Source organism: Sitophilus oryzae, unplaced genomic scaffold, assembly GCF_002938485.1.
Source record: "Sitophilus oryzae breed Bouriz unplaced genomic scaffold, Soryzae_2.0 scaffold_119_pilon_pilon, whole genome shotgun sequence".
Taxonomy (NCBI): Eukaryota; Metazoa; Arthropoda; class Insecta; order Coleoptera; family Curculionidae; genus Sitophilus; species Sitophilus oryzae.
Window position 1 is genome coordinate 1,401,141 of NW_022145837.1, and position 72,089 is coordinate 1,473,229.

Sequence of the window (72,089 nt, forward strand, 5' to 3'; positions counted from 1 at the left end):
CATTTCAGAAATTTATCTATTTAGTGCTTTATTATTATTATTAAAAACGCATACCTACATCGAAAATATTAGCCATGAATTACACTACCGAAGAAAAAGTATTGATGATTAAATGGTATTATCAAAGAAATAGTTATCAAAAGGTGTCGGACATGTTTACTGCTCTGTATCCGAATAGACCGATACCTGGAAAATCTACAATCGCAAGGTATATCCAGAGATTTGAGACCAATGGTACCCTAATAAATAACTGCAGATGTGAAGCAAGGCAGGAACAAAGAGAAGAAGCAAGAAATGATACCGACTTGGAAGTTTTATTGTGCGTGGAAGAGAACGATGGCAAGATCAGCACAAGGAAACTTGAGGATGAAATATGAACAGATCACACTACAGCGTTTCCAATTTTGAAACGACATAAACACTATTCCTTCAAATATGAAAAGCACCAAGAGCTACGAGATGGGGACGAAATACGGCGGCAGGCGTTTTGTTTTGATATGATGGAAAGAACAAACACGGACAGGGAATTTTTAAAAAACATATGTTTCACTGACGAATGCACGTTTACTTGCTTTACATAATGCTGCTAGGGAAAACCAGGAAGTTTGGTACCCTGACTGTTCGGGAATATTTAGACAATAGTTTTAACGGAAACGTTATTGGCCTAAATCATACAGTAAATTGGCCAGCAAGGTCTCCTGATATTTCGCCAAATGATTTCTTTCTCTGGGACCATTTAAAAAACAGGATATACAAGGACAAAAAATACCCAAATCTAGACGAGTTAAAACTATTCTGCCGAATGCAATAGAATTTCAGTTTACCAACTAGCGAATGTAAGAAGAGAATTTTATGATCGCCTGGGTTATTGTCTAGCAGTCGATGGAGGAATATTTGAACATCTTCTTAAATCCTAAAGTTCTAACAATTCAATCGTACCTAAATTAATAAGTTATTGAATATTGTAATAATACTATGATTAACCTTGTAATTGATTACTTTATTTTACTTTAATTTGTATTTATAAATACATCTTTAAGATTTCCGATGTAGGAATGAGTTTTCAATAATAATAAAGCACTAAATAGGTAAATTTTTGTAAGGACAACTTCATTTGGCAGTTATCTTTTACCTTGACTGGTGCTCATAAGTAAATACAGGGCCATAAGAAAGGAGAAATATTTAAAAAGAAATCGGCGATAACTCGTAAACGAGCTAATCAAAAATATCTAAAGTTATTCTTTTGAATGTGGGTTTAAGTGCTCTTCAATAAACCTAAATAGAATTATTCTCTAAAATAATTAGGGAAGTCAATAATTGACCCCATTAAAATTTACATGGGATTTCCTATGTCCCGTCCGACGAAAACACCCGGTAGATCACATCTAGAATAAAAAAATGTATATGTTACACAATAAAACAAAGTGTTAATTAATAATTTGTTTCTTTCATTTATCCACTAAATAAAGTAATAAAAACTGTTTATTCGTTACAGTGGCCTTTCATGGTCCATCCACCTTAATATTATTTGTCTGAAGGCAGTCCCATCAAAGTAAGCCATACCCACAACTTGGTCTTATATACTCTCAGGCGTTATTTCCTGATTAAACGACGTTTCTATCTCTGTCCGCCCCCCTTCCTCTGTTGGTCGATCGATCGGTCGATAAAATAGGGCCCGCTAATTGTTTTCGTCGTTACGATTCGAACGCGAACACACAATAGCGAGATTTAACACCGCGAACGACATCGGCAACAGGAACAAAACGACCAAGAGGACGACGGAGCATAAGCCTAACAACAAGAACAAGAGGAACAAACCGAAAATTAATTAATACAATAGCTTCTCTTCTTCTTCTTCTGCCACGTTGCCAGGTCGTCCTGTTTATTTTTTCAGAAATTTATTAGGCTTTCTCTTAGATCACTTTACATAATCCTAACATATTTTGATAGTTTTTGAGATATTAATAGATAAATTTTAATAGACTAGACTCTAGCAAATATGATTTCAATGCTTTGCAAAATGAAGAAAATCATGTTATGGATTTCATTTCAAATGGAAGGTGATTGTGCATTTTTTTCGAGTTGTATAATATTGAACTTTTAACTAACTCTGAACGTGGGGTAGGTATAAAGATCTTGCTCCGCGTTCCTGAGTGGATAAGTGTGAGATGGCCTTTCTTGAGAAGCTGATACATGCTTACGTATTAGGCAAACGGATTCAAATATAAATAAGGAAGGAAGAGTTAATATTTTTAATTTTTTAAAAAAGTCCTGGCAATGAGTTCTGCTGTTTAGTCCCAGTGAATATCGAACAACTCTCTTCTGAAGCTTGAAAATGCGGTCAAATTGAGTCGCACAACACGTACCCCACAATGGAAGGGCATACCTGAGGTGCGACTCAAAAAGTGCATAATAAACAGTTCTAGCCACTGACAAGTTAAGCTCCTTAGAAACAGATCTTAATGCAAAACAGGCAGAGCTCAGTTTTTTTCGACAAAGCTTCGATATGCATGTCCCATTTCAGAGAATTGTCTACAACATGCCCTAAGAATTTTACAGATTTTACAACGTCAATGGTGGAGTTACAAGTTAAGTACAAAAGGCTGCAGCGAGTTTTTATACGACAAAGCTTTAGTTTTAGAAATGTTGAAACTCAGGAGGTTCGAATCGCACCAAGATTTAATGGTGATTAAGTCATTCAATATAATCCTATGAAGTGCCGTGACGTCCTTGTTGCTGCAAGTGAAGCTAGTGTATTCCGCAAAAAGACATATTTTACCACTGATGTTTATGTTAGCATGAATTGTGGTGAATTAGTGATTTATTTTGCTGTTGTTGAAGACGACCAAAGGTTACCCTAACTGTAATCTTGGTTTTGTTCCCAAAACTTGCTCACAAGCTTCATAAGACGCTTAATCAAATCACTGGAGTCAAACTTAGTATATTTCCCTAAATTTTAGGAAAAACAGACAAACCCGGCAACAGCGCCCTCCTCCGAACGTTCCGTCTCTCTCGCTCTCCAACTAACTCGCGCGTTCCTCGTCTCCGTTCCGACGCTTATACCTCGAAGAATAAGTCCACGTTTAAATTCTCATAAATAACCCGTTAACAATCTGCTAGTGACAGCTTGTTAAGTCCTAACCACAGGTTAGGTTATAATTAATGGCTGACGTCACAACGTAATTGTCGGGCCGTAGCTATTATACCCACCTCTTCTTCTTCTTCTCTTCTGCTCTACGAGCCAGCGAGCGGTGGTGCGATGGTGTGCGTGCGTACAGTCAACGAGCGACCATTTGTTAACGATATTGGGGTATTTCAGGTGTTTAATGTTGGCAACGCCGCTTACACGGTCCGGGACACGGGTTCGGCCGTGTAACGGCATAGAAGCTCGGGGATTTTAATGGGAATTCCTGTTTTACTCGTCTCTCCCAGATTCCGGACAGTTTGGTTTTAGTTGCCTACGTTTTGGGAAAATTTCCGTAAAAAAAATACGGATTTTTTTCCGTAAAAAAATTACGGATATTTTCCCGTAATTTTTTTAAACTGACTTTTAAGCTTTTATATCTTAATTGTTAACTCACATTGTCTTTAATTTTCTATATTCACAGTTAGAAGAATTTTCCGTAAAAAATTACGAATATTCTTTTTAAATATTTTTTTTTCTGCAGAAATTACGTAATAAATATTTTTTTCTTTTATATCTACATTAACTATACTGGTTTTTTCTAATTTCATGCCACAATATATTTGGTATTCTTCATTAGTTATTCCAAAAATGTCCGTAAAAAATACAGATATTTTTTTAATATATCTTTTCCGTAATAACTTTGAAATATATTTTTTATTCATACCTTTATTAACGTCTTCCAGAATTTCACGCCACATTGTTTTTAGTTTTCTTCATTTGAATTTATCAAAAAATTCCGTAAAAAATTAAGGATTTTTTTGACGTAAGTATTTTGAAATAATTTCTTCTTTTATAATTATTTATCTTCTTATACCTTCATAAACTCTATTCGTCTTCCTTGATTTGACGCCACGAAAGTGTCTTTGGTTGTCTATGTCTGGGGTTAGAAAAAATTTCCGTAAAAAATAACGGATATTTAATATATTTTTTCCGTAAAATTTTATAAATGTGTCTTTTTACTATTATATATTCATTAATTCTATTCGTCTTCTCCAATTGCACGTCACAGTGGCTTTAGGTATCGGTGTTGAGTTTACAAAATAGTTCCGTAAAGATTACGGATATTTTTTAATATTTTTTTCGTAAAAGTTTGATATGTCTTTTTACTTTTATAATTTCGTTAATTTCATCGTCTTTCCCACTTTGTTTTTAGTTTTCTACATAATATGAGGTTTCAAAAAAAATTACGGATATTGTTTAAATATTTCTTCCGTATTTTTTTTAAATATGTGTTTTGTTGCTATATCTTCATTAGTTCTACTCGTCTTCCCTGATTTCTCGCTGCTTTGTCTTTAATTTCTACGTATAAGGTTCCAAAAAAATTTCCGTAAAAAATACGGATATTGTTTTAATATTTTTTCCGTAATTATTCTAAATGTGTTTTTGCTCCTATATCTTCATTAATTCAACTCGTCTTCCCTGATGTCTCGCTATTTTGTCTTTGAGTTTCTACGTATGAAGTTACAAAAAAAATCCGTAAAAAATTACGGATATTGTTTTAATATTTTTTTCCGTAATTCTTTTAAATGTGTTTTTTGCTTTCATATCTTCATTAATTCTACTCATCTTCCCTGACTTCTCCCCATTTTGCCTTTAGTTTTCTACTTACGAACTTACAAAAAAAATCCGTAAAAATTACGGATATACTTTAAATATTTTTTTCCGTAATTCTTCTAAATGTGTTTTTTGCTTTCATATCTTCGTTGGTTCTACTCGTCTTCCCTGGTTTGTCACCATTTTGTCTTTAGTTTTCTACCTATGAGGTTACAAAAAAGATTTCGTAAAAAATTACGGATATTGATTAAATATTTTTTCCGTAATTTTTCTAAATGTGTTTTTGCTCTTATATATTCATTAATTCTAGTCGTATTCCTCAAAATTCCATCACATTGTCTTTATTTTTGTACATATTTGGGGTTATAAAATAGTTCCGTAAAAAATACGGATACTTTTTCCGTAATAAGTTTAAAATATGTTTTCTTACTCTGTTATCTATATTCCTTGATTTCTTGCCACTTTCTTTTTAGTTTTTTAAGTTTGGTTAAAAAAAATCCGTTAATTACTACTTACATATTTTATTACGATGTTACTTTATCCGTTTAGTACTTCATACCTACAGAACGCACTCTCCTCCGAATATACATTCTATAATAACTTGAATTATCTATATTTCACTATACAGATAGTACCACGAATAAATATCTTTCTACAGATAGAGAGAGTACTACCCCGAGGTACCATCGCTCTCTCTCTATTTTCGAAATATACATTATGCCTTTACGGATCGGTAATTAACCAAATAAATTACGGAACCACCGTTATTAATGGCATCGCAGCGAGGCAGCGAGCCAAAGGGGGCAACAACGGCAACGGTTGCCCGCGACAACGTGGTTATTATGTAATTATCAGTTAGTTTTAATCTGGAGAGTTAAGCAAACCTTTCAAGAAGGCCAACAAATTACCGAGCGAGGGACACACCTCTCCGAGATGGGGGCAGTACCGCAGACCGTTTATCTCGGACTTGGTCCCCCTCCTTGCCTCCGCGACAGCCTCCTCTTACTGTGCGTCTTTCTGTGTGTTGCTGTGGCTGGGCCTGTTTTATAAATTACCCCGCTAATTTCCCTATAGCTAATTTAGGTGGTTTTGTTACGTGAAAACGAACAAATTTATGTTTGTATTAGAGACAAATATATGTATCGATATTTTCAAAATGTCTATACATATTTTATGTGGTCCAAACTGTATTCCGGAAACTTCGGCAGCATATTCTGCAGATAAAAATAAGTAGAAAAGTTCGTATAAATGTATGTCCTAAAATGCTTAGATTCGGAGATACAGGGTGTAGAAGTTTCATTTTTATTTCGATTTTTTCCTAATAATTTCTGAAGTAACGTCAATATTCGGATGAAAATTTGAATTTGATGTCAATATGACTCCTATTTGTAGGTATGTTTGAACTGTTTTGAAAAGTAACTTTTCGTCCGTACCTGTATAAAAATACTGAGTGAAACTTTTTGAATGATGATCTTTTTTTAATTAAATCGTGATTTTTTTTCGTAATAATTTTTGGGATATATTTTTCCGTAAATATTTTTAGAAATATATTAGATATTATAATATTTAATCAGATATTAATCACTCTTCTTCGTAATAAGTAACCTGTAATTTTTCCGTAATCATTTTTAGAATGTATTTTTTCGTATTTATTTATTCACATATTAAACAAAGTTTTTTTTACTTCTTCCTATTATCTATAATTTTTTCGTAATAATATACAGATACTTTTTATCCGTAAATATTTTCAGAGAATAATACTCAAATATTAAAATTTTTATTCACATATTTATCAATCTTTTTTTAATTAAATCGTGATTTTTTCCGTAATAATTTTTGGGATGAAATTTTCCGTAAATATTTTTAGAAATATATTAGATATTATAATATTTAATCAGATATTAATCACTCTTCTTCGTAATAAGTAACCTGTAATTTTTCCGTAATAATTTTTAGAATGTATTTTTCCGTATTTATTTATTCACATATTAAACAAAGTTTTTTTTTTACTTTTTCCTATTATCTATAATTTTTCCGTAATAATATACAGATGCTTTTTATCCGTAAATATTTTCAGAGAATAATACTCAAATATTAAAATTTTTATTCACATATTTATCAATCTTTTTTTAATTAAATCGTGATTTTTTCCGTAATAATTTTTGGGATATATTTTTCCGTAAATATTTATAGAAATATATTATATATTACAATATTTAATCAGATATTTATCACTCTTCTTCGTAATAAGTAACCATCAGTAATCTTTCCGTATTTATTTATTCACATATTAAACAAAGTTTTTTTTTACTTTTTCCTATTATCTATAATTTTTCCGTAATAATATACAGATACTTTTTATCCGTAAATATTTTCAGAGAATAATACTCAAATATTAAAATTTTTATTCGCATATTTATCAATCTTTTTCTAATTAAATCGTGATTTTTTCCGTAATAATTTTTGGGATATATTTTTCCGTAAATATTTATAGAAATATATTATATATTACAATATTTAATCAGATATTTATCACTCTTCTTCGTAATAAGTAACCATCAGTAATCTTTCCGTAATAATTTTTAGAATGTATTTTTTCGTATTTATTTATTCACATATTAAACAAAGTTTTTTTTTACTTCTTCCTATTATCTATAATTTTTTCGTAATAATATACAGATACTTTTTATCCGTAAATATTTTCAGAGAATAATACTCAAATATTAAAATTTTTATTCACAAATTTATCAATCTTTTTTAATTAAATCGTGATTTTTTCCGTAATAATTTTTGGGATGAAATTTTCCGTAAATATTTTTAGAAATATATTAGATATTACAATATTTAATCAGATATTTATCACTCTTCTTCGTAATAAGTAACCTGTAATCTTTCCGTAATTATTTTTAGAATGTATTTTTCCGTATTTATTTATTCACATATTAAACAAAGTTTTTTTTTACTTTTTCCTATTATCTATAATTTTTCCGTAATAATATACAGATACTTTTTATCCGTAAATACTTTCAGAGAATAATACTCAAATATTTTTTTTATTTACATATTTATCAATCTTTTTTTAATTAAATCGTGATTTTTTTCCGTAATAATTTTTGGGATATATTTTTCCGTAAATATTTTTAGAAATATATTAGATATTACAATATTTAATCAGATATTTATCACTCTTCTTCGTAATAAGTAACCTGTAATCTTTCCGTAATTATTTTTAGAATGTATTTTTCCGTATTTATTTATTCACATATTAAACAAAGTTTTTTTTTACTTTTTCCTATTATCTATAATTTTTCCGTAATAATATACAGATACTTTTTATCCGTAAATATTTTCAGAGAATAATACTCAAATATTAAAATTTTTATTCACGTATTTATCAATCTTTTTTTAATTAAATCGTGATTTTTTTCCGTAATAATTTTTGGGATATATTTTTCCGTAAATATTTTTAGAAATATATTAGATATCACAATATTTAATCAGATATTTATCACTCTTCTTCGTAATAAGTAACCTGTAATCTTTCCGTAATAATTTTTAGAATGTATTTTTTCGTATTTATTTATTCACATATTAAACAAAGTTTTTTTTTTTACTTTTTCCTATTATCTATAATTTTTCTGTAATAATATACAGATACATTTTATCCGTAAATATTTTCAGAGAATAATACTCAAATATTTTTTTTTTATTTACATATTTATCAATCTTTTTTTAATTAAATTGTGATTTTTTTCCGTAATAATTTTTGGGATATATTTTTCCGTAAATATTTTTAGAAATATATTAGATATTACAATATTTAATCAGATATTTATCACTCTTCTTCGTAATAAGTAAATCGTGATTTTTCCGTAATAATTTTTAGAATGTATTTTCCGTAAAAATCGTAACTCAAGAAATAAAACACACTTGTAATAAAAATTAATCTGTAATTTTTGTACTGTTACAAACATTCTTCGCTAAAGGATTACACTAGACGATTTTTGTTGAATTATTTCCTACAGTTTTGCCACCATAAAACTGGTATTTAAGAAAAATTATAGAAAAAAACAACTTCATACATTTATATTATACATCCTTTACTATACAAGGGTTTTTTTTTGAAAAATCAAGCGCACCCCTCAGAAAAGACGTTATAATTGCACAAATATCTTTGAAAAATTGATATTTTATTTTTTATATATAAATATTAAATACCTTTCTGAGAGATGTGGCGAATTTTACAAAACAGAATTGAAAATCTTGAAGAATAGTACATATACAAACATTTTAGGAATCTTATTTGAGATATGGCCTATAAAAAAACAAACTCAAATCATATTTTTTTCGATCATAATATGGTAAAATTAAAAATCACAGATTTACACATATATTTTGTTGTTTAATCTCTTCTCAGTACCCCAAAAAAAGTTTTTTGAATTTATTTCTTTGTAACAAAGAAAAAGTTTGAAAGCAATATACAGAATACAGAAGAAACCTTATAACTACAATCTATATACAAGTTTTTTTCAACTATTTACAATAATAAATATCTATAGAATCGAATAAATAATAATTTTAAAAACTTCATTCGTTAGTTAGGGTTTTCTTTTCCTTTACAGTAGTAGAGCAAGAATTTAGGGACTTTTTTTACAAAAGACAGGCAGTTGGCACTACTTTTTGGCCACTATTTCGAATCCAAACAGATATTTTCAAATTTGTTTTATATTTTCGATGAAAAAACGATACCGTAGTAACCACGGAAATAATATTATGTCGTTTTTACAAGTGGAAAAACGGCTACACCCAAGATTTTACCTGATGCGTTTTGACTGAACGGTTAAGAATAACAGGCAAAACTTTACGTGTGGACGAGACTTTAAGTCGGTAATTTTAAAACATCTGTTCGAACTCGTACTTTCTTATTGGCACAACGAATTATGTAGTTTCATTTTCGTTATATACAGGGTGTCTCGATATTATTGTTTGATAATCAGTTTACAGGGACGAAAAGAAACTCACACTGGGATCGTATAGGAACATCCTTAAAAGTTGGCATGAACGTCATCAAAATAGTTGATGAATCCATATCACAATGTTGCCACGGTTACTTTTTTTACTTTGGACAAGAAAAAATAAAATTGGTAATTTTAATGAGTTTTGTTGATGTAAATAATAACTGTTTATATATTTATAATGAATTCATTTTTGTTTCCTAAAATATTTTGATTAAAAAAAAGATGTAAAAGTTGGCAACGTTGTGCCAGTCAAGCTTAATAAGTTGACTAAAAGTTTATTTGGTTTCGACGTTTTTGATGACATACACGCAAACTTAATTAATTTCTCTATATAACACTACAAAACGTCCTTCTATCTTGACACACCCTGTACATTTCTCATTTTTCTCACTGGCAATAATGTGTGTTTTTTTTTAATAAGTTTTTTCCTGGTACTACACGGTAGTGCTTTACGTGTCACTTTCCACGTCACTCACACAGTCTTCGTCCATGTCCATGTCTATGTACTCACTGTACTCCTCACTAGTCTCTTGTTTCCACTTGTTCAAGTGATGCGCGTTGCTTTGTTGTGAATCGGAACTTCCGGTCGACTTGGTACCGCCATTTTGGCTCGTTTTCGCTTCCTCTTCCTGTTGCATTCGTTTGTGTTTCGTCCGGCGGTTCTGGAACCACACTTTGACCTGGAACAGAAGAAATTCGAGTTATTTACAGTGTTGGAATGAGTTAAATCATGAAAAAATCAATAAAAATAGAAAATATAAGGAGAATTTTCATAGCAGCTGTTAAAATTGCCTTATATCTATCAAAAATAGTAGATAAAATAGTACTTTAACCACAAGGGTAGATTAAATGATACTTGCGAGGATAAGTTAAAAACTTTATTTCTTCTCGCACGTTTTTTAATTGATTCCATTTTCGAAAATTTTTGTATTCCTTTTCATAAGTTATTCGGGATTTAAATGAGAGTAGTTTGGATATGGCGTTTGTCGCCTCAGCCTGAATATCTGTTGGTAATTTACTTATTTCGTTTTGAGCCATTTCTGGCTCCAATTCAATCAGCAATCGACACGAAAGAGAATTAAAAAATATTGACTCAAAACTGACAACTAAAGAGACAGTCTTATTACAACGAACTAGTGGACAGAAAAAACATTCCAATAGACAGTTCACTCAATTGATCATAATATAAAAAAGTAGTAAATAATACTTCACCCACTACATCGTATCTATTTAGTCCAATACCGAAATAGAGATTTTGAAAAATGACTTCCTCGAAACTTGGCAGTCTCTTATATGTCTCGTATGTTGTGCATATCTCGCATCATAATAGCAACAAAAAAAGGGGAACAGCAAATAGAGTTATAAAAACAGGATAGCCAACTTCACGGACTATTACACCGCTGATAAACGATGCCTAAGTCTATTCAAAGCTAGCCCCATTATTAACTCATGCAGTGGAGTCTCCATTGTTGTTCCTTTAAGGATTTTTCCATTTTGCTGTTCCTGGAAATATCCCGAAGTCGTTTCCGCCATTTTTATGCATCATTTCAGCTCGATATGTTAGGGAATTTTCGTATATATTTCATAGCAATTAAACTTTAAGCTGGAAGATGCGGTCAGGCAATGTCTTGTTATTGTTGTGTTATTGTTTTAGGCGCTAACGAGTGCGACACGAGCGATGGATAGGTTGTCTCCGTCGTAACGGTTTCTTAAATAAAAGTTTTTTTAGAAAAAAAAACTGTTTTTTTCTATCTGAAAAAATAATAGAAAGTCATAGGGGTGACTTTTGAGACGTACCCGGTATATTAAAAAATATTGTTTCATAATGTAATATCATTTTAAAATTCTTGTATGTTATTTTAGATTCTGAAGATAGTTTTAGGATAAACTGGAATATATTTTAAATAAAAACATGATTAATTTTTTAACCGATGCCTAATATAATTTATCTTGTATAATCACAGGGTTATAATTATGATTTTGTTACAAAAACTTTTATATAAATGATTATGTAAGAGAAAAAATTCAGATTTTACATTTTACTAAAATATTATCTAAATAAGCGCCTATCTACAACAACGCCACTGACTCCCAATTGGTAAATTGAGAGTTGCCTACCGGTCGAAAGTCGTTTCGAGACTCAAATGGATCATTTAAGTCAAATTTCTTGCAAATTTGGCACTGGCGAACCATATTTTACAGTTCCTGAATACAAAAAGTAAATAAAATAAACATTTAAGGACTACAAACTAAGAAAATGCAATAATTCAGCTAGAGAGAAATAACGGCAACAATGCTTTACTACACACGTGCGACGCGTACTACAAAATAATAGAAGAATGAATAGGCGACCTCGCCTCTAATCGGTGTTGCCATATTGTAAAGGATTTATATAATATAAAGGAAGTAGTATAAGGACTATTTAATACATCTATGGAATATTAAAACCTACTTTATTAAAATGCAGTATTAATATCTCAATATATGTGTATAATAAGTAAAAAATATTGATAATATTAAAGACGTGACAACATAGGCTGGACGAGGAAGGTTTGGACGGCTGCGGTCGAGTGTACCCAGAAGTAAACACGTGTACAAAAATGATTGTTTGACCGCGTGTAGATGTAAATAGTGTAGTCTATATTTTATTTTAAGTCTATGGTGCTGACTAACTGGAATTCAAATTTCGCGCTGGAGATTCAGGTGGTAGCTTTGCTGTAAAAAATGTCAAGTTATCAAATTTATTTATTTATTTCCTGACATTGTCATTCGTTTTGACACTTTAGTTTTGTATATTATGAGTTGTGTTGCTGCACAAATTGTGTTGCTTTAAGCTTGAAAATGTTTACTAGCAGACCTTGCAGTCGAACATTGTTCTTTTTAGAACCTCTTTTAGTGTGAGATAGTACACAAGATAGCTTAATAGCCATAAAAACTCATCGCAACTTTATTAGAATATTTTGAACGGGAAAGCGGTAGTAATGGCCCTTTATGTCCCTTAAGTGCTAAAATATATAAAATTGGGCAACGCTGTGCCGGTCAAACTTAATCACGTGACTAAAAGTTTATTTGGTATGAACTGTATGTGGACTAGCCTCCAGACTATATCAGTTAAATGAATACCAAAAAACCTATCCAGAAATCACTACGGCACAAAGCAAAAAAAATATCGCATATCCAACGGGAAAAATCAACAGAGAAGATTAAAAATGGCACTGTTAATCCCCGAAACGTTGAGAATACAGTGGCGTAGAGCGTGGTATTGTACATATACGCGCTAAACACACACCTATATCGCGGGAAAAAGTTTCCCCGGTTCAACTGTATTGACATTTTATTAAAATATAAGTGGAAAACAGTACGGACTGCACGTTTTCAATTACAGAGGGCAAACAGTATCAGGATCAGAGTGTGACGTATGCACGAGTGAGCTGAACAACGAATTTTGTCCTTCATTTATATCATTAAGTTCATAACTAGGTAGTAAATACATTATGTATTATGAAGAACATTAGGAGACATAAATATACAGGGTGTTTCAAAAATACATATGATATCTCTCGTCGGGAGATTCCTGTCGTATTTTGCTTTTCGTAAAATGGTCCCTCTAGTATTCCCAAGTAGCATTTTCACGACTTGCGACCACATGTTTACTAAACACAACGTTGGATTAGTTACAAAAAATAGTTAGTTCCCTACCTTGAGTATTAAAATAAATTTAAACGTTTTTATAACGTTGTGCCGACGTTGGACTAGTACTACAGCAAAGTAGAAGTTTCTGCGACGTCGAATGAACGTTGTCTTGTAACCTTTTTTGCTTAAGTGATCTTTAGGTGATTCGGACAACGTAGTTACAACGTTGAACAATATAGAGTTTTCCGACGTCAGTTTCAGGACCTATTCCAACGTTATGCAAACGTCGTCTGTTTTACTAATTCCAACGTTGTTTAGATTTCCTTATTCTTACGTTGGTAGGACGTCGAGTCACTACCTTTTTGCAACTGTATTGAACCATAACCTTAAATCTTAAATTTTCACTTCATTGTTCTGTTCAGTCAGACAGTTCAGTGCTGTTTTTGTTTTTATAAAAAAAAAACTTAATTAAAATGGGACATAAGAAAGGTACATATAAAACTAAATTTAAATATACATCGACATATATTACCGATGTTTATCCACTCCCTCGTTTATTTAGATTATAGAGGGCGGCACAAGCTAGACTCTAAGATGACTAAATTAGGCAATCTTGCGAATAATATACTACCTGTTAAGGCCGAACTGCGACTTTATTAGTCCAGTATGCGACTACTCGAACTACTCCATCTTAATCTCCAAAACAACAAAGTGAAAGCCGCCATGTTGTTAAATAAGAAAATGTTTCGTTCCTAAAATAGCAATTACAGTTGAGGGTTGGAACCTTTGGTGTTACACAGCAAAATAAAAACACTAAATCACCACAATACACCAAAACACTTTTACTTTTACACTGGACGCGCGTTTCGCTAACCATGTTAGCATCATCAGCAGATGATTATAAACTAGTATAGTACGGATTATAAACTATACTAGTTTATAATCATCTGCTGATGATGCTAACATGGTTAGCGAAACGCGCGTCCAGTGTAAAAGTAAAAGTGTTTTGGTGTATTGTGGTGATTTAGTGTTTTTAAAATAGCAATTCCTGCTTCTTGAATACATTAACTTGAAATATTTGACCCTAAAAAACACGCGGAAACAATTTTTTCGACTGCGAATAAATTATTCTCATTTTACTAAAAAAAAACTTCAAAATTTTTTTAAAACTTCTTTAATTTTAAGGCCCATTAGTATTTTTCAAAGTAGAAACAATACATTTATCAATAAAGTTGTTTGCGTTTAACTTTTTGCCTTGGGTAACGAGTTACAGAGTCGGTTAAAGTGTTTCAATAATTATGATCTTCAAACATCCTCCACACTTAAATACTTTTGTTTTATTTTCCTTCACTGCCATCTGACATATGTCTCTAACTAAATCATAAAAATAATATTTTTACTATAATTATCCCAATTTAGGATAAAACGCGACTTAGACGCCATATTAGTTTTGTATTTCTGTGAATTAGGATTTTAAACAACGTTGCAGTTTGTACTAAATTAGGCTTCTAGCCAACGTCGGTATCCAACGTCGTTTCGACCCAAAAATTATTCTCCAAACTAGTGCAGACTAGGGTTGGCACGAGGTTGTGCCGACGTTGCGCCCCGACGTTTGGTCGCGTGACACAACGTTGTCCCGACGTCCAAATGCTGCTTGGGTTATTTACTACGTTTTTTGTTTTTTGTAAAAAAAACGCCACATGGCATAGTTTTTGTGAAAAAAACATTTTGAAGAATTTATTTTTCCAAAGCAGACCTACAAAATATACAGGGAGTTCCAATATTTCGTGGACATAGGACAACTACGTATTTTTTGGATCAAAATAAGTTAATTGTACATAATTTACCTTTATACAAAAGTGCTTCGCTTGTCCGTTAGAGGGCGTCAATCAAAAATAAACCCGAATATCAATTAATTTGAAAATTATTATTTTTTTAAAGCTTTTTATGAAACTTATGGTTTTTTTTAAGAGCCAATAAGCTATCTTTTAGTAAAAAAGCAACTTTCTAGAGCAAGTCGTTACTTCAGTAGAGACGACCCGGATAAACATTAGCATTTTATATACCGGGTGCGTCTCAAAAGTGGCTCACCCCCTATAACTTTTTTATATTTTCAGATAAAACAAAGATATTTGGTATGTTAGTATATGACGTAAATTAGGATTGATTGACGTATTCAACTTCCGGCTTCACCGGAAATGACTACAACTTTTGATTTTTAAATAGCACCCTTGGTATTTTTTTACTTTATTCGATAGAAAATGACACTCTCTGCTTCCCAAGTGGAAACCAACTTAGAGCGAAACTCAAGAACGTGGAAGACTCTATCCGTAACCTGGAATTGGAATGCCCCAAAGGTCTAAGACACTCGGAGAAATTTCTCAGGATTCACGACCGAGAAAAATCAAAGATTTTCCTTGATTTACTTGGGATTGTCTCGAGGTTTTTAACGTGACACTGTCTCCTCGACATTTTTTTCAGTGTATCTGTCATTTAATCTAGTACTAGAATCTAGTACACAAAACTAGAGCAACGTACAGCAAAGCAAAATCTGTGCAAAGTACAGAGACTGGCATGTATCTGCATCACAGGTGCCATGAGAACATGTCCAATAGCAGCAGCAATGGAGATCATCCTAGACCTAACACCACTGCACATTGTCGTCGGGAGTTATGCAAATTGGACAATGATTAGAAAGGTCATTGACGGAAACAGTACTGGGAGAATTTTAAGGTCAGGGGCTTGGAATACCCTCAAAACGAAAATTCCACTTCTCTAACTCCCAATGGATGACATACCAAGAATTTACAACTTTGAAAAACACCTCACTGTAGTATTGAGTAATAAAAATGATTGGAAGGAAGAAACGTTCGCTCAGCATGTGGTATACTGATGCTTCTAAAACCAAAGCAGAGACAGGGATAGGAGTATTTAGGCCGAAAACTAAATACTCCGAACCAATGGGCACCTACCCCAGTATCCTTCAGGCAGAAATTTACGCTAGCGAAAGATGCGTACAATTTATCTTAGATAGGAACTATTGAAAACAGGAAGTAGCCATTTTAGCTGATAGTCAAGCAGCACTAAACGCGATCAACTCAGTAACTATCAATTCGAAGTTGGTCAAAGAATGCCTAGAGAAGCTCAACAAATTAGGCAAAGAAAATAAAGTTCTCCTACTCTGGGACAACCATTTGATGTCGGAAATGGAGAACTAACCTCTGTAAAACAGTCTCAGATGCTGGCTTTTGTCAAACTCCTGAGGCTCTATGATATGAGTTATAACTTCCAAAAATACACGCAATATTCTTTTTGCCAGAAAAATTTTACAGAATATATCAAGAAAACTATAAAATTTAATTTTTTTTGGAATGTGTATAATAAATCGTTTAGCTGTAGTCCTACGTGACAGTCGGCATACTTCAAAATGAAATTAATCGACCGTGACAATAATTGAATATTCGATTGATTTTTATTGGGGTTCTTAACCGAATTTCAATCGTCCAATTATGAATAAGCATCTAATTAAAATAATTAGCGATTGCCGAAGTGAATGGCCTCCTTTATCGTTAGGAAAATTATTTAAATTATTCCTTAAACTCTTTTATTATTATTAGTTCTGCTAAATGGCGAGGGTTATTAGTATTCTTTGGTTGAAACGTTGCGATGTGTTTACACGCGCATCGTGCTAGGTGTATTTGATAGAAATCGTCGACTTGCAGTACTACCAGGGTGGTCCTCGTAATAATACTGCGAAGAATCAAACCAATCACTTCCTGGATCCTATATTATGGTTGTCTTCTATCCAAAATTGATTTGTTTTGAACCACAACATACAGTGTGTCCCAATATTCCGTATTTTTGGTGGTATCAAAATAATCTCTCCCAAGTAACATTTTAAGTTCCTTTAGGTTATATATTCTCAAGGTTAGTTATATAAAGGTTTAATAAATGTCTCATTGGTATCTTACAGTGTTTTGATTTATATAAGTGTAGCGTTGATTACTTATCACTAATAGTAACCTTGAAATGTTGTTTATCACTTTCCTTATAAAACTAGAGGTTCTTGTTACTAAAGGTTTCATAATAAGGTTTTATAAAGGTGTTCACATCTGTTTTATATAACTTCTGGTATTAACTGTTCTACCAAAATACCAAAGACCCTAGGACTCTTTTGCAAACTCCTACCACTTTAAATATAGATAAAATTGAACCAAAACAGTATTATTTCAATTTTATGAGGTTATGTTTTGTTTTCTGTACATTTGCTGTCAAATTGCTGTAATGTCAAACTTCGTTCGCATGGAGTCGCTACAGTCGACACCACGGGTTACATAAAGGTTTTCTGGGTGACTAAAAGTAGACATAAACACCCCGGCATTTATAATGGTGATTTGTATCACCTTTAGTTGTATAAAACACTAAAATTGGTGTTTTAAATAACCCAAACTCATTTACGCAACCTTAAGTAACCAAATTTATATAATGGTTGATGAGTATGTTATAGACCCTAAAGTAATATATAGCACTTTAAATATAATGGACGCCATTATTATTGTCTGATTTTTGGCTACAATGAGTATTTCTAAGACAACGTTGAAAACTGGTACAAAACTATATTTTGGCCAGTTGCCAGTTATTTCTATGTATTATAAAGTCGTATGTTCTATTATTTATATTAATAAATTTGACTTTCATTACAAAAAATTTACCATACTTTTTTTGTTTATAAAAAAATCTATTAAATAATTCTGCTTTTGGGGGCGCATGTGTTTTTTGGAGGTAAAATTGATTTTCACACAGTAAATTTAATATCCCATATGTATTTAGAACTCTGGCTAGGCACAATAGATTTTATTAAGCCAGTAATTTCTATAAAGTCATTTGCATAACGCAAACGCTTTTGTAGGCTATGATAGGGATGGCATCATTTTGTCTCTTGTGTCTGGTCTAGTCTGGATTATCTGCGTAGAATAACTTGGAGCAATAAGATCATATCTGCTTTTTATGTTAAAAAAAGAGGCAGATATTAAAGTAGTTAGTCAGAAAGAAACAAGTTTATTTTCAAAAAACGCCCATACGCGATATTTCTATGGAGGTAATCTCTGGGAAAGATTGTTTTTGAATCAATTTGTTACAAAACCATATAAATTTTATATCACTCTAATCACAAAACTTCAATCTATTTCCGTATTGTAACGGAATTTTAAATTATGTCTTTATTTACAGAAAATTTAGTCCAAACATACGGAATATTTTGTTGCTACAATGTGGATAAAGTATAATCCTTTATCTTTAATTTCCTTCTTCATTTGTGGTAAACATACCTCGTCAGTTTTACATAAAACGTTAAATACCGAACGATTACTTTGCTACTTTTTCGGACTATAGTAAAATAGATTCTTAAGGCTGCTTGACTGGCTCGGATAAGATAGTTATTTATTGTTAGCCCTGTATAGTATATATTATATCTAAAAGCTTCAGCTCGCACCGAAAACAGTACAATAAATAAACAAAACGGCACCCATAGAAGAGATAAACCCATCGCAGAATATAAATAAAACACTGAGGCAATTCTCGAAACAAGCCTGGAGAGCAAATACGCCACGAAACACAAATTTATCGTCGGTGCACGCCTCGCCACGGCCCCGGCTCGGGCACCTATTATTAAATTATTAATTCCAACGTCCAATATTATCAATACAATTAATTAATATCGTTAATGAAGAAAAGGCCCGAGGCTGAAACCGGTCTCCGCGTTGATGGTATCTCGCGGGCGCTGCGATTGGTCGGAAATGCGCGTCTAGATGGCAGAGGAATTGAGTGAGATTAGTGTAGCGTTAAATACGGCAGGTATGCAACCGTTTGTATCTCGGAGATCGGGCAATGAGGAATCTTTTTGTAAGAAGAATGTTAATAAAATTGTTTTCTTCCATAGCAACTGTTAAAATTGCCTTATATCTATCAAAAATAGTAGTAGTTTTAGAATTTTAGAATTTTTTAGAATTTAGAATGAGTGGGAGGGGGGTTAATCACTTCGACCTTACAGATCCATTGTGTCCCCCTTTCTTGAATCATAACTCATCATACAGTCCCAGGGCTTTGACAAAAGCCAGTATCTGGGACGGTTTTATAGAGGGTAGTTCTCCATCTCCAATATCAGTCGTACCAAAATTCATGGCACGAATGGTTGTTGTCTCGGCGCACTCAGTGATGAGGTGTACTATCTTCCCCACAGAATCTGCATTCGCCGTTTCTTCTTAGTTTCAATCTACTGAGGTGTTCATTGAGGAGACAGTGTCCTGTTAAAAACCCCGTGACAATCCGAAGATTGTTCTTACTCAGACCAAGGAAGATCTGTGATTTTTCTTGATCATAAGCCCTCAGAAACTTCTTCGAGTGTCGTAGACCATTGCAAGATTTCCATTCCAGGTTGCGGATGGAATCTTCCAAGTTCTTGAGTTCCGCCTTGAGTTGGTTACCACTTGGAAAGCAGAACGGTTCTGGTCCAGTTAGTGGAGTGTTCGCTCCTTTCCTAGCTAGATTATTTGCTTTTCATTGCCTTCTATCCCTTGGTGAGCAGGCACCCAGTGTAGGAGGACTTTGTTTTCTTTGCCTAATTTATTCAGCTTCTCTATGCATTCTTTGACCAATTTCGAATTGATTGATACTGAGTTGATCGCCTTTAACGCTCCTTGACTATCAGATAAGATGGCTATTTCTTGTTTCCGATAGTTCCTATCTAAGATAAGTTGTACGCATCTCTCGATAGCGTAGATTTCTGCCTGTAGGATACTAGGGTAAGTGCCCATTGGTTCGGAGTAATTAGCTCTCGGCCCAAACACTCTGATCCCTGTTCCCGTATTGGTTTTGGAAGCATCAGTATACCAAGTTATGGTATGGTCTTTTAACTGCTGGGCAAGCGTTTCGCTCTTCCAATCCTTCTTATTGCTCATTACTACATTGACATGTTTGTCAAAGTTGTACGTTCTTGGCATATCGTCCACTGGGAGTTGCAGGAGTGGTATTTCCTTTTTGAGGGTGTTCCAAGCCCCTGATCTGACAATTCTCCCAGTACTAATTCCGTTAGTGACCATTCTAATCATTGTCGCATTGGCATATCTACCAATGACAATGTGCAGTGGTGTTAGATCTAGAATGACCTCCATTGCTGCTGTTGGACAGGTTCTCATGGCTCCTGTGATGCAAACACATGCTAGTCTCTGGACTTTGCATAGGTTTAGCCTTGCCGTCCGTTGCTCTAGTTTTGTGTACCACGCAACTGCTCCATAAGTAATCATGGGTCTTACAATCATGGTATACATCCAGCGCAAAATGTTAGGGGTGCAGCCCCATCTATTTCCGGCCAGTCTTCTGCATATCATGAGAGCCTTTATGGCTTTGCTGGTAGTGTTCTTAATATGCCTGTTCCACAGGAGTTTACTGTCCAGGGTTATTCCCAGGTATTTAACTTCCTGTGTTGGCAGTATTTCCTTTCCATCTAGTTGGATTCTTTTCAAGTTTTTCAGACTTCGCCTTCTGGTGAATGGCACTATCGCGGTTTTGTCTGAGTTGATACTCAGCCCGACAGTCCTACACTATCTTTCAGTGATACGGAGTCCTCTTTGTATAATATCACACAAGGTGCCTTCATGTTTCCCCCGAGCGATCATGACTATGTCATCTGCATACCCAATGCAGTGTATTCCCGCTAGAGTTAATTCATCTAGTAGTTCATCCACCACCAAGCTCCACAGCAAAGGGGAGGTTACTCCACCTTGTGGAGTTCCTTGCGTTGTTTTAACAGCTACAGTTTTGGTGCCCATCTGAGCCTCTGCTGTTCGTGTTGACAGCATTTCCCAAAACCAGCGAATATAATTTTGTGATAAAAAGTTCTGTTATATTTGTGTTTTATATAGTTACATGCACTTAAAAAAACTCTTTGTTAGACCGTTTAAATTTGCAGTAACTTTAAGAATACAAATTATGTATTGAATTTCTTGATGAAAATATAAAGAAATTATGAAGAATATCTGTTTTTCTGTTAATATTTAATGCCTTAATCCTACATTTATTTCCTATCCCTTCCTGTTTAAACTACGCCTACAAGGACCGTCGACAGATGGCACTTGTTACCACCCCCAGCAAATTGAGGAGTAATTTTAAAAAATACGAAATAATTGAAGCATGTTTTTCTTGTCTTTTTTCTTTGAATAATGAAGTACGGTAATTTAAACAGTCTTGCTAACATTATATTTTCTTGTCCTGCAATTTAAGTTGGTGGTATATCACGCTATGTTGTGTAATTTTTTATTGTACTCTATTTAAAGTGTCTTGTGGGGAAGGGGGTAACTAACTTATGTTTTTTTTAATGGAACACCCTATATATTATTTTTTTATTTTCTTCCTGTTTCACCGGAAATGACTAAAACTTTTGATTGCACCCTCGGTATTTTTTTACTTTATTCGATAGAAAATAACAGTCTGAATGGAATGACATATCATATGTCAACTTTTGACTTTTTTGCATATGGTTTATTTGAAATTATAACTTGCGGTTCGTAACGAAAATTTAACTGGAAATACCAAGTGTGTGGTATCAAATTATGCGTAAAAAAATGCTTTTTCCAAATATGCTAATGAGTCTCGTTCATTTTAAAAAATTGAGAGCTAATGAGCCTCGTTCATTATTTCGTATATTTTTCATTTTATTGGTTTTATGTAAAGAACTGTTCATTAAAATGTTGTATCCTATGTTATAGGGCTTGTTTCTCTCTACAATTTTCTGTCTCACAATGTACCGTTTGTATCCAGGAAGGGTTCATAGTTTCATAGTTGTCGATTTTCGAAAGAAATCAGAATTATTTCGTATATTTTTCATTTTATTGATTTTATGTAAAGCACTGTTCATTAAAATGTTGTATCCTATGTTATAGGGTTTGTTTTTCTCTACAATTTCCTGTCTCACAATGTACCGTTTGTATCCAGGAAGGGTTCATAGTTTCATAGTTGTCGATTTTCGAAAGAAATCAGAATTATTTCGTATAATTTTCATTTTATTGATTTTATGGAAAGCACTGTTCATTTCAAAAAAACACCCTCGTTCCATTTGAAAAAATTGAGATATGATTAAAAATACGATTTGAGCATCTTCTAACTGGCCAGGCCAAAACACTAAAAACATTAGATCATCAAATCTATATTTCCGAGGTTCCTTGACTAAGAATTAGTGTTTTTAACATAGCAATGGCACTCTAGATTGAATTTTAAAATACGATTTTTCATTAAGTGAGAATATCAAAAGTTGACATATGATATGTCATTCTATTCAGAATGTCATTTTCTTTCGAATAAAGTAAAAAAATACCGAGGGTGCCGTTTAAAAATTAAAAGTTGTAGTCATTTCCGGTGAAACAGGAAGTGACCGAAAACAATTGAATACGTCAATCAATCCTAATTTATGTCATAGACTAACATACCAAATCTCGTTTTTTTTTATCTGAAAAAATAAAAAAGTTATAGGGGTGAGACACTTTTGAGGCGCACCCGGTATAAATTTATTAAATTCACAAATTATTTTTTTCGGTGTACTCATAAACGAGAAACCCTATAAAACACACTAAAATAGGACACCCTCTGTACATATTTGAATTAGTAGAACACGCTGTATCTCTTTTAATAACAACACACAGTATAATTTATACCAGAATGGCACTATTATTGTAAGTATTACCTAACAATTAACCCTCTATCAGAACTTAATACTAACACAATATTCCAATTCTATGCCAGTCTACAAATCCCTATTATATCACCCTTTATTCCTGCATATATATCCCCCCTCCACTCTTTGGTCCTCTATTGTTATTCGAACAAACAGAATTTGTCACAAGACTCGATCGCGAGCGCACACAAATATACAGAAATTCAATTAAACGTGAATAATCCGGACAGATGCGTGCCTCGGGCGAAGCGCGGCAACATGGCGCGTAACCCCACCCAGAAAATCTTCCCCTATATCCCCTCTAACGGTGGCTTTGTTCAGGCTCCACCCCTTTTAACGGGGGATGCGCAGAATAATGTTTGTTTATGGTTCGGGGCATAGATGTTGAAACTATTAGAGATCCTTTTTGGACTGCAGTAATTTTAAAAATTTATAAAATGTTTTGATCAGACAAATCACATTATAACAAATTTTTAGAACTTTAAATATATCTTTATCACCAAAATACCATTTAGAGAAATATTTGTTCATAATTTCATTATTTATGATGCACATATTCTTTTTTGATAATAAAATTTAATTACTTTGAATAAAAATAATGATTCTAATCGAATAGTGTTGTTATAAGTAAAAAAGTTTGTATACATGTATGTCCTAAAATGTTTAGTTTCGGAGATACAGGGTGTAGAAGTTTCATTTTTATTTTAATCTTTTTTAAATAATTCCTGAAGTAACGTCAATAATTGAATGAAAATTGGTATCTGGGAGTTTTTTAACATGAGAAATTTGATTTTGATGTCATTATGACTCCTACTTGTAGAGGGCGCCACCTACATAATTATTAACCGGTTTGAAGAATAATAACTCTTCGTTCGTACCTCTATAAAACTACGGAGTATAAAAATATACATTTACGACGTTTTTTACGCAAAAAAGGTCTCTTGGTAAAATTCGCAACCGTTCTCAAGATATTTAGAATGGAAATAGTCAATACATGTCATTATTGACAAAAAATAAACATGTTGAGTAGATAGTTATTTAACTGAAATGATTTTTTTAAATTAATCACAAATTTTTCTTCAAAAAAATGATGATAAAACAAGTTCTGTAGAACTTTTGGTACAAAAACATTTAAAATTTATGATTTCAGTCTAACAGATCTTTTTTAGTTAAAAAATGTCGTGAATGTATATTTTTTTACTCAGTAGTTTTATACAGGCATGGACGAAAAGTTATTACTCTTCAAATCATTTAAAAAATATGTAGATGGCGCTTTCTATAAGTAGGAATCATATTGACATCAAAATCAGACTTCTTATGTCAAAAAACTCCCAAACACAAATTTTCATCCAAATATTGGAAAAAATCGAAATAAAAATGAAAATTCTGCACCCTGTATCTCCGGAACTAAGCATTTTAGGACATAGATTTATACGAACTTTTTTACTTATTTTTATGTGCAGAATATGCTGCTGAAGTTTCCGGAATACAGTTCGGACCACCCTGTATAGTCCAAGAAAATAACACAACTTTTATTTGAACCTTTTTTTGTAGTTCTTACTGTTTCTCCGAAATTTCGAAAAAATAATTTTATTTATTTATTCCACCCCTTCTCGGGGGCGAATTTAAAAAAATCGTTCAAAATTCGTTTTTAGTTCTTTCAAAGTAACTCATATCAAAAATTCAAGTTTTTACCAAAACCTCGTATTTGAAGGCCTATTTTTTTGGACTATTCGAGCAGTACCAAGATTAAAAATAATAGAAAATAATAGAGAGCACCCCTTAGTAAAAAATAAAGCATTTATTTAAAACACACATTCGGTATAGGTTATCTATATTTTTTATTGTCTATGGGTAGAGTCTAATTGAACAATTGCCTAGGGTAACGGATTTACAAGCCTGCTAACGATATAGACCGAGGGGAGGGCAGAGGAAAATAAGCGTATAGGGGAGGGTTGAGCTAAAGGGGACAATTGGGACATACCGTTTATATCTAAACGATTAAGTAGTTTACCAGATGAGAAGATTAGGGTGGTGCTATTTTATTATTGGCTGGCGTGCTTTTCACTATACAGTGTGTTCAAATGTTTAGAAAAAAACTCCATGTCTTGTTTAGTATCTCTAATTTTTTTACGAAATTTATTTATGATCAATGGTAGGTAATATTTTAAAAGTATTGTCATAAATATAATAATTAATCTATACAAAGATGCTTACCTGTGTTTCTGTTAAGGATAATGACTGTGCCAACTGCTTTCTTTCAGCACCAACTACGTAGTGGTTCTTTTCGAAAGCGTGCTCTAATTTTAGTAACTGTGAAGGGCTGAACGCTGTCCTGATCCTTTTTGGTTTCCGAAAGGGTTGAAGAAGAAAACCAGGTATATCTGGCCCTATAAATAAAAACAGAAAATTACTCTACTGATATGAAATATGAAAATATTATTATTTTGCTCGATTCCTCTTTGATATATAGAGTCTATAAAAATCCGCTCACTTTGAATATGTAGGCTTCGAACGGCGCCGGCTCTAACGCAAAAAAATTCTAGCTGTGAGCAGCAATTAAAACGAAAATAATTCCTCGCTGAATTCATTAACTCAGGGGATGAAAGATACCCTTACATAACCTCTAAGTACGTCTAATTATTGTCTAGTTAATAGGGGCAATTTAAAAATAAAAACCTTTATTCTTCCGGAAAAATAAAAATCCATAGGCACTAAGTCTGGCGCCTGGAATCTTGGTTGCTATTCAATTATTCTCGAAATTAGCTGCAAAAATTTGCAGATAACTTCAGCGTTTTGAGGCGGTGCCTCGTCTTGCTAGAAAAATATGTTTTTCGTGTTCCATTAGGGGCAGATCATCAATGAAAGGTTCAAAGTCTACTAGTTAAAAGTAGAAAACTTTTGAAAATTTTGTATTTCGAAGGGGACTATAACAAAATATCTAAGTGTGCTACCTTTTTGGAAAGGTAATTTTAAGTTTATTTTTGGTTTATGTAAAAATATACAGGATGTCCCAAATAAAAAGGTGCTTTGGAAATGTTTTCATAAAAATACAAAATTTTCCATAGCAAAAAAGTTACAGCGATTTGTTAAAAATGCACATTTTTGAAAAACACCCCGTAACTCCGAAACGGTAACAGATATTGATGTGCGGTTTTCACCATCATGTTTTTAATAAAAAATGAACTCCAGACACCGATATTAGTTTTTGTCTATCTCCTATAGAAAGACAGGTGTTTCTCTTTAAAAGCATTCAATTTGATCCACCCTGTACAAAACGGAGGTACTTATCGTTCATATAGTTACTAATGTTAAGTGCTGCTTGACTATCGAATAGGATGGCAATTAACTATCGAAAACAGGAAATTGCCATCCTATCCGATAGTCAAGCAGCACTTAACGCGATCAACTCAGTAATCATCAATTCGAAGTTGGTCAAAGAATGCCTAGAGAAGCTCAACAAATTAGGCAAAGAAAATAAAGTCCTCCTACTCTGGGTGCCTGCTCACCAAGGGATAGAAGGCAACGAAAAAGTAAATGATCTAGTTAGGAAAGCAGCGAACACTCCACTAACTGGACCAGAACCGTTCTGCTTTCCAAACGGGAACCAACTTAAAGCGGAACTGAAGAATCTGGAAGACTCCATCCGTAACTTGGAATGGGTGTCCTCCAACGGTCTAAGACACTCGAAAAAGTTCCTCAGAACTTATGACCGAGAAAAATCAAAGGTTTTCCTTGTATATGTAAAAACAATCTTCGGATTGTCGCGGGGTTTCTAACAGGACACTGTCTCCTCAACGAACATCTCAGTAGGTTGAAACTGAGAAACAACGGCGAATGCAGATTTTGTGGGGAAAATGGGGAAACACCAGAACACCTTATCACTGAGTGCGCCGAGACGACGACCATTCGTGCCATGAACCTTGGTACGTCTGATGTCGAGGATGAAGAGCTCTCTGTGGAGCCGTCTCAGATACTGGCTTTTGTTAAAGCCCTGAGACTGTACGATGAGTTATAACTCGTTATGACTCAAGAAAGGGGAACACGCAATAGATCTATAAGGTCGCGGTGATTAACTCCCCTCCTAAACATTTTACATTCTACTAATGTTAGTGTCTTAGATAAAGATTATTAAATCAAAAGAATAAAGCAAACAATAAATTTTGTAACAATTAACTCTTCATAAACGTATTATACAGACTACAATTATTTAGAAAAGTTGTGGAAGCGCCGCCTGGCTGCTAAATTGAATATCGCTGAAACCGCGATGGTACCGTAGGTAATCGTGTTTGCTCAACGTTCTCCGCACCGATTAGTACCCACAATAGCCCCTCTTACGTTCACGCTCGATAAATAATAAGCCGACAAGTACCGATTTCGATCCGTCGGGCCGCATTTTTCCTCTCGTTTAAGGCCTCAATTTTGCACTTAATACAATAATAATAAGGCAGTACCCTGCCCCGGAACCGCTTTTTAGTGCCCGTAATGAACGTTTCGCCATTGCCGTGGCGTGCAACGGGCGCAGAGCCTTCCCAGCCAGGGTCGGATCAGTTATAAATTACCCAATTATCATAAACAGTTTACTACACTGACCGGCAACGATTTTGTTTACTTGTTTTTGATTTACTTAATCTATAGTGTTATTTGTTTACTTCAACGAAGCTTGTCTTATACAGGGTGTCAAAAAAATAGTGTATCTCAGGGCCGGATCGACCTAAGGGCTGTTTGGGCTGCAGCCCAGGGCCCCGAGGTTACAAGAGGCCCCCAGACCCCGCTAAAAACAATAGACCCATAGGTGGGAACTGATGAATCTGGAAATAAAATTAAAATTCACGTTAAAAAGTTTAAGCCAGACCAGATGGTCTTATCACTAACTATGATGCCTTAAAAAATAATTATGATGACATTATGAAAATTTTCGAAAGTTTCAGCGAAAAAGAGGTTGAGAAGGGTGTAGACATTTGTGAAGGCAACAACTTAATTGTGTCATTAAAAGACTTTGTGAACAACATACGACACCAATCAGATCAAAAGCTAAAGGAATACGAAGAGAAAGCTAAAAAATTAAGTACTAGTGTGGGAATAGACTACAATGACATAAACAAGAGACGCATTACTCCAAAATTTTCGGATAAGTCTACAGGTGAATTCTCAGTATACGGCGCAGAAAGATTTAAAAGAGACACGTTAAACGTTGGCGTTGGATAAGCTGATTATGGATTTAAATAAAAGGAGCCAAGTCTATGAGACATATAGCAAAAAATTCAAATTTTTAATGGATTTGCAAGACAAAAATATCGAAAACATAGATTTGGAAATTGCACGTCATATTATTCATTACTATCCCAATGACATGACGTAGGCGAGCATTTAGTGAATGACTGCATTCAATTAAAATCGTACTGACTCCAATCTAAGCCACAGTCTTACACTTCTTGCAGTGACATTTTTATGCTCATGTATGAAAAAACTTATTGACGTGTTCCTGTTAGGGAAAAATGGTATAGCAGTTATGCTATAAAATTTTAAAGATTTTTTTAACATAATAAACTAGCCATGATCACAAATTTTTTGGAATTTTTTTAGCTAAAAAACATAATTTCTTGATAATATGGCAACATGGGTATTAGATTAAATTTACAAGAAAGAAAATCCAGAAAAGATCCAGTCGTTCTCAAAATTTAAGCAAAAAATTATTTTTTTTTTGGAAATTTTCAAAGTAAAATAACTCGGTTGTTTTGGACTGGGACACTCTGTATATTTTGTTTTTTTTTAAGAACATTGGTAAACCGTTTTTCTTGAAATTTAGTACTCTTACACACATTTTAATGCCAAAGTGCGCGGATGGCGATTGTGAAAAATTCCGTAAAAAAAGCACAGAAAAGGTAATTTCCATTAGGAAATAGTGTACTACAGGTGGTACTTCTTTTATTCTTAAGGTGCGTTCAGACCGGATGAGCGAGGGAGAACTATGGGAACGCTTAACTGGTGTGGGCGGCTCTGCGAGCGAGCGAATGATTGCTTGCTCGCGCTCGACGTTGTTCCACGCCGTGTCGGTACATCAAAGAAAATTCGCGTTATTGCACGTTCGGTTTGGACGGTATTTTGTTTACCACGTTTGCCATCGAATATCAAAAATGGAATGGCCGAATGAAGTTGTTTTAGAACTAATAGAGGAGTACCAAATCGCCAAGACCCGTAAGGTTCTAGCTAGCCTTTCTCTAGGTGAAATTGCTTTTCGGTAATTGGTATCACTTTTCATAATTTTTATGTCAATTAAGTCTAATAAGGTATTAAAATCTGTAAGTGACATCCATCAAGAATCTTCTGTTTCAACATCGTTTAGAAAATTGTTACCACCATGAGAAACTCGATTTTTAAAAAGAGTTATGTTCCAGCATCTCCTCTGCAATCGTTTTCACTTTTGACGTTTCGTCAATGAAAGACGCATAAGCAATAATTTTTCCTACATTATGAACATGAAGTGCCACACACCGATCAACGCCGAACATACAAATAATCGCTAGGCCTGGACGGAAGCTGATCATGTGCTCGAGAGCAGCAGAAATCACGAGCGAATTTGAATAAATGTTTGCTCGCGCTCGTTACTGCTCGCTCATCTGGTCTGGACACCCCTTTATAGATACAGTAATTCCAATAAATAAAAATTAAAGCTACGACTTCTTTATGTAAAAAAGGTGCTCATGGTTTAGTTCAAAACAGTGAACGGTTTTCAAGACATTTGCGTTTAAAGGTTCCAATGCATCGATTTTGCATCAGAGAAAACAGGAAATTAATTTAATTTTTTTCCATAGCAACTGTTAAAATTGCCTTGTATCTATCAAAAATAGTAGATAAAATAGTACTTTAACCGCAAAGGTAGATTAAATGATACTTTAACAGCGAGGATAGGTTAAAAACTTTATTTCTTCTCGCACGTTTTTTAATTGCTTCCATTTTTGAAAATGTTTGTATTCCTTTTCATAAGTTATTCGGGATTTAAATGAATATCTGTTGGTAATTTACTTATTTCCTTTTGAGCCATTTCTGGCTCCAATTCAATCAGCAATCGACACGAAAGAGAATTAAAAAATATTGACTCAAAACTGATAACTAAAGAAACAGCTTTATTATTTATTTGTCAAATTACATAGAAACCAACGCCAACCCAGCACAATATTTTTTCAACTCGTAATAAATTCCTTGAAATAATAATTCCTGAATATTTTTTAAAACGTAACTTGCTATGGAAAAAAAAGATTGTTTTATACACGACGATAAAATTGCATTATCGTAAATTGCATTAACAATTCCTCAACAAGATCAAAGAACTGCTATTGCTGATTGGTTAAAAACCTATTTGTTTGCCGGAGGTAATTGCTGAGTTTCTAAGAAGCAATCCTCAACGCTGGCTGATCCTTCACCAATACAATGCAGTTCCCACACAACCCGAAAAATAATTAAGTTTTTAAAGCCAGAAAACATCGAACTTATGGACTAAAACTGTTCCAAAAATTAAAATGATCAAAGGTTTTAGACCACAGAAGATGCAGTAAGCGCCTTCAAAAACGCAAAATTAAGGTAAATTTAACGTAAAAAATGTAGTAAACGTAACAAATCGAGAAATCTCTCGAGTTTACCCATCCCTGGTGGAAGTGTCTATGTTGGATCGGGCGTCTGTGTGTATGTGTATGTATCGTAATCGCATAACGAGTGTGGCTAATGATGCGCAGACACGCGAGGAGTCCGTAGCTCGGTTAATTGACTTGTGAAAACGATTTAAAGGTACGGCTCTATCGCGAAATGCGCGGAGAATAGCACAGAGACGGACTCGGCATATATACCGTGCTGGCAACTGTTACTTTTGAGTCGGCATTTACATGTGTGGAAGTAAATCGCATAGGGATCTTAGTAAGTCGGAGTGAGAGAAATGCGACCGACCGACGCGACGCGCGACGGTGTGCTATTGCGGCGTTGCCGATACGCCTTTCCATATCAAGTAAAGTAAAATCACGATCGCAAATCGCTTATTTTTAAACGACTTTTTTTCAAGAGATAACTAGATAAAATCATTAGACATGTTTCTGAGCATCTGAAATGGAATTATAAGGGATATCGTTAGGGTGTCGTTTTTTTTATAACGAGAAAACGTCAGTAATCGCGATAATTTAAAAATTCAACTTTTTAACACATAACAGGCCATAACTCAAGAACCACTTTAGATATTGAAACTTTTTTTTATTTTCAAGATCGGATATTTTACAATACGTTTACATAAGAAAAATTCGATAAGGTTGTTTTTTCCAACCAAACCAAACAATCCATCCATTTACTTTTAGAGCACAGCAATTTTCAGCAATCGTGTAATTTTTTTAATGATAAAAATTCGATAAGGTTGTTTTTTCCAACCAAACCAAACAATCCATCCATTTACTTTTAGAGCACAGCAATTTTCAGCAATCGTGTAATTTTTTTAATGATAAAAATTTTCACATACTGTCTACAAAGAAAATACAGCAGAAATATTAACAAAGTTCTTGAAAAAACTACAATCTATTATTTCTAATAGATTTCGAGATATCGGTTTTTAAATTCAGAGTTCTAATAGCGCGACCACTATCGAACACCCACTCAATTCCGCTTATTTTTACCAAAAATGCAAGTGTTTCTAGCTTGCACTTAAAAAATTCAAGCTATAGGGAAAATTACAACGACTCGTGAATAAATAAACAAATTAAGTATCACGAGACGTAATTAAATCGTGAAGCTAAACGCATTACGTACACATTTCCCTAGAACTTTAAGTACTGACAGAGGTATTGATTGGGTCGACCGGTCAACTGCGACAAATCTGCTATATCCCCTTCCACGTCTCTTAGCGATGTGCACAGTTTCTCGGTTTATTTCATACGTTTGGCAACGTGTTTACTGTCCTCTCTTTGTTCAGTACATTATAAACGCATTGTACTCTTCTTACATACGGAAATCTCGACCCAAGACTAACCTTTGCCAGCCCTTAGTATTAGACTCTATCGCTAGCCAGGAATAGAAATTGAAGCCAAATTTTTGAGATGGAGCTTTGATGAACAACAGCTTTGAACTTCGCAAGCGTGAGAAGTGCTTCCCGATTAGTTGATTTATTACATACTAACCAATAAAAGTAGTTTTCTAAGTTTCTATCTACCACGTAAATCAATATAGCGTCTAACTATTCGCGCCTTTACTTATAAATTTAAATTTAATCTCTGACATATTTAAACAAAAACAAGAAACGGATAGATATGATGAATATCTAAAATAGGTTGAAATAATGCCATTACCAATAAAAAATAATATATTTTACGTTATTAATATTTAGAGTTTCAAATAGTGCGCGGGCAGGTGACAGCGTTTTAAATCCTTTTGAACGAAAAGGATAGACTTATGCAAGATTGATATTTCTATTTCTTTTCTCCTGCCTCTAATAAAAATCTATTAAAAATGCAAGATTTGCAAGTATCATTTGTAGCAAGATCAAGTCTGGACCCTGCAAAATCAAGACCAAGACCAAAAGATTCATGGTCTTGCATTTGTTCTGTTCATCACTACTAAAAACTATATTAATAAAGCTGCCGTAGTTGAAACCCAAAAATCAAATCAAATTAAAAAATGTTATCAAATTGAATTTTCAAAATTAAAAATTCTAAAATTCAGTTAAATGATTTTTCAATTTGGAGTTGTGTTATGAATTTCAACGTTAAAAAATCTAATAAAATAATGAGTAGGATAAAAAAGGAACCATAAAATTGACAACACAGGCGGTTGCTGTTCAAAGCTAACGAAAAATTAATGACAACCTTAAATTTAGCGTTAAACTCAATTATGGCGATACTTAACAGGTTATTTGACTCATTATTTAATTAAAAACGTTTGAAAATCATTATCGATTATTACAATTAATATGTTAATTGCGTATAAAATCGGCGAGCATTAAAAAAATAATTAACTGACCAATTTGTTTAATGGTTTTATTGATTACATCGTATATAAGGTATATTGTTTTGGTTTAATGTGAAATAAATGAGTAGTAGGTATAGTTTATTTACATTCATATACATATACAGGGTGTTTCAAAACAAATGCGAAAAACTTCAGGGGGTGATTCCTTGTTCAAAATAAAGGGGAGTTTGCTTTATAAACGTTGGGTCAAAAGTCAACTATTAGGGAGATATCGCGGTACAAAGATGGCGGAAAAATAATGTTTTTATTTTTTATCTTGAAAACGAAAAGAGATAGACTAATGAAATTTTAGGGAACCATTACTATTATAAAAGCACACTTTCTGGTAATTTTCTCATTTTTTTAAAATGAGTGGAAGGGGTTGAAATAAACTGCCCCTATCATTCTTGTTAACGAAATTTAAAGAAAAATCTTCTCAAACACATGCAAAAAAATTAATTTGGATAGTTTAGTTTGTTTAGAAACTTTTTTATCTCTTGTATTCTTTTGATAAAACTCCCCGATTTGAAATTAAAAAATAAAATGTAAAGCATTACATGTCAGGACAAAAAACATTTTTAGATTAAGAATCTAGTGATAATAACGATAATAATAATCATCTAGATAATAACGTATTGCAAAAAAATTAATTTGGATAGTTTAGTTTGTTTAGAAACTTTTTTATCTCTTGTATTCTTTTGATAAAACTCCCCGATTTGAAATTAAAAAATAAAATGTAAAGCATTACATGTCAGGACAAAAAACATTTTTAGATTAAGAATCTAGTGATAATAACGATAATAATAATCATCTAGATAATAACGTATTGCAGTAGAGTAATGTCAAATAAAATAATATTAGGAACATCCTAAAAAGTAACAGCGGCCGACAAGATTTTTTTCTAAAAAAATTACAGCAGCCCACTAGATTCTTGATCAGAAAATGTTTTTTGTCCTGACATGTAATGCTTTACATTTTATTTTTTAATTTCAAATCGGTGAGTTTTATCAAAAAAATACACGAGATGAAAAAGTTTCTAAACAAACTAAACTATCCAATTTTTTTTTTGCATGTGTTTGATAAGATTTTTCTTTAAATTTCGTTAACAAGAATGATAGGGGTAGTTTATTTCAACCCCTTCCACTCATTTTAAAAAAGTGAAAAAATTACCAGAAAGTGTGTTTTCATAACAGTAATGCTTCCATAAAATTTCATTAGTCTATCTCTTTTCGTTTTCAAGATAAAAAATAAAAACATTATTTTCCCGCCATCTTTGTACCGCGATATCTCGCTAATGGTTGACTTTTGACCCAACGTTTATAAAGCAAACTACCCTTTATTTTGAACAAGGAATCACCCCCTCAAGTTTTTCGCATTTGTTTTGAAACACCCTGTATGTAGAGAAAATGTAATATCGTAGTTTTTTCTCCTATTAAAAAGGGATTATCCCAATTCTGATGTCATTTGTAACGAATGCACTACAAATCTTAGTATTAATGACAAAAGCAAGAGAGTATACAAGCACTCTCTTAATAGACAAACTTTACATAAACTAACTTAAGATATAGTTCGTCTAGGAAGAATATAAATAAAAAAAAATTATGGTTATGTCACCGTGACTTTGTATATCCCATTAAGACCATTAAACGTCGATTAGTGAAGTAAATACGATTTTAAAAACACCGTAAAACGGGCGTTTGCCAAACAAAACAACCGGGCCTGATGCCTGATAATGGTTGCTAATTGCCCGTACGATACGTACCTCTGGTAAGCGAAATGTAAGGCGAACCATGAACAAGAAAACGACTTATTAAATTGCGATTAAACCAACGAGGTATAGAATGGGATCATTAACACGTCCAGAACAGGTAGAGAACGGGCCTAATGTTGTTTATTTGGTTCCTTAGTGAAAAATTAGTCGGTAAATTAGTTGGGTAGAAAATTACAGAAATCTACTTTAAACAATTAAGAGTCAATTTCACTAGTACGAAAAAGTAGCAAAATAAGCGTTGGGCATTTAACGGTTTATGTAAAACTGGTTAGGCATTTTTACACAAATAAAGAAGGAAATTAAAGATAAAGGATTATACTATATCCGTATTGTAGCACATTTTTAGACAACTTATTTATTTTTAAGATTTTGATGGTCAAACATCAACAAAATATACCTTACCTTTGGAGTAAATTTTCTCGAAAATGAAGACATAATTTAAAATTCCGTTACAATACGGAAATAGATTGAAATTTTGTGATTACAGTGATATATAATTTATATATGGCAACGTCGCAAGTCAAGTGTTAATGTGAATTAGAATTTTATCCGTTAAATATATTCAAAAAGTGGAGTTATCTATGAAATAAATTAGAAAATTCAAATTACAAGTTATAAAGTATATTAAGATAGAACGAGTGAGTGAAAATCAGTTGATTCAGACTTCACAAGAAGTAGTTTTTGAATATCTCTAAAATACTATCACATAGAAGAATTTAAAGAATTTGCAATATTTAGCAAGCAATCTTACAAGCCATCCCAACGGTGTTGTCAAGTGTCTCAAAATTTACTGCTGTTTATCGATAAAATGACCCAAGAAATTAAATTAGGGGATTTATACACGCTCTTGAATAATATTAACGAAAATGTTTGCAGTAAGATTGATAACATCAAGACAGACCTAGATAATCTCAGCTCTAAAGTTGACAAGCAGCTTTTTTTCCTTCAAAGTAAAATTGAAGTATTAGAAACAGAAAATAAGGAATTAAAACATCAAGTATATCTTACACAAAAACTTTTAAAGAAAAACAATTTGATAATATATGGAATGCCAGAGAGAAATAGTGAACATCTTGTGGAATCCATAATAGATCTTGTAAAAGAAAAACTCGATATAAATTTGAAGATAGAAGATTTATCGGAGTGTTTCAGACTTGGAAAAAATATAACCAAAGATCGACCTATCCTTATAAGCTTAGTGTCTTGTTTAAAAAGGACGGAACTCCTTAAAAATAAGGGAAAACTCAGAGGAACAAATATATTTATAGACGAAGATTTAGTAGCAGAAGACAGAGTGAACAAAAAGGTTTTAGTCGAAAAATTGAAAGAAGCAAAAGCTCAAAACAGAAACGCTAAGCTAAGGAAATACGTTAGTAATTGATGGTATTAGTTATACTAGTGGCGATTTTAAAGAAAAGTATCATCAAGAAGCATCCGGATCCAGAACGTTGTCATTTCTCCAAGAAATGAATCCACACAATTATCCACAATCGCAGACTGAGGTAGAAAAACTGCAAACTCAAAAAACTGGAAAATTACTAAATCATAATAATATTGGAAATAGCGAAGATCTACCAAGAGAAGATATACCGGGTTCCGAAAGAAAACGTAAGGTGCAAGACATATCTATTATATTTCCTGAAACGAACGTGAAACGAGCACCTCCGTATCGGACGCGAGCGAATTCCAAAAAATCTTAATAAATTATTTTTTTGTGAAACCGTTGTAAAAAGATTAGGATATTTTTAACTATAGATTAAGATTAATATGTTTTTATTATGTATATTTTTTTTTGTTGATAATTATTCTGTGAATTATTTTTTTGAGTATTATAGAAATGTTAATAAAGATAGCAATAGCAAGTTATAGAAAAATAAGAAAAAATAAGTAGTGGTCAGAATTATATTATGGAAACGATTAACATATTGTATTTTAGTTATATTTTTAGGGTGTATGTATGAATGTAATCTGAATTTGTATTTGTTGATCGCATAGAAACCCTCACACAAAAAACTTTTAGTTTTTTCAGAGGTAAATTCATGTTTATTGTATATTTATTGATACATTGTAATTTATTGAGTATATAAAATAAATAAACATCATATTATTATTATATTATATTATTATTATATGGTTTTGTAACAAATCGCTCGCTATTTTATGGCAAATGCTGAAGCTCTGCAAACCTTAATCAAGCCTTAATCGAAGCACGTGTGTTAATATATATTTATACTAAAGGTTAGTTTTGGGTCGAGATTTCCGTATGTAAGAAGAGTACAATGCGTTTATAATGTACTAAACAAAGAGAAGACAGTAAACACGTTGCCAAACGTATGAAATAAACCGAGAAACTGTTCACATCGCTAAGAGACGTGGAAGGGGATATAGCAGATTTGTCGCAGTTGACCGGTCGACCCAATCAATACCTCTGTCAGTACTTAAAGTTCTGAAAAGGAGAGGTGTACGTCATGCGTCCAGCTTCACGATTTAATTACGTCTCGTGATACTTAATTCGTTTATTTATTAACGATTCGTTGTAATTTTCCCTTTAGCTTGAATTTTTTTAAGTGCAAGCTAGAAACACTTGCATTTTTGTAAAAATAAGTGGAATTGAGTGGGTGTTCGATAGTGGTCGCGCTATTAGCACTCTGAATTCAAAAATCGATATCTCGAAATCTATTAGAAATAATAGATTGTAGTTTTTTCAAGAACTTTGTGAATATTTCTGCTGAATTTTCTTTGTAGACAGTATGTGAAAATCTTTATCAATAAAAAAATTACACGATTGCTGAAAATTGCTATGCTCTAAAAGTAAATGGATGAATTGTTTAGAATTTTTGAATGGAAAAAACAACCTTAACGAAGATATTCGTTTACACGGTTGGCAAATTGAAATTAAGGCTTTGTATTGTACAAAGCTTCTTATTTGTGAAATAAATATCTGTTAATATTTACTTGTGCTAAGCTGCTCTTTGCAATTAATGATTCGAAGAAAAATAGTAGAGTAAAAGTACTTTTCGAAAGTACAATGACATTCAAATATAAACTTCTTTGAATGTTTGAAAAAACAAAACTTATTATTGGATTGTTCTGTAATGTATTTTTAATCAAGGCCTTCGCATCTTGAAGAATTCGTTACTTTTGGGGATTAGTTTCTTTTAATAATTCCGTTCTCTAAAGTTCCTAGACTGCAGAAAAGACCGCAAGAAAATGAAATTTCTTGTAAAAACTATTATCTTGGAAACCATTATGTTTTTTTCTTTATTCTGTAGGACATTAAGAGTCGAATGCTAAATTTACCGTTATTGCAGTCAAACAAATGAATTTTTAAAAGAGGTTCAACCAGACGAACATTAAGGAGATTTTTTGTCAAAACTCTTCTGTCAAAACTTTCTTATGTAAACATATTCTAAAATATCCGATCTTGAAAATAAAAAAAATTTCAATATCTAAAGTGGTTCTTGAGTTATGGCCTGTTATGTGTTAAAAAGTTAAGTTTTTAAATTATCGCGATTACTGACGTTTTCTCGTTATAAAAAAATGACACCTTAACGATATCCTTATAATTCCATTTGAGATGCTCAGAAACATGCCTAGTGATTTTATCTAGTCATCTCTTGAAAAAAAAGTCTTTTAAAAATAAGCGGTTTGCGATCGTGATTTTACTTTACTTGATAGGGAAAGACGTATCGGCAACGCCGCAAAAGCACACCGTCGCGCGTCGCGTCGATCAGTCGCATCTCACTCCGACTTAATAAGATCCCTATGCGATTTACTTCCACACATGTAAATGCCGACCCAAAAGTAACAGTTGCTAGCACGGTATACGTGCGTTAATATATATTTATGTTTATGATATATATTTCCTTCGGCCACACACCCGCTTTACTCGACTGTCTCTAAATTGTTTATTTTTATAAGGTGATTCCAGTAGCAGTTAACACACTATTATGCCACAGATTAACACAGGTATTATTTAAATTGGGCATACATTTTTTACAAAAAAAACGAAGTCTGACAACGCCCTAGCCCTATTAAAGGTCCGAGGTGACGGCGACGTTTATCAGCAAGATCAAATTAGTGCCACATCTGTAAGTTAATCTGTGCTCTGTGCTTATGCTAAATATTATTCTAGTGGTTGAAAAATGATGGCGCGCAGTTCAAATTTCACAAGACAAATTACAACTGACCTTCTGTACGCAAGTAACAATGGTTTAGATAAATAAATAAATGCCTTTATTGTCAAAAAATTTACAATTTGTAGACAAAGGTAAAGTAAACAAACAAAGAAACAAAAGAGAATACAAAACATAATACAAATTACATTATCAGTCTTATTGTTTAAAATAAACATTTATAAATGTTTACAATGTCAAAGAATAAAAAAATAAAAATAAGTTTCAAAAATATTTAGTAAGTTTATAGTAAATATCAATAACCTCTAAATAAATGTATTTCGATGTCATTGGTAAATATAGTAATAGCAAACGTTAGACCAGTGTTTACAAGATCAAATTCGATTATCAAAACATAAGTCATTTACGGCGTAGAAAGCCTTGTCTAGTAAATAAGATTTTAATGCTTTGCGAAATGAAGAAAATGATGTTATGGATTTGATTTCAAATGGCAGGTGATTGTGCATTTTTTCGAGTTGTATAATATTGAACTTTTAACTAACTCTGAGCGTGGGGTAGGTAGATAAAGATCTTGCTCCGCGTTCCTGAGTGGATAAGTGTGAGATGGCCTTTCTTGAGAAGCTGATACATGCTTACGTATTAGGCAAACGGATTCAAATATAAATAAGGAAGGAAGAGTCAATATTTTTATTTTTTTAAAAAATGGAGTGGCTAAATCAAAGCAAAAGTAAAAGAACAGATGATTTTACAGAAAATGACATGGATTTGTTGGTACCGACAGTTGGTGACTGTTATAAAGCAAATTGTGTTTTTGAAATAAATCCAATGCATTTAAATTCAAAGACATCTCACCAATCGAGGAGGAGGGTTAAAAATTACCCCCCCCCCTTAAAAAACACCTTTTATAATCATAGGTAGTACCTATACTACTTCATTTCAAACATACCCCTCTAGTTAAATTACGGTTCAGTATGTCTGGTACAATTAGGTACCAGGCGAGCTGTTGGGCATGGCAGGGCAGTACCTCGACGCACATCTTTATGTAGATGAGGCATGCGGGCCGACTGCATTCTTTTTATGCAAAACGGGACCGCGAGAGGTACCTTATATACCTGGCGCGCCGTAGAGGCTACAAATAGCCCCGGTACAAATTGGGGCTCGATTGTTAACCGGTGTGTTTACGACTTATCACGAAATTCGATGAATATAACAGGGGGAACAAGTCTATATTGGTTTGATTCTAGATTTTTTGTTTTTTTTAGGTTAGGTTCAGAGTAACAATGAATCATTGCTTATGGGCCACAAAAAGAAGTTGAAAACTCTGTTTTGATGTACTGATTTTGCCACATAGTCAAAAGCTTCCAATTTGTCCAAAGGCCTCCCCAATTTGTAGTCAAAAAATGAGACTGTTTTAACGTGTGTTTTGTGTCTTTTAAAGTCAAGTGGAGGGAAAATCGAGGGAAAATTAACCGTAACACTTTATGGTTAATACTCGCTGCCCAGGCTCTTATACACCAATAAAGTTACCATCAATAAAGTTTATATACCATCTCGTCGTAGATAAGTGCATCTCGTATATGGTACAAAGATAGTACTAAACATACACTAAAAACTGGAGTAGCTGTAAAATATCGACATCACACGATAGGTAAATAATGGATTTTAGCATTGCAGAAAGATAATGTCAAACGGTACTGGTTTAAAAAAATTAAGATTAAAGTTAATTAATCAACCTCTAAGGTATAAAATTTGGCAATTATTATTAATAAAATAGTTTGTTTTATTTATTCCTGTGGAATATTACAAATTTGTATTTGTACATAAGTTATATTGATAAATATAATAATAAATGCGAGAATTTTCTTGAAGCTTGAAAGTAAGAAATAGTGCTTTTTTATATTTTTTAATAATGTAGTGTTTTGTTCTTGTTTCTTTTGTATTAACCTTTGAATAAGCAGACTAAGGAAGGAGCATATCAAAAATCTTAGGTACACCGCGATGGGCCTCAAATATGGCCGACTTAAATTCCGGTATATCAGTGTCGTTCTAATTTTATTTAAAAAATGTAAAACTATGATGACCCCACGTCTACCCTACGACGTGGGGTAGACTCAATAATTTGTTGTTTTATTTTACGTTGTGAATAAATGTTGGTAGTTATTAAAATTGTTATAAAAATATATAATTCTAATAAAAATAGATAAATTATAATAAGTATTTATTAACACAAACATCCGATACGCTACTGAAGCAGGTAAGTCAAATTAACGTATCTAAATTCTTTGACATCTAATCGTTAAGTAATTAATAAAAGCTAAAATGCAAGAAAAATATATAATTTAGTTAATTTAATTTAAAGAATGCATCCATTTTTCTCAAAGAGACCTGGTTCAAATTAAAAAGTAGAAAAAAGACTCACATGTGAACGTGTATTTGGATTAATTTTAATTGTATTTGTCTGATGATGCTCGTATATGAGCGAAACACGTGTATAGTCTATAAAATGAATAACTTTGAATTTTGACCGTTATTTTTTACCAACACGGCAAATATAAAATCCCTCTATCAAAAAAGTTACTGATATTCTTTAAATTGAGTGCCTGAACGAATCAGATAGGTAACTCTGAAACACGTGAAATAGAAAAGGAAAATGATAAAACAAGTGACAGTTCTTCCTCTTCTTGCAAAAATCAACAGGAAATGGCATAATTGTCAAAAGTAAAATGTCATCAGCTTTTGACATTTCTAAATATCAGACCAATGCCGTCTCTAATAGAACAGCCTCGGAGCGAGATTTATTACGTCACGCTAATTAGATACGGATTAATAAATATGTTGTAGAATACATGGAAAACATAATTATTCCTTGTATTTTTGGTTTGTATTTTAAAAATGATATAGTTTACATGAAATATACATAATATACAGTTAATAAATATAATATATATATATATATACCTATTTATAGTAATAAATACTTTGGCAAATAAACTATGAACCATACAAATGCAGCAAATGTTTTACAATATACAAATAATGAATAGGTACATAAGATAATGGGTAAAATGTAAAATATATTTTAAATTTTGGGGTTTGAAAATCGATCTAATTTAACAAAAAATATTCAATATATACTAATAGTGATGTATTATTATTTGCATTCACAAAATTTATATTTGCAAATAATACAATATCATAGAAAAAAATGCGTCAGCGATGGCTATGAAATAAAGATAGCTGTCATTTTACGGTGTAAAATTATTCTAAAATTTTTTTATTTTCTTGGGATTTAGGTTCGGGAAAAACGCTGATTAAGTTTTCATTTGGGTTTTCATTATTTTTTTTTGGTTAAAAAAAACGTTTCGGCTAACATTATAGCCTTCATCAGTGTTGTGTCATATAAAAAAAATAGTGTCGAATATAATTCAAAAAATTGCATATAAAATATTCACACCACACACCACATAATGTTTACTGCAATTAATAAACTAATATACACTTGTCAAAAGATGACCACATATTTTTTAAAATTATTATTCTTAACACTAAAACTATCTACATTGACTATGCAGTACGACTTCAGTCATAGTCAAATATAAGGAATAATTATGTTAGCGTGACGTCATAAATCTAAAAATAACTGGACTACATTTTTTTAGTTTTATACATTTTTTTTTTCACAATATTTTCAAGTAATCGCTTGTCAGTCAAATTTTAAATATATTAATTTCCTGCTATGCGTTCTAGTTGTACCAACTTATTTCTTTGTATAATATAACGTTAACCATTTAGTCGCACGGCGAGGTTGTCACATATGCTTTAGTATACAAATGAATGAATGATTTTATTCGAATGAAACCATTCGATAGTTGAAATCATTCATTCAGTAACCATTCGATAGTCTAATTCATTCGATAGTTCCCATCGCTAATCTAAACATGTGAGGGAGGCTACACTATAATTGGGAATGGTTGAATAAGCTAAAAATGATAATAATAAGGACATTTTCTAGAATATTTTGTAAAAAACAATAATATACCCATATAAACTAAAACAACATTAATACTAGCCATCAGAATACTCCTAATAAAACAAACTACAGCCATCTGAAACTCCCCTTTGTGTATAATTCTCTCTATTCCCCTAAGGGGGCACGAAATCAAAAGCCATTTACAGTCCGGCCAATGAAGTAACGTTTTAATATTGCTAATCCCACAGCGCTCGAACGCGACGCACCGTTTCATTGTACGTGCGAGTGTGAAGGGTCCCTAACAAGATTATGATTGACTTTCAAATTAATTTAATAATGGGGCTCGACAATGGCCCTAATCTAGTTCTACCCGACGCCCCACGAAACCGGGAGGCACAATAATAATGCCAGAATCGAATCGCTGAAGCGTAAACGTAAAAAAGAGCACAGGAAATTTTTTTTTTGGTTTGGGCTTTTGAACGGCCGATTTCTGTCATTTTTTTATTGTTATGTCGAATGCGTTTGTTAAGTTTTGATGGAAAGGACATATGGTAGTGAGGGTATATTGATATACAGTGTAGAAGATGATTTGGGATAAATATGACTTTGTCCCAATGAAGTCCCACGAAAAACATAAAATGTAAAAAATGACTGGCAACGCGGTTCTTCCTCTACAAAATGAAGTGAGATCTCATGTAAATCCAAGTGAGTTCTTTTAGTTATTTTCTATGTGAAAGCACCTAAGTATAGAGTTGCCAACTTTCAAACTAAAAAATAGAGGACGGGAGGTTAAAAAGTGCCACATGCACAACATTCTTTTAAAAACTTGCTCAAATGTTATCAAGAATTTACCCAAAAGAAATGTAAATGTTATGCGGTTATTGGGTCCTTTTTTACTTTCTTAAAAAGATTTATACTCAAAACTTGTTAAAGTAGAAGAAACGATTTTCCACCAAACTTTATTTCAAAACATATAAGTAAACATAAAAAGCTAAACATATTTTTCGCTTCCAGAAGACAGAAAATGGTATTTTATACGATAATGCAATTTTATCGTCTTGTATAAAACAGTATTCTTTTCCATAGCGAGTTACGTTTTAAAAAATATTCATAAATTATTATTTCAAGAAATTTATTACGTGTAGAAAAAATATTGTGCTGGGTTGGCGTTGGTTTCTATGTAATTTGACAAATAAATAAAGCTGTCTTTTTAGTGGTCAGTTTCAGAAAACATCCCCCTTTAGAACTTTTTCTCTAATGGTCATAAGCGTGAGTAAAAGCCCAACCGCCCGAACAAACACTAGAGGCGCCACCGGTCATCAAATGGTCTAAAAATTGCGAAAATTTAATCATCTAATTTTGACACAAGGGGTCGGGCTTAACTTGTTTAATTTTAATTCAATATTCATTGTTTTCAAACTATATTATTAGATTTTGTTGTATTTTGTGAATGTATAAATGTTTTCTTAGTACAAATAAGTTGCATTATATTTAATTTAAATTATATCAAAGAATATACCTAGCTAGAAATAGAATGGACTCTGCCATACTGAAAAATAGTCCTACAGAAGTGGCGCCATCTATTGAGTAGGGCTTGTTTTAAATGGATCGAAGCGCGGGCTTTTTAAATGAGCGTATTTATTGAATTTTACTCTAAAATAATTAAATTTGATTATTAAATCTTATTTTTTAGACACATTCAACAATACTAATAACAAGTATCGTTGTGATGTGTAAAAAATAAGATTTAACAGTATAATTTATACAATTATTAAATAAAATTAAAGCCAAACATGTGAAATATTATTTATTATTTAAAGTTCTTATTTATAAGTCAAATATTTAAACATCGTTTATTATAATAAAACAAGACCAACGTAATACGCCCAAAGTTTTGTAAATGGAGTAAATATAAATAGGTACTTAAATGATGGCAAATATAAAAGATTTACATTATATTTTTAGGGCCACAAACAAAAGGAATTGTCTAATTAAAACACATATAACAAATTATAGTTTGAAAAACGTTTTGATAATCATTTATTTGATAATATTATGATTGGCGCTATGACAACGACAATATATTTTGAGAATTTGACAATAATATGGCAATGGCCGTTGGAAACTATGGAAACTACAAAAAAATTCTGATTTAACGCCATCTGGCAATAACTAGAAGCAATTTCTTAACCTAAAAATTAATTGCACTACCACCTAGTGGCTAGGGCTGGAACTATTTTATATGAGATTTCCGGGGAAACGGTGGAACCGCTTTTGCTATTTCACTTTCCCGCCTCTGAATTATATTACATACATATTTAAATTTCAAATATTATGACATAAATGTCAGTTGCCGTCTAAAACATGTCTAAAATGTCATCTTGATAACAAAAAGTTAGTTCTATGAGTTAGTTATTGTCAGAAATAATTAAAATTCTATTAAAAGATTAAAATTTACAAGTTATAATTAGATATTTTATATTATTTCAAAAACAATAAAACAAAAACATAATGGTACAGCGTAATGTTGATATGCAGGTCCATAACAAAAAGTGCCGTGAGTTTTCAATAATAAAGCACTAAATAGGTAAATTTCTGAAATGACAACTTCATTTGACAGTTATCTTTTGCCTTGACTGGTGCTCATAAGTAAATACAGGGCCATAAGAAAGGAGAAATATTTAAAAAGAAATCTGCGATAACTCGTAAACGAGCTAATCAAAAATATCTAAAGTTATTCTTTTGAATGTGGGTTTTAGTGCTCTTCAATAAACCTAAATAGAATTATTCGCTAAATTAGGGAAGCCAATAATTGACCCCATTAAAATTTACATGGGATTTCCTATGTCCCGTCCGACGATGCAACACCCGGTATAGGAACACGTATAATCAAAAAATAAAATTCAACACTTTTTATAATTATAGAAGCTTCTTCTCATCGAGCGAAAACAATAAATAGTTTGAAATATTCAAAATTCGCGCGGTTCGGACGTACGGGACGTAATAACCGTTAATTACGGCACATTTTGAACGGTTTTAAGCCTGTTTCACACCTACGCCGCGTCGCGAACAAGTGTTAACAATCCGAAAACGACCGGACGATTCCGGGAAAGTGCCGGTTCGCGCCGTAATTTGCCCGATTTAAATGCAGCACAGCGTGTGTGTGTATCGGTTGTGCTGCAAAAATCGGTCTAAGGCCGGTTTCACACCGAGGCGACGATTACAGAATCGTTTCGACCGCTGGAATGAGTTAAAATGATAATATATATGGCGTGGTGCTTATTTGATGTGAAACGTTTATGTAGAAATGAGATTATAGTCTAGTATCACTATAAAACATGTACAGGGTGGCTCGAATTCGAGGCTCATCATTGGGATTTGAAAAAAAAAATCGGAATTTTCAATTTTGTTTTCTATATTGTTTCCTGGCTTTATTTGTTAAGATAACTTGAAAATAAAAACCCATTTTCATGCCCACTTTTTTTGCTCTATAACTCTGTGTAACTAAATATTGACTCTGACATTTCGGCTTTTGGCGACCATCATCAACTTAATTTTTTTAAATACGGACCTGATTTTTTTTTCAATGTAATTAAATCCTTTCATCACTCTTAAAACACTATATATATAGTCACTTCGATATTTGCCGACGTTTCGTACAGAAAATTCCATCACCAGAATGTTTTATGCAAAAAAAAAGCAATACGGCATTTTATTGAGCATCAAATTGCGCAACTTTGCCTCCATTTAACCGATCCTGTATCTCTTACGGTTTCCGAAATCCCAATGATGAGCGTCGAATTCGAGCCACCCTGTACAAAAATTTAGAATACAGGGTTGTTCAGCACATACGACACGGAGTATTGTAGCTTAACGATTAGATTTTACAAATTGTAAGTATTGGCTTCATTGAAGAACTATTAGAGCTACAAATTAAAAATAATTTTACAAGATACAGGGTGTCCCAAATAAGTAAAAAATATTATAGTTGTATTTTTTTAAATAAAACACCCTGTATATTATTCTATTTTTCGATCCTACGATTGAAATAAAGGTAAATTTGATTAAGGTTTATCACACTTAAACCTTACCGTTTGTGAAATATTTTCAATTTTGTAAAATTGCAGTAAAAAATTTAAGGCTTCATTTCTCCAAGGGTATCAAAATTTTTAATACTAAATATTTATCGAAGATTATTTATTGATCAGATATTGTGTTGCAATAATAAAAAGTGTACTATATTATACAGAGTGTCAAAAAAATTATAGCTTTAATAATTACTAGCTTTAAACGGCCTTTAATTTAAATGGAATATCCTGTATATTTTACATGAATCAGATGCACAATTTAGTTGTCTATCAAATTGCATTAACCGTTTTTTACCTATCTCTTCAAGTTTTCGTAGAAAATGCATTTTTTTATAATTTAGACCTCATTTATCCTATACCCATGGAATATTGACATTTTAGGTTTTTTTAAAGCAACATATGTACAAAATGTACAGGTAAAAATAATAATACTGCAAACCCATTTGTTTACAAAAATAAAACTATTTAAATCTTTGTAAAAGAGTAGGTATACCAATTAAATATACCACCATTATTTCCGTCAAAAAATAATTTCATTATTAGTATTTTAGTAAAGCACGCTTTTAGATGTTTCAAAAAACTTTTAATAAGAGTAACTTTAACTCTACATATATGTTTCGGCTTGTTAGGCCTTTTTCAAGAGTTTTTTAAGAACTAATCGTCTAACTACACTGTAACTATATATATATATATATATATATATATATATATATATATATATATATATATATATATATATATATATATATATATATATATATATATATATATATATATATATATATATATTTGCTATGGAGGGTGGAGTTCAGAGAGTTTACAATAGGGGTAATAAAAAATGTGTTTAGAAATCGCCTTATTGGTCGTTAACATTACCTTTTTCGTTTCTAACAGATTTTAGTATTTCTAACTGTTCAATGTAATTTAAGCGTTTACCTTTTGTTTCTCTGTGTAGTAACTTAATTGAGTTTTCATTAATTTTGTGATTATTTACTATTCAATGAGTTGCAAGACCAGAACTATGCTGGAGATTATTATATTAAACTAGACTTTACATGTTCTTTAATCCTTATATCTAAATTTCTACCTGTTTGGCCTATGTACACGGCATCACAATCATTGCAATCCACCCTATATACCCGACTTATTAGTATATAGGGTGGATTACCAATGATTGTTGATGCCGTGAACATAGGCAAACAAACGAAATTTAGGGTATGATAAGAACATGTAAAGTCTATTAATAATCTCCAGCATAGTTCTGGTCTCTTACAACTCATTGTATAGTAAATAATCACAAAAATTAACAAAAAACTCAATTAGGGATACCACAGAGAAAGAAAAAGGTAGACATAAATTACATTGAACAGTAGGAAATTGCTAAAATCTGTTAGAAACGAAAATAATGTTAACGATTCAACAAGGATTTCTAAACACATTTTTATTACCCCTATTGTAAACTCTCTGAACCCATATAAATATATATATGGTTACAGTGTAGTTAGACGATTAGTTCTTAAAAAACTCTTGAAAAAGGCCTAACAAGCCGAAAATTATGTAGAGTTAAAGTTACTCTTATTAAAAGTTTTTTGAAACATCTAAAAGCGTGCTTTATTAAAATACTAATATTTCAACGATGTTTCACAAGGAACCAACCACAGCTTCAGTATAATTTAATTATTACTTAATTGTTTTAATTATGCTTTTATTTTTTTTAGTTTTGCCCTTATAAGTTTCTGAATAAAAATTAATTGTATTAGAACGTTCTCAGTGCCAAATCCCCAATTTTACATAAAAGATTCACTTTTATCCCGTCTCATCATCAACTTATGCAAATAATAACGCAGTAATTACGTTAATTCGGCCCAATAAAACGTTCTACACGGAGAAAGAGCGCTAAAACGAACAAAAACAACCGAAAACACGATCGAAATAATGATTTAAAATTATAATAATTAGGTCCGAACGCCTGTGAGCCGGGCTCACAACACGAGGATAAGCATCGGGACCCGACCGGGCCTATCATGGTCGTAATTATTTACACATTAGCAGGGGCCCCGCTATAATTATATCTATGGCAAAAGAGTGGATCGGACCTCGTTATTAGCCTTAACTTTTCAAAATTAATACTTTAATGGGGTAATCGTTCGGGCGCGGGTCCCCCTGCGCCCCCCTGTAGTCTTAGGGGGCTTAAACTGGGCCTAATTGGGCCTGGCCGGGCCCCATTAAGCGCCGGCCAGGTCGAGACATGCAAAACGCTCAAGACGAACGAGATAATTGGTGTGGTGTGCAAGTACAGGGACGGACACCATGTGGGTTTTTAAGCTCTATGATAATAATCTAACAAGTCTTAATAACATTTATTTATTTATTTATTTCATTTCATAAACGCCATAGAGGCATTCAATAAAAAATACAATTTGAATAGATAATAGATAATACAAAAATAATATAAAATACAGAAATGATAGATTCTATAAACTAAAAAAAATTAAGAAATAACAAAGATCAAGCACAGTCTACAATATATTTAAGGAATTACAAAAATAATCCAAGTCGTACCCATTCTTCACCCATTAGAATTTAGAATTTAGAATGAGTGGGAGGGGGGTTAATCGCTTCGACCTTACAGATCCATTGTGTCCCCCTTTCTTGAATCATAACTCATCATACAGTCCCAGGGCTTTGACAAAAGCCAGTATCTGGGACGGTTTTATAGAGGGTAGTTCTCCATCTCCAATATCAGTCGTACCAAAATTCATGGCACGAATGGTTGTCGTCTCGGCGCACTCAGTGATGAGGTGTAGTGGTGTTTCACCATCTTCCCCACAGAATCTGCATTCGCCGTTTCTTCTTAGTTTCAATCTACTGAGGTGTCCATTGAGGAGACAGTGTCCTGTTAAAAACCCCGTGACAATCCGAAGATTGTTCTTACTCAGACCCAGGAAGATCTGTGATTTTTCTTGATCATAAGCCCTCAGAAACTTCTTCGAGTGTCCTAGACCATTGCAAGATTTCCATTCTAGGTTGCGGATGGAATCTTCCAAGTTCTTGTGTTCCGCCTTGAGTTGGTTACCACTTGGAAAGCAGAACGGTTCTGGTCCAGTTAGTGGAGTGTTCGCTCCTTTTCTAGCTAGATTATTTGCTTTTTCATTGCCTTCTATCCCTTGGTGAGCAGGCACCCAGTGTAGGAGGACTTTGTTTTCTTTGCCTAATTTATTCAGCTTCTTCATTCTTTGACCAATTTCGAATTGATTGATACTGAGTTGATCGCCTTTACCGCTGCTTGACTATCAGATAAGATGGCTATTTCTTGTTTCCGATAGTTCCTATCTAAGATAAGTTGTACGCATCTCTCGATAGCGTAGATTTCTGCCTGTAGGATACTAGGGTAAGTGCCCATTGGTTCGGAGTATTTAGCTTTCGGCCCAAACACTCCGATCCCTATTCCCGTATTGGTTTTGGAAGCATCAGTATACCAAGTTATGGTATGGTCTTTTAACTGCTGGGCAAGCGTTTCGCTCTTCCAATCCTTTTTATTGCTCAATACTACATTGAGATGTTTGTCAAAGTTGTACGTTCTTGGCATATCGTCCACTGGGAGTTGCAGGAGTGGTATTTCCTTTTTGAGGGTGTTCCAAGCCCCTGATCTGACAATTCTCCCAGTACTAATTCCGTTAGTGACCATTCTAATCATTGTCGCATTAGCATATCTACCAATGACAATGTGCAGTGGTGTTAGATCTATTCTTCACCCATACAATTCACTTCTGGAAATTCTATTTGCAGGGCAATTTTGTGCATAAAAAGTTGAATATGTTCTTAAGTGCAGCAACGATTGCGACCTCAAATGTCTTGGAGCAATATGAACGTCGAGATTTGCCAAACAATTTGGTGAATCGCGCGATACGATTCGATATTAGTTTGTAGAAAAAACATACAGCCAGATAATCCCATCTAAGCTCCAACTTTTGGAAGTTTAGATACTCTGAAGTCTCAATCATATTCAACAGAATGTTATTCTTAGTAAGGAAGAAATTCATATATTTTAAAAAGTTTTTCTTAGTTTGGAGAAATCTACTTTTATGTGAAACATAATATGGCATCCAGATTATGGAACAGTACTCTAGTCATAATCTTACTAGGCTGTTATTTAATGTTACTGAGGACGGGTATAAAAAATCTTTGGTATTTCTAAAAATAAAACCCAAATTCCTGTTTGCCTTCGATATTAAATTGTCATAATGGCTGTTAAAATTTAATTTGTAGTCAAGCGATATTCCAAGATCATAGAGGTTCACAAAGGCTTACCCAAGAACAGTTAACCTAATAGGACTGCTTATTCAGCCAAAAGTGTCTGCTAGGTGCATGCGAAAACTCCTCGCTTTGTGACGTCATTGTAGTCCTTGTCATGGTTATTAGTCCTTATCCGGCAACCAATAATACACACACGTGCATTATTGGTTGCCGGATGCAAAACGTCCATTATTTAGTTTATTTATTTAAACACCTTATATGTATGCAGTATAGAAAATTAACTGTATTTTGGAAATACGTGCAACATTTAATGCGCATGCGCAAAGTAAGGTCCTCGAGAACGACAAGCCTATTGAACGGTTCATAAGTGCAATAAAAAAAGGTTTGAAAATTGCATGTCGTGATGTTGGAGACATATTTTTTTAATGCTAAAAATAAGCCCTTTCGTTATGGCGTTGATTTATCTACCTACGTAAGAATATATGATCTAGGGATTTAAGGAAATTTATAAAAACCTTTGAATAAGAAGACTAAGGAAGGAGCATAATGCTATCCATGTATTCATGCATGGTGGGCGGAAAAAGTGCTATAAAAGCACTCTAGGGTGGGGATCCTTGACAGTTCTGTTTGACGATTCATTTGACACATTTGAATTTGATTTGAAATTTTGTGGATTTGTCAGTCTTTAAGGAGCTTATTTTATGTTATTTATTATTTATTCTACTACTGATAGTTGTATAAAGGTAGTAAATCTAGATGGAAATTGTTGCAACACTTAAATTAACAGTGACACTATCGCGATTTATCGAAAAAGACTCTAAAATAGTTGGTTGTGTAGCGTGCGGTAGATCTCGGCAAAAATTGAATGAAATAATGGAACAACTTTTCGCTAGTAAGTGACTATATAATATACATACGTGTAGTAAACCGATCATTTATGAAATTCACTTAAATTAACTAAATTATATATTTTTCTTGCATTTTAGCTTTTATTTATTACTTGTCAAAGATTAGATGTCAAAGAATTTAGATACGTTAATTTGACTTTCCTGCTTCAGTAGCGTATCGGATGTTTGTGGTAATAAATACTTATTATAACTTATCTATTTTTATTAGAATTATATATTTTTATAACAATTTTAATAACTACCAACATTTATTCACAACGTAAAATAAAACAACAAATTATTGAGTCTACCCCACGTCTACCCTACATCATAGTTTTACATTTTTTAAATAAAAAATTAGAACGACACTGATAAACCGGAATTTAAGTCGGCCATATTTGAGGCCCATCGCGGTGTACCTAAGATTTTGATATGCTCCTTCCTTAGTCTTCTTATTCAAAGATAAAACAATCAAACCTAACCATAAACTGTCATCAACGTCAAACAACAATCAATAATTAATATATTTAACATAAATACACAGATATCCGTTGACAGAGTCGAAAAAAGGAAATTCAGAATGTTTTCTAATAAAAAGCGCGCGCTCCCAGCGCCATAAACTGTCATCAATGTCAAAACCTAACGACGCCATTCGTCACTCTCATAACCTACAAATCACCGGGAGGTGTGACAGCGACCGAGAAATATTTTTATATAGTAATAATTCAAGGCGAGCCAACAGCGAGCAGCAGAAGAAAGGAGGAATGTCTCCAAAATCTTCAAACTCGCCGAGTAAAAAACAACAGAAGAAAACAAAAGACGACTAGAACGAAACAAAAAATTACGTGTCTATTAAGGTGCATCTGCGATGCGCAGGTAGTTCCCGAAAGACGGAGGAACCAAGGTTATGCAGTCAGAAAATATATAAAGATTAATTTTGATAGGTTTTTGGGGTTTGACGGTTTGATTTGGGAAGAGAGGATGAAATAGAACGATGATTATAGGTTATTTGGTTTGGGTTTTAGGGAAAGAGATATTATTAAAAACTGTAATAACTGGTGTTTGGGAAAGAAGAAACTTTTAAAAGAAATACACACGTTAAATTGGGCAAAACCAAAAATCAAACATTTTCGCTTCACAATTAATCTTAAAAAAATATTTATTTATTTAAAACTGAAATATTTTTATTTAAACAAATTCAACACGTAGGTAATCAATAGTATTTTACATTATTTATATTTTTAATAATAAAATCTGTTAAGCAATAATCATTATGCTAATTTAAACCACAAATTATATATTTTTTCTATTTCACTGTAATAAAATTTAAAATTAACACTTTAACTTATTAATAGATTGATAAAATCTAAATTATTCATCGGTTTGCAATAAATAAAGACCCATTTAAATAATGTTATTGTAAAACAACCACTGCTAGATTAGTATCATTGTTTTTATTCAATGTAATTAAGTTTTATGAGCTATCAAGAAAATGCGTCTCATAAATTCTGAAATTATGAACAACGATTTTTCTTTAATGTGATTTTGCTGTGATAAATATGTTTTAAAGTGACAAAAATTTGTTATAATTAATTAAAAAGAGTGTTTTTTTTTTGTTACAAAAACTAAATTGATGTAGATTTTGAGTAAAATAAATAAAAAAAAACTTTAAAATTATAATTTTTAAAAAGTTTTCAAATAAATAAGAATATTTTGAAGATAAATTTCTTTACGCGCGCTGGGAGTAAAAAATGAAATTTTGTGAGCATATATAGGTTAATTTAGATCATCTTTTAAACATACAGAGAGTTCTACAGGGTGTCCCCAATAAAAGTTACACATCAAAGTTGTGTTTTTTGTAATGGAACATCCTATATATTAATTGATTTTCGAATTTCAAGTAAAAAATAAAGGTGAGTTTCATTATAGAAGCATATGACTAAAATGTAAGGTTTTTGAAATTTTTGTCATTTTCTAAAAATGAAGAACAATTTTTAAATTTCAATAAAATCTACCTAAATTGGAATTTACCCGGCATAGCCTAATGTGTAGTTAAAATAACCATTGTACTTTAGATCAAATTAAAATTTGACCAAGAAAGTTATACAGGGTGAGACAAAATTAATACTGAACATTGGTCGCCTCTAAAAGCAAATTAATCTTTTATTTTAAATAGAACACTCAGTATATTATTCCGGTATTCAATGGAAAATTCATGTCTCTTCAAAATACTATTAAGGTTGCCTACCCCTCAAACAAAGATTTTCCTAGATATTTTCATTTTTATGATTTAGTGTTAGTAAATCTTTATTATTTGATAAAATCTAGGTGGCTATGATATATAATTGACGGTTACTTCAACACCAGCTGCCAAATTAGTTCAATTTTAACAACTACCTAGTTATAAATTTGTGTCAGTTAATTTGTGTCAGTATTATCATATCATATTTAGAGATCCTTCACAAAAGTATCGAAGAAACAATGCAAAATTTGTTCAAAAAGATTATAAACTTAAGAAAATATGTACTTATAACTTGAAGATTATGACATCACTAACAAATGTTTATTATCCAAATACAATATGACCCAAAAAACGGCGTTAGCGATGGCTAGGAAATGAAGATCGCTGTCATTTTATGTGCAAAATTATATGGGGAATGTCATCGATGTTTACTTCCAAGCCAACTAGACGCCGTTTTTTCGCTAGTCCAGCCTAAGGCCTCATTCACAGCCTCGAAATTAGTGAAATAAATTAGTGGTTTCAATAAGTGTGGAAGTTTGTTTCTCTAATTTTAATGTAGGCATTCGGAACGTGAACATTTGTGGTAGTAATTTTCAATTAGTGGAAAAAAATAAACGAATCTTTAACTTTTGACACTAATTATACTTCAGAATTTGCGAGAAATGTCATTTTAGTGTTTGATTGTCATCCGCCAAGAGAAATTGTGGTTAGAACCGAAAAGTTTATTGTTTTTAAGCTACTTCTTTATGAATACAACTGCTTTCAGCAAGCTGTTGCTAGGATATTCTATTAATTTTAATTATTGTATATTTATATTACTAATTTCCCGGTTATAAAGAAGTTAAACTAAGAAAAACAAAGATTCTGTACTCACCTCCGGGAAACCTATGCGGAAATATCCTCCCGTGCCTGGATAACAGCCACGGATACAACGGATAACTATCCCTAGGCGGCGTCGGCGTTGCCATATGTCCCGGCTGTCCCGGGAACCCGTGCTGGCCCTGACTCAAAGCCGCCGCCAGAGCGGCACCCTGGAAATGTGCCGCTAGAGCAAACGGATGCTGCCCTCCGTGATTATGCATCAACTCCGGCTGCAAAAACCCATTTTTACCCACCAAATTCGGATCATATGTTGGATTAGGTCGTATCAGGGTATGCGCGGGTATCCCCGGGACCATAATGGGTGGTTTCCGGTGAAACGGTTGGTGAGTATTGCTTAGGACTTGAAGTTTATTTTGTGCTCCACATCGCTGGAGGGTGAGATCGGTGCTGAACTTCCGAAAATGCACTGGAGAGTGTTGGGGACTCGCACTGGTTTGTCCTCCCACGATAGAGTCAATTGAGAACCCGATTTTGGGTTTGAGGGTACGGAAATCACCGGTGTAGGTGCCAGAGGCATCATGTTTCTCTTAAACAACCCCGTACTCAAAAACAGCGACGCGACGTCATCACTAAACGCACTAACATCACTATAAACCCTAGATCCACGAAAAAGCGTTTTTTAACGCAGATCAACACCTTTCGTACGGTACTCAACGACTAATAAGATTCCCTGCCGCGAACAACGAAAATCCCGACGCTTGAGGGGATAAATCCGTAAAAACAGGCGGAGTCGCCTGGTTCCATAGGTCGATTCAAGCCCCGCCTACCCGAGGGAGTGTCCTGTTCGATATGGCCTACAAGCGCCGCCCCGCGTCGAAAAAAAACCAGTTAGTGCCGTAAACGGCGCGATATTACGCGCAATAAATTTAAAACAAACAGGTTGCGGACAATTTGGCGCGGCGCAATTAGTGCGGGCACGCCCCCATGGGGAGATGCGCGCGCAGGGTGTGACAGGGGGGTGGTAATTGCAGGGGGAGGGAGGCGGAGCTTGTGGCTTGATAATTTAATTCGGATTTGGGTTGTTGCCGGTGATGCTGTACGCGTTGACGTTTGCGAGATCATTGGCGAGGCTAATGGGGAGCTAAGGGGATGGTTAGAGATGCTTAATTTGGGAGAGAGTTTTTTGGTGGTGGGAGGGAGGATTTTAGTTTAATTTAATATCAATATTGGGGGTTAATGGGATAGCTAGGGAGTTTTGTTTAAAAGAGGTTGTAGTGGCACTTTATTGATCAAAAATTTGTGTTTTTAACCCTAGAATACTAACCATATAATGCAACAAAAACCAAATCGATAATCGACAAACCAAATCTTAATAACCTAACCTAATCCTAATATTTTGTTTATTTAAAACAATTATTTATCATAATCTATAAGTCATCAAAACCTAATTTTTACGTATATTTATGAATAGGAGAATACACTTTTAACAGGGTACCTATCAAAAAGTTACTGCAACTACGTTTAAATAATAATAATAATAAGTGATTTTGGTGACGACATTACGCTCATAAAAGGTTTTGATCATTTATATGTCAAAGTAAAGCTATTTTTATTCCGTGCATGATGTTATAAGGATGCTTATCAAAAAGTTGCCGCAATTATGTTTAATTAATAATAATAATAACTGATTTTGGAGACGAAATTATTTTATATTTTATATAGAAAGTGTGGGCATAGAATTTTGAATACCCTGTACAGTTTAAGATTACGATATTTAGTATAGCAAAGTAAAGTAAATAACAACAATAGTAAATTTAAAAAAATAGTAAATTATCAAAACATATTTAATAATATCTTAGGATTATGTAAAGTGGTCAGAAAGAAAGCTAAAAATGCAATAATATACAGGGTGTTCCATTTATAAAAGTCATTCCAATCCACTCACACTTTTTGAGCCAACCTGTAGAAGTTAAAATATTTTCTTGAAATATATCCTAACACATCTTTAGGTTGGCACTTATACAAAATTCCTAAGTTTCTTATTAAAGGAGCTATAGATGCCCGAGGCACTGTTGCAGGGCTCGGGAAAAAATTTGAACCTGGCAACCCCTATTTGCGGCAACTTATTGATAAGCACCATATAAAGCCAGTATTAAGCCGGTCCTACACCATGCTTCCAACGTTCGCTCCAACGTTGGAACCAATATTTGGCAAAATTTTCAACAATAATGCCAAATACACATATATTTGGCAAGTGCGTCTCCCACACGCTGTGGCAAATGTTCGTTTGTCCATCGTTGGAAGGTGTTTGCTACATCGTGTGTGACCAGCTTTACACTATCAAATTTCTTTGCCAAAGATCTTTTTTAAAAGATATTTGGAAAAAATGAAATTTGATAGTGTAATACTTAATACAGTATCTTTTCGAACTTACAAACGGCATCAGTATAAACTAGAATGTTTATTATATACTATATTTTTCATTAAATTTAATTAAATACTCTTTATAGACATTAGGCAAAACTATTAAAAACCCTCAGGCCCATTACAAAACACTTTTAAGCACTCAGTTTTCGCGCGATCATGCACGCATAAAAGTTTTTAATTATTTTATTAAGTGCTAAAAATATAAAAACTGGCCAGTTTAACGATTGGTCGATAATTTTTTCGATATTACATTTTACGAGCAATCAAAAATTTATAACTTTATTAATCGAATTTACTTGTTAAAATCAATTTAAGCCAATCTCATTGTTGGGAAATAATGTCTTACTTAATGTAACTCGAATCAGTTATTAAAACATCACGCTATAAGGCTATTAACCATAAAAATACTTTTAAATAAATGTAAATAAAATCGTTTTATGTATGCGATGGAAATAAAATATGTTCTTGTTATAAGGCACTTGTAATTACATTTAAGCATAAATTTATTGTTATATGCATCGTATTTTTATATCTTTCTTAATACTTAACTGTTTGGAATCAGTAGGAACTATACAGGGTGTCAAAAAAATAGTGTATCTAGCTTTGGTGGATGATTCTACAGATAAAAATAAAACAAAAAGTTTCTATGAACATATGCTCTAAAATGCTTCCCGAAGAAATTACAGATCTCGAAAGGTTAAATAAAAATAATATATATTTTGTTTATTTTTTAAACCGGTTTATTTGAAATTTGGTATTATATGAGGCAGCATGAGATATATGAGGCAGCATGAGAAAAACAATATGGCGATATTATTATACAGGGTTGTTTTCACCACATACGACACGGAGTATTGTAGCTAAACGATTAGATTTTTATAAATTTTAAGTTTTGGGTTCGTTGAAGGACTATTAGAGCTACAATTTAGAAATAATTTTAGAAGATACAGAGTGTCCCAAATAAGTAAAAAATGCTATAGTTGTAATTTTTTAAATAGAACACCCTGTATATTATTCTATTTTTAGATTCTACAATTGAAATAAAGGTAAATTTTATTAAGGTTTATTACACTTAAACCTTTCCGTTTTTGAAATATTTTCAATTTTCTGAAACTGCAGTAAAAATTTTAAGGCTTCATTTCTCCAAGGGTATCAAAGTTTTTAATACTAAATATTTACTGAAGTTTATTTATTGATCAGTTATTGTGTTGCAATAATAAAAATGATACTACCTTATACAGAGTGTCTAAAATTTTATTTTAAATAATTACTAGTTTTAAACGGCAATAACTTGTTTAATTTAAATGGAACATACATGTATATTTTCGGAAAATCAGATGCATAATTTAATTGTCTATCAAACTGTATTATACCACTTTTACCTATCCTTCAAGTTTTCGTAGAAAATGCATTTTCTTATAATTTAGACCTCATTTATCAATATACCCATGGAATAATGACATTTTAGATTCTTTTAAAAGCAACAAATGTACAAAATATACAGGCTAGTAATATTATCGTTTTTAACAAAATGATAATATTACTAGCCCAGTCTGCTCACAAAAAGAAAACTATTTAAATCTTCATAAAGAGTATACCATTAATTAAATATACCACCATTATTTCCGCCCAAATACTAATTAATTACATAATTATGTTCGTGAATAAATTATTCTAAATAAATGTGGATTTAAATCAAAAATCAATATAATAATAAGTTATAAAAATGAATGTCTCTGTTGTTACAACTAAGCATTTGTCAAAAAATGAAATATCATTTTTAAGGTGTTACTTTTTACCACACTGTCTAATACACATAAAAAATTCAGTTTTTTAATTTTTGGAATATTAATTGGTCCTCTTTAACAAATATTTAAACAGTTTTATTTTTATTTTTTAATGAAATAAACAAACTATATCGACAATATTAGTATCTGTACTCATTAAAAATTTGGTACATCTTTGAAAATAATCTAAAATGTCAGTATTCCATGGGTATATTGATAAATGAATTTAAAATTACAAGAAAATGCATTTTCTACGGAAACTTGAAGCTATAGGTAAAAATAGTGTAATACAATTTGAGAGACAATTAAATTGTGCATCTGATTCTCATGAAATATACAGGGTGTACCATTTAAATTAAACAAGTTATTGCCGTTTAAAGCTAGTAATTATTTAAAATAAAATTTTAGACACTCTCTCTGTATAAGGTAGTATAATTTTTATTATTGCAACACAATAACTGATCAATAAATAAACTTTAGTAAATATTTAGTATTAAACTTTTGATACCACTGGAAAATGAAGCCTATAAAATTTTGACTGCACTTTCCTAAAATTGAAAAATATTTCAAGAAACAGGTAAGGTTTAAGTATAATAAATCGTAATCAAATTTACCTTTATTTTAATCGTAGAAACTAAAAAATGTAATAATATACAGGGTGTTCCATTTAAAAAAATACAACTTTGATATTTTTTATTTATTTGGGACACTCTGTATCATGTAAAAATATTTTTAAATTGTAGCTCTAATAGTCCTTCGACGAATCCAAAACTTACAATTTGTAAAAATCTAATCGTTTAGCTACAATACTCCGTGTCGTATGTGGTGAACAACCCTGTATAACTAGGTAATATTTGAGGGGTAGTTTCATCTCGTTGGAATTTGACTTTCGAAAAATCCGTTTGCCAAAAATAAGCTTTTTACGTCAAGCAGTTTAAGCAGAATCGTGGGTAAGAAATTACCCAACTTTTTGGAACAACCTGTATGATTTTTTAAAAAATTTCAAAATATGTAAAAAAAAACAAATAAATTATGCTTGTCCAAGCGTTTTCCCGAAGAACTAACCGTTTTTTAAATAACAAATATTGTAATATTTGAGGGGCGTTTTCACCCTCTTGGAATTTGAGATTCGAGACACCCCTCCTTATCGAACCTCTACACCCCACAGTCAATCCGTTTGCCAAAAATCAGCTTTAAACGTCAAGCGGTTTAAGCAGAATCGTGATTACTCAGTGGTCATATTTTATGAAAACACCCTGTATAAATTTATAAAAATCTTAAAATATGTAAAACAACAAAATAAAATATACGTGTTTAAGAGTTTTTCTCCGGGAAAACTCACCGGTTTTTAAATAAAAATATTTTAATATTTGAGGGATAGTTTCACCCCTTAGAATTCGAGTTTCGAAAAATCCCTTCTTATCGAACCTCTACACCCTAAAAGTCAATCCGTTTTCAAAAATCAGCTTTTTTACGTCAAGCGCTTTAAGCAGGATCGTGATTAATCAATGACCAGATTTTTTCGAAAACACCCTGTATACATTTTAAAAAATCTTAAAATATGTAAAAAAACAAAATAAAATATACGTGTTTAAGCGTTTTTTCGGAAACTTGACCGTTTTTTAAATAAAAAATATTGTAATATTTGAGGGGTGGTTTCACCCTCTTGGAACTGGAATTTCGAAAAATCCTTTCTTATCGAACCTCTACACCCTCAAATCAGCCTGTATGCCAAAATTGAGCTTCTTACGTTGAGTGGTTTGAGCAGGATCGTGATTAATCAGTATGTCAGTCACTTAAAGATTTTATATATTAGTATAGATTTATTTATTTCTTAAAATACAGATCATCTGAACCAATACAGATCATACAAATAACAGATCATCTGAACCAAAATAATCTTTTTCTAGCTAATCAATCGGGAATTCGGAAGGGTTACAGCTGTACAACAGCTTTGCTCAATGTCACAGATGAGATTTTTAGACCTATAGATAAGGGTGAAACAGCAGTAATGGTACTTTTAGATTATACTAAGGCTTTTAACAAAATTAACCATGAAATTTTAGTTTCGATATTGCATTACTTAGGATTTTCGGAGGGTGCAACTTTATTGTTAAGCAATTACTTAGCGGATAGAAGACAGTATGTGGAAACAAATAAAGGAAAATCTGAGATTCTATATATTGATAGTGGCGTACCGCAAGGTATTGGGGCCTCTTCTATATAGCATGTATACCTGCAACATATCTCAGTATATTGAATATAGCATGAGCCAATTATATGCCGATGACACGCAATTAGTAATGTCATTTAATCCTGATAAATCGGCCGATGCTTCAAAATTTCTAAATACTGATTTGGAAAGTCTAAGTAAGTTTTCGGAAGCGCATCTTTTAAATATCAATCCAAGTAAATCGTGTTTTATGGTATTTGGAAAACATAATAAAACAATTTCTGTTGATTTTGAATTAAAAATAAAAGATAGTACTCTTCAATGTGTTGATGTAGCTCGAAATTTGGGTCCTACTTTTGATAGCAATTTACGCTTTAAACCTCACGTTACTAAATGCCTCAAAAGAGCGTATACTAATTTAAAACTATTGTTTCCTCATCGTCATGTTCTGTCAGAGAAACTCAAGATTGCACTCTCCGATTCACTTGTTCTTTCACATTTTAATTTTGCTGATGCGGTTTATGGGCCATGTTTAGACCAGTTTGATATAAGACGTATACAAAAAGCACAAAACTCGTGTCTCCGTTTCATATACGGAATTAGAAAATACTCATGAATATCTCATAAACTGCAAAGTGCATCATGGATGTCAATGTTAGAGAGACACAAGCTTCACTCAGTTATATTGTTTCACAAAATTATATTTAATAACTGCCCTCCCCCTATTTAGTGCAGAAAATATCATATAGGGACCGACATTCATAATCTCAACCTTCGATTTGGAGGTCGCATCTCGCCTCCTGCTCATAGAACACAAATATTTCAGAGGTCGTTTACCCATAACATATACAAAGCTCTATAATTTGGTACCTGACTATTTAAGAAATCTTTCACCTGAATCTTTCAAATTTTCCTGCAAGTCATTATTAAGTAAGGCTTTATAGTTTGTTCCGGCTGGAGTGCCTACCCAAAACCTTATTTCATTGATACCTTTTTTGTTTCTATGCTGTTCCGCTTCTCCCGTCTTTGATCATATACTATATGCTTATGTTTTTTATAGTTTATATTAGAGTGCAAACTAAGTTTAGAATTGTAATTATGAATTTAAGAACACAGTACAATAAGTGAATGGATATAATATATTTTTTATGGATCTGGACTAGAACATTTTTGAAATGATTCCAGTATCCATTTGAGTACTAAAAACTATGATTTTGTATTGTATGAATTGTAGACGTGTGTTGTTAGTATTTAATAAACTATATATTATTATTATTATTATTAAATATGTTGATTAAAAGAAAATATGTATAAGTGGGCAACGCTGTGCCGGTCAAGCTTAACCACGTGACGAAAAGTTTATTTGGTATGAACTTATAGGTAAATATACTAATATCTACCACCAGAAATTATACTGCAACCGAAGAAAGTTTTCTTTTAATTCAATATTTCTATTATTGCGATTTTTTGATTGGGGGATTGATATAGTTTCCATATCTATATCTATTCTATTTCTGACAATATTAAATTAAAATCTATTTCACAAATAAGCATATAATGCGTTTTGTTAAACCGCCTAATCCCCCAACAATTCCAAACAGTTGTAAACGGCTACCTAACCCTAATAATCCTTTTAACTTTCTTCAACAATTATATAACTATTTCCATGCAGATCTAGTAGGCTAAGAGGCTTAAACCAACAACGTTTACGATGTTTGAAAGGCTTGAAAGCGACCAAAATCAGTTTCGGGAAACTATCGGTAAATATCCAGTGGCGTATCGTCGTGATTGACTAATTTTTTGGCTTTTATTTTCCTTCCTGTTTAATTTGCAAGTTTTTACTTTGTTATTGGTTAAATCTACATTTTTTAATGAAAAAAAAAGTGTGTGCACTATGTGCGCATATTTGTGAAACTTCTTACTAACAGCTATTAAATAGGAAGAGTAATAATGCTGTTTTAATATAAATATTATTTTCAATTTATTTCAGTACATTTTCTGTTTCCTCAAGAGCCTGCAAATCAAAATAAAAACACTAAATCACCACAGTACACCAAAACACTTTTACTTTTACACTGGACACGCGTATCGCTAACCATGTTAGCATCATCAGCAGATGATTATAAACTAAAGTACAATCTACAAGTTGAGCGTTTACATACTCGCTCAGTGGGCACCGAGTGGGCGTGGCAAAATCTAGCCAACCGAGTCAGAGCCCACTGAGCGTAACAGTTAGATTTCCGCCACTAGAGTAGTAGGAACAAAGAACTTGAAGGAATTGGACCGTTGTCTCTGTTCATACTATCTTTACATTTATTAAATTCTGATGCTCATATGCATCTAATTGCTCATAATTTGAGACTTGTTTAATTAATTTTAAATTATTAAGATCTATTCAATGTTCTTTATCAACAATATGTTCGGCAACGCAAGATTTATCCGGTCTATCATATCTTATCTGAGCTAAATGTTCTTTAAATCTAGTTAATATTGATCTTCTAGTTTGCCCAACATATTTCTGATTACAATCTTTACAAGAAATTTCATAAATACCCGACCTTTCCAGTGGAGGTGTTTTATCCTTTGGATTACCTAATAATTGTTGAAATTTTTTATTAGCACTATACACAAGTTTATAATTGACATTCTTAAAAATTCCTTTTAGACCACTGGATAACTCTCTATCAAACGGTATCGAAAAATATTTAGACGTATCTTCCTCCACTTGAGTATCCATTATACTCAGCTACATTCCTAATGTAATCTCTTTCTATTTCATATCTTTCGTTGGAAAGTGGGAAACTAAGTAATCTATGAACTAAGAAATTTAAACTAGCCATTTTATGTTCAACACTATGATGTGATTCATTAGGAAAATATCTGCGTGTGGTCGTATTTTTTCCTATAGATATCAAATTCCAGGCAATTATTAGTATTTCTAATAACTAATTCACCTAGAAATGGTAATCTGTCGTTGTTCTCAATTTCATGCGTAAATTTAATGGAAGGAAAACGATTATTTAACTTAGAAATAAAATTATCTATGGTGTCTGAATGTGTGTCAAAAACAGCAAAAAATATCATCCACATACCTAAACCATACTCTTGGAGAATACTCAAACTGATTCTTAGCCTCCACTTCAAACCTGCTCATGAATAAATTAGCCAAAAATGGAGACAATGGATTACCCATTGCTGTACCTTCCCGCTGTTCAAAAAAGTTGTTATTAAATTGAAAACAATTTTGTTTCATATATTAACGATGTAAGCTCAATATATTCAATCGCAGTTTTGTTGTCGTGACCATTTGCGTTCAGTAATTCCTTCAAATAGCCTAAAGTATGTGGAATTGGGACACTTGGGAACAACGAAGATACATCAAAGGAGACCAAAATTTCACCTTCATGCAATGTTATATCTTTAATTCTGTTAATGAATTCAATATTATTTTTAACTGAGACAGAAGGTTCATGATCAGGTAAATTTTCGAATTCCCTTGATAACCATTTTGCCAAATTATAAGTCGGAGAACCTACAGCCGAAACAATTGGGCGCATAGACTTGTCCGATTTATGAATTTTTGGCAAAGCATACAATTTTGCCCAACTCTGGTAGCGCTTTGCTAGCCAAGTGCACAAAATGAAAATGACGCATTTCCGCAGGAAAATTTTTGTATATTTGTACTACTAACGCCTTCTAGAACGCATATATAAAGTCATAACAGATTTCAGCTAAACGAAAGTTGAGTCATTTTTACTCCCATTGCCTCGGCTGTATGTCTCATATAGTCAAACTACACTTTTTACTCCTAATAATACAATATACTTTGTTTTAAGATTTTTTTTAGAATCCTGTTCAAAAGTAAACAGAATTTCCAGTGTACCTACGTCACTGTCATATCGATATCCTACAAGAATGCCTTCTGGTGACTCCCAAAAGGGATTAACTAGTACTAAAAACCTCCCAAGTTAAACGATATCTTCGGTGCAACGCTACTTCAAAGGAGCCAGAAGAAGCAAACTGAACAACCAAGAGGGAAAAAAGACAACTATTTAGGTAAACCATTTAGTTTCAGGTATTACAGATATAGAACACCTGTAGCGCTGGTGTCTGTTACAGGAAGATCAAATAAAATACATTTTTAGGGGTGGAGTCAGTTTCAAAATTCACTTAAAAGGTTGTTATACCCTCCAACAATAGAGGATTCTTAATGAATGTTTGTGTAAGGAGATTAAAGTAGTGATTTATGGTTAAATTTTTGCAGTGGCAGTAGACATTATGTTTTCCATTTACTAGATTTCTCAAAATTCGGATTACATTTTGATTAGTGCTATAAAGTTGTACCTAAAATTTTATACAGGGTTGTTCACAACAAACGACACGGATTATTGTAGCTAAACGATTAGATTTTTACAAATTGTAAGTTTTGGGTTCGTTGAAGGACTATTAGTGCTAAATTTAAAAATAATTTTACAAGACAGAGAGTATCCTAAATAAGTTTAAAAATATTATAGTTGTATTTTTTTAAATGGAACACCCTGTATATTATTCTATTTTTAGATTCTACGATTGAAATAAAGGTAAATTTGATTAAGGTTTATCACACTTAAACCTTACCGTTTTTGAAATATTTTCAATTTTGTGAAAAGTCTTCATTTCTCCAAGGGTATCAAAGTTTTTAATGATTTTTTTTAATGAAGCACGCTTCTTTTGAGCAAGACCCACAAGTGTTCGATATGATTTAGATCTGGTAAACATGCAGGCCAGTCCAAAATTATAACACCTGCCTTTCAAGACATTCTCTAGCCACTGGGGAGTTGCATTATCGCGCACAAAGTTCTAATTATCCCCAATTGCAGCTCTCCAAAGCCTAACGATTGGTTCTAGCACTAAATCAACATACCTCCGATCCGTTAAAGTTTGTTGAAGTGTTGAATGGAGTTTTTGCTCCCGGCATAATACCTCCCCTAACAATACAGTTCCTTCTTTATATCTTGATACAGATTTGGCAGTCTAAAGTCTCGCTCGTCTTCCTGGAGCTCTGAGAACCCTAATCCTGGTCTCGTCCAAAAAAAGAACATTTTGCCAATTCTGAATTGTCCAGTTTTGATGTTGAAAGCACCAATTTAGCCGGTCAATTTTATTTTGTACAATATTTATATATCCCTCTCCTACTGTACAGGGTGGGTCAAATTCGATGCTTTTAAATGGAAACACCCTTTTCTATAGGAGATAGACGAAAACTAATATCGGTGTCTGGAGCTCAATTTTCATCAAAAACATGATGGTGAAAACCGCACATCAATATCTGTTACCGTTTCGGAGTTACGGGGTGTTTTTCAAAAATGTGCATTTTTAACAAATCGCTGTAACTTTTTTGCTATGGAAAATTTTGTATTTCTATGAAAACATTTCCAAAGCAACTTTTTACGTAGAATTTAATGGTTTAAGTATTATTTTTTTAAAATTAATAATTTAAGAGTTATCAACAGAATAATTGATTTTTTATTTGGGACACCCTCTATATCTTTAATTAACTGAAAAGAATTTAAAATTACCTTTCCAAAAATATAGCACACTTGATATTTTGTTATAATCTCCTTCGAAATACAGAATTTTTAAAAGTTTGTCACTTTTAACTAGTAGGCTTTGGACCCCTTATTGATGATATGCCCTTAATGGAACTCGAAACCATATTTTTCCAGCAAGACGACGCACCGCCTCTGAACATTGAAGTTATCAGCAAATTTTTGCAGCCAATTTCAAGAATAATTGAACAGCTAACCAAGATCCCAGCCGTTGTGCCCATGGATCTAATCCTATGGATATATTTGCGGAAGAATAAAGGTTCTTTATTCTTCCATATAATCAAAACAAGAATTAGAGATACTTAGCAGTTATGAGAGGGTATCTTTCATCCCCACTGAGTTAATGAATTCCGCGAGAAATGTTCAAAAACTGCCCCGTCTGTCCATAACAGAAAACGGCCGATATGTCGAACACCTGTAGCAAAATCTCATGTCTTGGTTTGCTATTTATTTGTATTGTTATTAGATATAGTTTAAATGTGTTGATGTTGGTTAAATATATTTTAAATTGTTATAAAATTCTGCATCTCTCATAGCAAATATTATTTTCGTTTTAATTGATGCTCACAGCTAGATTTTTTTGCATTACAGCCGGTACCGTTCAAAGCCTACTTATTTAAAGCGGGCGAATTTTTATATACTCTATATCTCGAAGAGGAATCGAGCAAAATATCAAGTGTGTTACATTTTTGGAAAGGTAATTTTAAATTATTTTCAATAAATTAAAAATATACAGGGTGTCCCATATAAAAAATCAAATTTTCTGTTGATAATTCTTAAATTATTAATTTTAAAAAAATTATACTTAAACCATGAAATTCTACGTAAAAAGGTACTTTGGAAATGTTTTCATAAAAATACAAAATTTTCCATAGCAAAAAAGGTCCAGCGATTTATTAAAAAAGCATATTTTTGAAAAACACCCCGTAACTCCGAAACAGTAACAGATATCGATATGCGGTTTTCACCATCTTGTTTTTGATAAAAATTGAGCTCTAGACACCGATATCAGTTTTTGTCTATCTCCTATAGAAAAGGGTGTTTCCATTTAAAAGCGTCGAATTTGACCCACCCTGTACAACCCTCGAGCACGAAACCTTTTTCTTATGGTTCCATCTGAAACGTTCACACCTGTAGCTGCCAGAAGTTGTCTTTGTAGCTTTGGATGAGAAACACTGGGACTTCTTCTAGCAACTTGGCACACAAAGCGGTCTTGTTGTTCAGTTGTGACTCTTTGACGACTTTGTCTGGACCTGTACTGGAGAGTTCCTAGTTCCAAGTAGGTACATTGCATAATATTTTCGATACAACACCCTGGGATATTTTCGATACAACACCTTTTCGATACAACAACCACAAAATTCACGAGAAAATAAATCGCAGCAGTCGTTTATTCTTTATTATCATGTTTATTTACAATAAAACGCTTTATCTTAAAGTTGTATACCTACTAATATTCCATACAAGAGTGATTCCATACAAGTTTGGTTGTGTGCATGTCCAGCGTTTTAAAAATCCAACCACGTTATTTAAAATCCAATAAATAAAGTTACGTGACTGATAATGACCATAAAATGTTCGAAAAATGCTGTATAACATCGCTTCTAGACCCTATTTCCCGGTAAAAACAATGGGGGATCCCCGATTATTTTTCTCCATCCCTATCTATTTTACCTTCTAATGTCTTCATTCTTTTAGTTCATCGAAATCAGTATACTTATATCTACGTGAAAATATACAGGGAGACTCCTAAATAATTCGATTTTTTTTAGTGATTCTCTTTTTTACTTTTAAACGGACTTTTTTTTACTTTATTCGATAGAAAATGACACTCTGAATATTCAATATGTCAACTTTTGACATTTTCGCATATATGGTTTATTTGAAATTGTAACATACGGTTCATAACGACAATTTGACTCGAAATACCAAGTTTGTGGTACCAAATTATTCGTAAAAAACTGCTTTTTTCAAATATGCTAATGAGCTACCCTACCGATTATTTTTAAGCGAAAATGTCAAAAGTTGGAGTGTCATTTGCTATCGAATAAAGTATAAAAATACCGAGGGTGCCATTTAAAAATCAAAAGTTGTAGTAATTTCCGGTGAAACAGGAAGTGACCGAAAACAATTGAATACGTCAATCAGTCCTAATTTATGTCATATACTAACTTACCAAATCTCGTTTTTTTTTTATCTGAAAAAATTTAAAATTTTGCCACTTTTGAAAAACCCGGTATCAATCTGTACTTTTTTGAACGCCGTGTATATAGTTCTCGTTTATCTTGTCACACTATCTAGGTCCTAAATGCCTAAACACCATCGAAAAATAACCAAGAACAAGAACTTAATATGCCAACCGAGAACCATCAGATAACATCTGGGAATGATGGCGTTTTTTTCTATTTTTTTTTCTCTTTAATTTATTTAGGGGAAAATGTGTATAATTTTGTTTGTTGGCTATAAATTTTCTGCTGATGCTTGAGATTCCCTGATACGATAGAATTGTGTAACTCTGTTCCAGGAATATTAACACATTTTATATTGATTAATTTAGTACTGACTATTTATACTAATATAATCTATACTAATACAGGGTCGTTCACCACATACGACACGGAGTATTGTAGCTAAACGATGAGATTTTTACAAATTGTAAGTTTTGGGTTCGATGAAGGACTATTAGAGGTACAATTTAAAAATAATTTTACAAGATACAGAGTGTCCCAAATAAGTAAAAAATATCAAAGTTGAATTTTTTTAAATAAAACACCCTGTATATTATTACATTTTTAGTTTCTACGATTAAAATAAAGGTAAATTTGATTAAGATTTATTATACTTAAACCTTACCGTTTTTGAAATATTTTCAATTTTGTGAAATTGCAGTAAAAATTTTAAGGCTTCATTTCTTCAAGGGTATCAAAGTTTTTAATACTAAATATTTACTGAAGTTTATTTACTGATCAGTTATTGTGTTGCAATAATAAAAATAATAGTACCTTATACAGAGAATAATTATTAGCTTCAAACGGCAATAACTTGTTTAATTTAAATGGAACACCCTGTATATTTTACGAGAATCAGATGCACAATTTAATTGTCTATCAAATTATATTATACCATTTTTTACCTATCTCTTTAAGTTTCCGTAGAAAATGCATTTTCTTGTAATTTAGAACTTATTTATCAATATACCCATGGACTATTGACATTTTAGATTATTTTTAAAGATGTACCAAATTTTTAAAGAGTACAGATACTAATATTGTCGATATAATTCGCTTATTTCATTAAAAATAAAAAAACTGTTTAAATATTTGTTAAAGAGGACCAATTAATATGATTCCAGTATTCAAACTACATTAACTGACTGTTTGCGTTGATTAATAATAATTGCTCCAAATACTAAAAAACTGAATTTTGTATGGGCATTAGACAGTGTGATAAAAAGTAACACCTTAAAAATGATATTTCATTTTTTAATAAATGCTTATTTATAACAACAGAGACTTTAATTTGATAACTTATTATTATATTGATTTCTGACTCAAATCCACATTTATTTATAATAATTTATTAACGAACACAATTAAGTATGTAATTAATTAGTATATGGGCGGAAATAATGGTGTTATATTTAATTAATGATATACTCTTTTATAAAGATTTAAATAGTTTTCTTTTTGCATACAAATGGGCTAGTAATATTATCGTTTTGCTAAAAACGATAATATTACTAGTCTGTACATTTTGTACATTTGTTGCTTTAAAAACAATCTAAAATGTCAATATTCCATGGATATATTGATAAATGAGGTATAAATTATAAGAAAATGCATTTTCTACGAAAACTTGAAGGGATAGGTAAAAAATGTACAATTTGATAGACAATTTAATTGTGCATCTAATTCTCCTAAAATATACAGGGCATTCTATTTAAATTAAAGAAGTTATTGCCGTTTGAAGCTAATAATTATTTAAAATAAATTTTTAGACACTCTGTATAAGGTAGTATTATTTTTATTATCGCAACACAATAACTGATCAATAAATAAACTTCATTAAATATTTAGTATTAAAAACATTGATACCCTTGGAGAAATGAAGCTTTAAAATTTTTACTGCAATTTCACAAAATTGAAAATATATTTCAAAACGGTAAGGTTTAAGTATAATAAACCTTAATCAAATTTACCTTTATTTTAATCGTAGAAACTAAAAATGTAATAATATACAGAGTGTTCCATTTAAAAAAATACAACTTTGATATTTTTTATTTGTTTGGGACACTCTGTATCTTGTAAAAATATTTTTAAATTGTAGCTCTAATAGTCCTTCAACGAACCCCAAACTTACAATTTGTAAAAATCTCATCGTTTAGCTACAATACTCCGTGTCGTATGTGGTGAACAACCCTGTATATAAAATCCTTAAGTGACTGACTCACTGATTAATCACGATCCTGCTCAAACCACTCAACGTAAGAAGCTCAATTTTGGCATACAGGTTGATTCCGAAATTCCAGTTCCAAGGGGGTGAAAATTTTTAATAAAAAAAACGGCCAAGTTTCCGAAAAAACGCTTAAACACGTATATTTTATTTTGTTTTTTACATATTTTAAGGTTTTTTAAAAATGTATACAGGGGATTGACTTTAGGGTGTAGAGGTTCGATAAGAAGGGATTTTTTGAAACTGGAATTCTAAGGGGGTGAAACCACCCCTCAAATATTAGAATATTTTTTTGTTTAAAAACCGGTGAGTTTTTCGGATAAAACTCTTAAACACGTACATTTTATTTTGTTGTTTTACATATTTTGAAAATTTTTAAAAAATATGACCATTGA

The 72,089-nt window shown here is 32.4% G+C and overlaps 1 pseudogene; it reads right to left on the bottom strand.

The window, feature by feature from the left end:
- Window positions 1-9,927: 9,927 nt before the first annotated feature.
- Window positions 9,928-55,859, bottom strand: LOC115891852 (annotated as a pseudogene).
- Window positions 55,860-72,089: the final 16,230 nt, after the last annotated feature.